Genomic DNA, 72,089 nt, shown 5'->3' with positions numbered 1-72,089 from the left:
GCGGTCTGGTTTTTATTTCATAGTTCATGTATTCCATGATTGATTATTACACATTTATTTACAGGGTGTTCAAAATTTACAGTTTCATTATTGGATTATTTAATGTGTCATATGATGCTTATTTTAAATAAGACACCATGTATATTAATAAATTATTGTACTAAGCACAGGTTCCTCTTTCGAATGGTACCTATAGGGATGTTCAATAACTAGTAGTCATAGTTTTTACGTAATTTACAATTTTCTTAAACGGTAAATTGATTTTAAAAACAATATTTATATTCACTCCCGATTTTTAAACTGTACGAAATAAATGTTTGTTTACTGTATCATCATGAAATAAAAATAATGTCTATTTACTAGACCATTATGATGAAAAGTAGGTATATTGGTCTGTATACAATACACTAAAAATATCAGGATTTTCTATAAAGTCTAAAGTTCATAAACGATAAGCTAAATATTTATTATAGTCCTCTTTGGTCTAATACTGGTGCAGTTGAGTTTTATATGGAAAATAGTGGTTTCTCTTAAGTATTATAATAGTCGTTTGACTGATTTACAATTCACCTGAAATTTTTTCTTTACTAGTATTTGGGTTTTCCATAACAGACAGCAGGATATCAAGCTCCTTGACGTCATCACAAATAACTGGTTTATTTTTATTTAACTTTCCGTATGCAACATTACCAGTAGCACGGAATCTATTGAAATCTCTCAAAAAGTCCCTTTTTGGGTGTTTTCTATCAGGATAATTTTGAGCGTAAACTTAAGAAGGTAAGATACAATTTTGCAAACACTCCCCAATGCAAAGTACCATGTCTACTCTTTCGTAGATAAGGTGATTATATTTTTACGAACATTTAAATTTGAATATCATACACGGATGTTTATATTTTTGATAATCACCAGACCGTACTGTCATAAAATGACGATGTCATACAATGAGATACATCTTTTGTTTTAAACTCGATTTACAGATTAAGAATTTAAATAATTGTAAATTACGCAATAAACATTAGACCTAGGTATAGGACATCCATATACCATTCGAAAGAGGTAACTCGATTTTTTATGCTTATTTTTACGTTAGCAATCCAAATCTATAATACCAAATGTGCGTATCCGTTTAAGATTTTAAAATTACCCCCACCCCACCTCCAGCGGATGGAGTGGGGGTCGTCTTTAGTGTCATTCTATAGATTATTGAAAAATATTAAACGCGTATTTTTCAGTTTTTCGATCCAATCTTCATTTCGCGAAATATTCGATCGTCCCGCGAATTATTCGTTCGTCCCAGGCGATGAGCTCCACCCTGGGTACCAGGTACCTGAGACCATCGCCGTCATGAAATTTGTGTTCACTGACCTCCAAAACCCCCAGATATAAAAATTGAACTTATTTCCGTCACTATTTCCTGAGTTCTAAATTTTTCATTTTCCATCTCTTCGAGATGCACTTTGAAAATGCATTTTCTCATGCACAAGATTTTTTTGCCGGAGATCAATTTAGTTCACAAAATTTCCTGACACTCTCTCGAATTGAATGCAAAAAGTTGCATGACGATTCATCTTACTGCACAAATTCCTAGGTTTTGGGCTTTTTAGTGCTTCGTTGCTTCGTCTATTACGAAAGACTGACAAACGTTAAAATGAAGTCACTACAAAAAATTTGTTTACTAATTCACTATTGCTTTTATTAGTAAGTAACTTAATAGAAGTCTGTTTTTACATTTTTAAGCAAGCTAATTTGATATAAATTATTCAAAAATACATAAATAAACTGGTTAAAATAAATTAAAACTTTACAGTATAAACAAAAGAAAGTTTTTCAATTATATATCACCAGTTTTATGTTTATCTGTTGAATGCTGAACAAACACGCATTTCATTTAGTAGGTAAACATTTACGAAATTACTTGGGAAACCACAGTTAATATTAAATATATTTCTTTACCTGATGGTTTTGAATTTCTAGCGGATTGTATACGGGATGTTGTTATATTATTATGTCAAAAAAATCATGAAAACAAAAAGTATGAACTAATGGGACAGAAAAGTCAAGGACATAAAAAATAATACAGGATATCTAAGCATTTAAGGTGCCATAGAAAATTTTAAAAGGGTGTGTACTTGGAAACATAACGTAAAAGCCAGCCAAACATGAAGGAACGTCTAAAATGTGATTCATTTATACAGGACATATTCTTTTTAATATACAAGATGAGTCACCTCGAACGGGACGGAAGGGTACATCGAAATAGTAAAAGATTTGAAAAAAATTTAAATTAGTAGTTTGTAAGTTGATAAAATCGTCATTTTAAAATTATTTTGAAATATACAAGGTGTCCCAATAAATGGCGGCGTATCAAAGTTATATTTTTCTTATAGAACACCCCGTATTTTATTGCATTTTTAACTGTCCGCAAAAAATAAGGTATAGTTTCATAAGGCTTCGCTATACCTATGTACAGAATGTTCTGACTTATGGTGACTTTTCTTAAAATGTAAAGTTTTAAAAGAAGGCTTATTGTCAAGTTATTTAAGAAATTATGAAAAAAATACTTTTACATCTAAATAGTTGGATATTGGTTGAATGTATTCCATGACTAATTATTACACAATTATTTACAGGGTGTTCAACATTTACAGTTTCATTATTGGATTATTCAATGTGTCATATGATGCTTATTTTAAATAGAACACCATGTATATTAATACACCATTATACTAAACGGAGTCACCTCTTTTGAATGGTATATGGATGTCCTATACCTAGGTCTAATGTTTATTGCGTAATTTACAATTATTTAAATTCTTAATCTGTAAATCGAGTTTAAAACAAAAGATGTATCTCATTGTATGACATCGTCATTTTATGACAGTACGGTCTGGTAATTATCAAAAATATAAACATCCGTGTATGACATTCAAATTTAATTGTTCGTAAAAATGAATAATCACGTTATCTACGAAAGAGTAGACATGGCACTTTGCATTGGGGAGTGTTTGCAAAATTGTATCTTACCTTCTTAGTTTACGCTCAAAAGCATCCTGATAGAAAACACCCAAAAAAGGACTTTTTGAGAGATTTCAATAGATTCCGTGCTACTGGTAATGTTGCATACGGAAAGTTAAATAAAAATAAACCAGTTATTTGTGATGACGTCAAGGAGCTTGATGTCCTGCTTTCCGTTACGGAAAACCCAAATACTAGTAAAGAAAAAATTTCAGGTGAATTGTAAATCAGTCAAACGACTATTAGAATACTTAAGAGAAACCACTATTATCCATATAAAACTCAACTACACCAGTATTAGACCAAAGAGGACTATGATAAATATTTAGCTTATCGTTTATGAACTTTAGACTTTATAGAAGATCCTGATAATTTTAGTGTATTGTATACAGACCAATATACCTACTTTTCATCATAATGGTCTAGTAAATAGACATTATTTTTATTTCATTATGATACAGTAAACAAATATTTATTTCGTACAGTTTAAAAGTCGGGAGTGAATATAAATATAATTTTTAGAATTTACCGTTTAAGAAAATTGTAAATTAAGTAAAAACTATGACTCCTAGTTAGAGAACATCCCTATAGGTACCATTCTAAAGAGGAACCTGTGCTTAGTACAATAATTTATTAATATACATGGTGTTTTATTTAAAATAAGCATCATATGAAAGTTATAGATAAGAAAGGAGAGGTATGGAGAACAGCGACATGGAATGTTAGAGGAATAAGTGGAAAAGAGTTAGAATTAGTAGAAACCCTTAGCAACACAAACTATGCTGCAATACCCATCACTGAGACAAAAAAAAAAGGGAGCTGGGACGCAAATAATAGGAGATGGAAATCTATTAAAATACGGTGGTGTAAAGGAAACTGAATGGGCCAGAACAGGAGTAGCCTGTTTGATACCCAAAGATAAAGTAAAAGGTATAAGAAATTGGGAGTTCATCAATGAGAGACTATTGAAAGTATCAATGGATTGTAGTAAAAGCGATATTATAACTTTGATTGTAATATACGCACCTGGAGAAAGTGACAAAGCAAACGACAAAAATCAATTTTGGGAACAACTACAGCAGACAGTAGAAGATTATGAGGGAACACTCATAATATTGGCAGACTTCAATGCTAGAGTGGGAAACGAAAACATGAAATGGCAAGGAGCTATAGGTAGGCACGGAGAACACACAATTAATAAAAACGGGAAAAGATTGCTAGAGTTTTGTATAGATAATTATTTAGTTATAGCCAACACTTTCTTTGAACACAAAGAAATACACAAGATAACAAGAGCAATGCCCCAGCGAAATGAAAAATCAATAATAGACATCATAATTGTTCCACGAGAAAAAAGGAGTAAAGTTAAAGATGTCAGAGTGAAAAGAAGCTATGATATAGGTGACCATTATCTACTAGAAGGGGTATTCAAGAATAACAACAAAGTCGAGGACCGAAAACAGATACAAAACAAAAACTATAGCGGAATAATAAGAACCTATAAGCTGAGAAACTTGCAAACAAGAAATGAGTATATAGAAAAAACAGAAAAACAGTTTGCAAGGATTGTAAAGAGAAGACAAAGTAGAAATGTGAAAGAAAAGTGGATCAGATTTAAGGCAATACTATTAGAAACAGCAGGGCAATTTTGCGGGTACACCAGAAGAAATAATCATAAAAAGCAGACAAGCTGGTGGAACAACGATATTAAAAAAGAAGTCAGAGAAAAGAAAAGGCTATGGAAAATGTACATACAAAAAAGAAATCAAGAGGCATACAATAAATACAAGGAACAGCGCAACAAAGTTAAAGTAAGGATAAAACAAGAAAAGCAGAATGCCTGGGAAAAATTTGGAAGAACTAGGGAAGAAAATAGTACCCAAAATACAAAATTATTTTATAAAGTATTAAAGAATATGAGAAGTAAAACGGAAATTAAACTACAGCAGATAAAAGATAGAAACGGAAATATAATAACTGAGGATGAGCCCATTATAGAAAGGTGGAGAGAATATTTCAAAGAACTTTTAAACAATGAAAATACAACAGCAGAAAATCGCACACAGATAACAGATGAAACACCTGAAAGAGGGCAAGAAGACGTTTATGAAACTAAAATAAAGATGGAAGAAGTTGAAGATGCACTAGAAAAACTAAAAGTTGGTAAAGCAGCAGGGATCGACGGAATAGATGCTGAATTATTGAAATATCTTGGACAACAGGGTAAACAAGAATTACATGACCTACTAAATTTAGCGTCGACAAACAAAAAAATCCCAGAGGATTGGAACATTTCAATAATACTGCCTATACACAAAAAGAGAGACAAGAAAGAGTGCAGTAATTATAGGGGTATATCACTTCTCTGCTCAGCGTTGAAAATCTACGAAATTATCCTAGAAAAGAAACTACGAGAAATAGTTGAGCCTCGACTGGCGGATATACAAAGTGGATTTAGACCATTACACAGCGTAGAAGATCATATATCCACACTACAGCAAATTACTGAAAAAACACTGTTAAAAAACGATACACTGTACCTGGCGTTTTTATAAAGGGTGTCCAGAAACTCTACCGACAAACGAAGACAGGAGATTCCTCAGATAATTTTAAGATAATTTAACCCAATTCACCTAGTCCGAAAATGCTTCCTAAGGGAGCTAGAGCTCTTTGAAAATGGCGTCATGTAATTAGTTTTTCTTAAATACCTCCAGAACGCTTCTATTTAGAAAAACGAAAATTGGTATACATATTTACTTTCCAGAAATGAGTCGATTTCATCCATTGCGAATTTCAAGTACAGGCCATAGGAGTCCGTTTTGGGTAGGGCAACGGTTATTTTATCGCCTAACTTTTTTGTCTTTAATTTTTAAGAATTTTTGACTCTGAATTATTTAATTCTGAGTTATTCTAGTACTAAAAGGTACTCTTAGTTTAAGTCGATAGGATACACCGTTTTCTAGAAAAATCGATTTGAAAATTTTTCGTTCCTTGAATTTAAAAAAAAAATAAAAAAAAAACTATTTAGAAAGATGAAAACTGGTACATTTATTTATATTCCAGAGATTAATCGATTTCATTAATGGCGAATTTACAGTACCGGTCATAGGCGTCCGTTTTGGGTAGGTCAACAGTTCTTTTATAGCATATCTTTATTGTCTTTAATTTGTAAGTATTTTTGACACTAGATTATTTAATTATAAGATATTCGAGTACTAAAAGTTACTCTTGCTTTAAGTTGGTAAAATACATCGGTTTTTTTTTAATTTTTTTAACTTTTTTTTTCAAATTCCCACAACTAAAAACTTTCAAATCGATTTTTCTAGAAAACGGTGTATACTATCGACTTAAAGTAAGAGTAACTTTTAGTACTAGAATACCTCACAATTTATTAATCCAGTATCAAAAATGCTTAAAAGTTGAAGACAAAAAAGTTATGCGATAAAATAACCGTTGCCCTACCCTAAACGTACGCCTATGACTGGTACTAGAAATTCGCAATGGATGGAATCGATTCATTTCAGGAAAGTAAATATGTATACCAATTTTAGTTTTTCTGAATAGAAGCGTTCTGGAGGTATTTAAGAAAAACTAATTACATGGCGCCATCTTCAAAGAGCTCTAGCTCCCTTAGGAAGCATTTTCGAACTAGGTGAATTGGGTTAAATTGTCATAAAATTATCTGAGGAATCTCCTGTCTTCGTTTGTCGGTAGAGTTTCTGGACACCCTGTATATGAAAAAGGCGTTTGACATGGTCAATAGAGAAGGAATATGGCAAAGCCTGATAAACAAGGAAGTAGATGAAGAACTTGTAAGGGTAATAAAGAGTTTGTATGTTAACACAAAAAACCAGGTCAGGACAAGTAACTTAATCTCCGGCGAATTTTCTAATAACGACGGGGTTAGACAAGGTGGAGTGTTGAGCCCACTGTTATTTATTTCCGTTATGGATGAAGTTATTAAAAAGTGTTGGAAAAAAACTAAAAAATGCGCTATAGGGTATAGAAATTTGCAACAAATAAAAATGTGCATTTGCTGATGACATTTTATTAGTTGCAAGAACTGAAAAGCTCTCGCAGATAACATTAGAATCTGGGTTGAAGAACTAAAAAACTACAACTTAATAATAAATATGGAGAAAACTAAAATAATGACAATAGCCAACAAAGAAGCAACTGTAAATATTGAAATCGAAGGGCAAAAAATCGAGCAAGTAGACCTCTATATGTATTTGGGAATAATGTTAAACAACAAAGGTACACAAGAAGATGAAATTGGAAACAGAATAAAATTGGCAACGAGAACTTATTATTCACTGTATAAAAATTTCCTAAACAAAAAAGAAATATCGAGGAAAACCAAAATGACAGTATATAAAACTGTTTATATGCCAATTACAATATCTGAGGCAGAAAACTGGGTACTTAATGACAGACAAAGAAAAAGATTACAAGCTACAGAAATGAGATACTTAAGAAAAGTGGTGGGAGCAAGAAGATTAGACAAAAGAAGAAACGAAGATATAAGACATGAATTACAGGTAAAATCACTCAACGAAAAAGTTGAAGAAAAGAAGTTAAAATGGGCTGGACACATGATAAGAATGAGTGGTGAGAGACAAGTGAAAATGACATGGGAGGCCAAAGCAGTGGGTAAAAGCACGAGGGGCAGACCAAGGAAAAGCTGGAATACTATTGTAAACGAAATACTCAAGAAAAGAGGAACATCGTGGCAAGAAGCAAAAGTTTTAGCAGCAGATAGGAAGAAGTGGCGTAAATTTGCAGAGAGTATTATATAAAGGAGGAATCCTCGACACCTAATGGTAAAAGAGGCAACCGATTATGTATGTATGTATGTATGTATGACACATTAAATAATCCAATAATGAAACTGTAAATTTTGAACACCCTGTAAATAAATGTGTAATAATCAATCATGGAATACATTAACTATGAAATAAAAACCAGACCGCACTGTCATAAGGTGACAATGTCATACAATGCCATTAATTAACTACATCTTTTTTGTTAAAATCGATTTACAGATTAAGAATTTAAATAATTGTAAATTACGCAAAAACTGAGACCTAGGTATAGGACATCCATATACCATTCGAAAGAGGTGAAATTGTTTAGTATAATTATTTATTAATATACATGGTGTTCTATTTAAAATAAGAATCATATGACACTTTGAATAATCCAATAATGAAACTGTAAATTTTGAACACCCTGTAAATAAATGTGTAATAATTAATCATGAAATAAATTCAACCCATATCCAAATATTTAAATGTAAAAGCAATTTTTTTATAATTTCTTAAATAACTTGAGAATAAGCCTTCTTTTAAAACTTTACATTTTAAGAAAAGTCAACATAACTCAGAACACTCTGTACATAGGTATAGAGAAGCCTTATGAAACTATATCTTATTTTTTGCGGAAAATTAAAAATGCAATAAAATATAGGGTGTTCCCCTATATAGGGTGACACCCTGTATATTTCAAAATAATTTTAAAATGTAGATTTTATCAACTTAAAAACTACTAATTTAAAAAAATTTCAAATCTTTTACCATTTCGCTGTAATATTTCGTCCCGTTAGTGGTGACTCACCCTGTATACCTAAACGCAGACAAATACGTGAAAGCTAAAAAAAGGATGGATTACACCGATCTATAAATAAGGGCGAACCACAAGAACTAGTATCATCATCATCTTTGGCATTTACAACTCTTCGTGAGTCTTTGCCGCGTTTACTAATGTCTTCCATTGATTCAGACCCTGTACTACTATTTCCCGTGGTCTCATTTCCGTCTTCTTTGACTGCATCTTTACACCTTTTTCTAGGCCGTCTTGCTGTTCTTCTACCATCTGGTCTTTCCCAAAACACATTGCTAATCAATCTGTCGTCATGACTCCTTATTACGTGGCCTCCGCAACTTAGTCTATTGACTTTTATGTATCTCACGATGTTTCTCTACCCGAAGAGAGTCTCTAATTCATTGTTGTGTCTGCTCCTTCATTCATTTGTCACAGTATCTCTGCAAGGACTATATTATAAACCTCGCAGGATTTTGCATTTCCATACTAATAGTTTATCGATTTCTTTCTTTCTCAATGTCCATGTGTCACTTCTATATGTCACTGCTGGTCGTATTATGGTTTTATACATTCGGATTTTCCCCGCCAGTATTCGTATTTCAACCTCCCGTTCTTCTGTGTTGTCACTGGTAATTGTTGTTTCTAGGTATTTGAATTTTTTGACCACCTCAAAATTATGATCGTTTACGGTAATTTTTTGTTATATTGGCTGTCGTTCCTTTCTTGACACAACCATGTATTTAGTTTCTTCTTCGTTTATTTTCAGGCCGACGTTTAGTGTTTCTTCTTCAAAGTTCAGAACTATATCCTTAACTTCCAGTATTTTCTGTGCTACAGCATCTACATCATCTGAAAATGCGAGAACAATATTTGCTCCTCTGCGAGTTATGTCTGGTTTGACTCTGTATAGATTTTTCGCATTGCATAATATATTCCAATGCTAGATTAAAAGTAATGGGGACAGCGGGTCTCCCTGTCTGAGTCCGGTGTTTACGCCGAGCGCCTTTGAAGTTTTGCCTCCTCTTCTAATATGTGCACAGGGATTGTTTACACATACAAGAACTATCGCTTCATCACAATTATTACAAGCACTCACTAGGTTGTACGAAAAAGTTATACCCTTAGTCGAAAACGAATATGAACAACTTGAGTTGGAACAACAAACAGCATTTCGAGTTGGACGATCTTTCATCGACTACATCTACACTTTAACCCAGCTAAAGGAGAAAAGGATGGCTAGGGATAGGTCAACTCATCTATTATTTTGTCGACATCTTCTTATTGATGTGCCTATCCGTGACGAATGTTGGTGATCATCATGACAATCTTCACCTTATCTGCAGCAACGCGGAAAAGTTGCACAGATGCTGTGTTGAACCAGGTTCTGAGGTTCTTTAACCAGGATATTCTTCTTCTTCCTGGTCCTCGCTTTCCAAATAATTTTCCTTGCAGGATGGCTTGTAGGAGGGAATATCTGGATTCATTTCGCATAATGTGTCCAAAGTATTCCAACTTTCGAGATTTGATGGTGGTCAGTACCTCTTGGTTCTTCCCCATTCTTTTAAGGACCTCCTCATTTGTGACCCGATCAGTCCATGGGATTTTAAGAATTCTTCGATATAGCCACATCTCAAATGCTTCCACTTTTCGGCACATATTCTCGTTCAAGGTCCATGATTCAACACCATAAAAAGGAGAGAGAGGACGTAACATCTCAATATTCTTACTTTTATACCAAGAGACAGGTTGTGGCTCTTGAAAAACGCGCCCATACGGTTGAAGATTGATCTAGCTTTTCCGATGCGCGCTCTTATCTCTTGGTTGTTGGTCTATTCTTCATTTATTATGGTGCCGAGGTAGTTGTAGTGCCTCACTCTTTCTACAGCGGTTTGGTTGACATAGAGTTGACTTTCTGTTATCTTTTTCTTGCTGACGATCATAAGCTTTATTTTCTTTACGTTTATATTGAGTCCATATTGTTGACTATAATACGTGATTTTGATGATGAGGCCTTGTAGGTCTTCTAGGTTGTCCGCAAATACTATGGTGTCATCTGCATACCTGATGTTATTTAGTCGGTACCCGTTTAGTAGAATACTTTTTTCAGTTTCGTGCAAAGCTTCGATAAATATTCTTTCATAGTAAAGATTGAAAATTAGGGGGGACAAAATGCAGCCCTGCCTCACTCCGCGCATGATTTTCACATATTCGGTGTATGCACCGTCAACTCTGAGGTTTGCAGTCTGATTCCAGTAAAGGTTTCTAATTATTTTCAGATCTTGGTTGTTAATTCCTGCTTCTTTTAGTATTTGCATCCTCTTGGCGTGTTGTACTCGATCAAACGCCTTCTCGTAATCAACCAGACATGCGTATACGTCGCAATTGACGTCTTTGCATCTCTGGAATAAGACTTGTATTAAAAACAAAGCCTCTCCCGTACCAACAACATTTATGAACCCGAACTGGTTGAGCGAAATTTGACTTTCACATAGTTTTGTAAATTCTCGTATGGATTACCTTTTCAGGAGCAATTTTAGGAGATGGCTCACTAGGCTTATCGTACGGTATTCTTCGCATTTTTTATCTCCTGGTGTTTTTTCATGTGCAATAAACTAAGACTTCAACCATTCTGTTGGTATTTCTCTAGAGTTGTATATGTTGTTGAATATCTTTGTGATTATTTTTATCGATTCGTTGTCCATCAGTTTAAGTAGTTCTGCTTTTATATTATCGGGACCTGCTGCTTTGCTATCCTTTAGCTGTGTTATGGCAGAATAAACTTCCTGTTGTAATATTCTTGGTCCATCATTTACCTCTTCTTCTAACCCAAATGTGTTATATCTTTGGTTTTCAAATAGTTTTTCTAGATATTCTTTCAACGTTCTAATTTTACTCTGTTTTTCTTAGATGATGTTTCCGTCAGAATCAGTTAGATTTCCTCTCTGTCTCCATCTTAGTCCACCTGTGAGTTGTTTTTTAACTTTCCTATTGTCGACATGACATACGCTTATGATACAATACCCCTATGTCGACTATGTCAAGTACTGAAAAGTTCAACTGTTAAAAGTACACTTGTGAAAGCAATACAAGGGTAAACTAGTTCTCCGATAATTTTAGGCTAACTAAGAGAGTTAGTATATCTCCTATACTCTTCAAAATCTACTTGAATACGGCACTAAAGAAATGGAGTAGATCAGCCTTTATAATCGGTCTAAAATTAAACAACACACAACCTACATACGTTTCGGACGATCAAGTAGTCATCGCACAGGAATAGGAAGATCTGCAATTCATGACAGACTAGAAATTTATCCAGATATTGATTTTGAAGTTATACTTCTTTACGATCGAGAGTGAAATTTTATAATGCCGGGCGCATGCGCACACAGACAGTTTCAAAATATGTATGTATCAGCGCTGTCAGCGCAAATAAGTCAAGAATAAGATATATTAGTGTTTTTAGTAAATGTATTATTTATTATAATTTTTGTGTCTTTGGATTTGTCTTCCTCGGGAATAAGATATTTTATAATAATAGTAAGTATATTTTTAAAGTATTTTTGTATACATACTTCACTTGGTTTATTAAATTTGTCAGTATGTATGAGAAATCTTGTAACCTTTCAAAGCAAAGGTAATATAGCTCAGTTGGTAGAGCGTGTGACCGGAGATCGAGAGGTCCCGGGTTTAAATCTTGGACGATTCATATCCTTTTTTTTTAATAAAAATTTTTTGAGAGTGGTGGGTAAGATTTAATACAAATAACCTGTTAAGTATATTTATTTCTTTGAAATTATATAATAGAATTATAACTCCTTACGTACGTACAAAGTACACACACATTCTTTTTTATTTATTACAAACAATCTGTGGAAAAAACTCAATTTGCTATTATAATACCTACCTAAAATTTTTGTACACCCTATCGTCAATCGATTACTATTTTTTCCAAATTAAGTTGCTCCATAACAAAGTAAGCATTGTTTTCCAACTACTAAAATATTTTAACTACCTACAAGAGCATATAGACTGCTTTCTTCATTCCTTGTTATTAAAAGACAATGAGAGCTGGTGCTTTTGAAAGCGTTTTACAATAACGTTCGTTGTAATGAATCCAGTAACTGTCCATAAATTAATATGTCTCTAATTAACTGCGACTCTTGTGTATGAATTTAATTGTCTAATTTCGTCAATTTACTCTTATATTAGATGCGTTATGAGATTCCGTATTCATCAGTTACTATTAAAAGTGTTACATTTATTAACAACAGCGCTATTGAGGAAATATTTTACACATTGACTAATAAATAAGTAAATGCATCAAGCAATAAATAAATAAATGATTACATAATTAAGTCAAAAGTGTGGACACGAATTTTTATTCTCCGCATTTTAATAGTTTGATTTTAACGATACAAACGAGCAGTTCTCGGTTTATTGTGTGTTATTGTGTTAAGTAGTGTTCCTTTTGTTAATTTTCTTTATTGTTTATAGTAGGTAGGTTAGGCAAGTGATTAAAAAAATATATAATGGATGAGACCTCGGGTGGCACTTCGCCACCCGAAAATAAGGACGCAGGGGAGGATAGGTATGTAAATAATTTTATAGATTTAAATAATAGATATAGAACTGAGGATAAAGGTCCATATTTTGTATATATTGAGAGTACTGATAAGCATGTGGGAAGAATTTTCCCAATCCGGATTGGTCACGTTTTGTTGACTGACAATTATATAAAATCCGATGTCCTTGATATCAAATCGATTGGTCTTAATCGCGTTAAAGTTATTTTTAAGTCGTATGAAAAAGCTAATTATCTAGTTAATAATAAAATTATGTCTAATAATAACTTAGTAGCGTATATACCCAAATTTTTTACACACAAGAAGGGTGTGTTGAGGAATATTGATACATACTTTTCTAAGGAATATTTAAAAAATGCCCTAATATCTAATAAAGAGGTGGTTCAAGTTCAACGCATGAAACGAAAGGTAACAGATAAAGACGGTAGTATTTCATATGTAAACAGACAAATGGTTATTGTTCAATTTGTAGGAAATGAACTTCCTCAAAATATACAAATTAATTTATGCAATTTCTCTGTAGAACCATATACAGTATGTCCCTGTAAGTTGTATCCATATGGAAAACATTTTTATTATTAATTTTACGAAAAAAGTTATTCTTCATAAAAAGCTCTGCATGGTCCAAAACCTAAGATTCGACCATCAGATATCAAATTTTATGAATATTATACGAGGTATGTCAAAAAGTTTGAATTTCACTCAAGAGTAAAGTAGCTTTATTTTTCACAATATTGAAAATTGCTATTATGAAAAGTTGTTTGGAATTAAAAACTATATTATAATATGGAATTACATCCTTCTAATTGAAAAATTTTTTTTTGAAAAATTATGGATAACTAACATTATTTTCAGTAATTTTAATTCTAATATCTCTTTTATTATTAATTTTACGATAAAAGTGATTCTTAATAAAAAGTTCTGCATGGTCTAAGATAGTCTAAAACCTAAAATACAACCATCTTATGTCAATTTTATAGGAGGTATGTCAAAAAAGATAAATTTAGATCAAAAGTAAAGTACCTTTATAGTTCAAAATATTTCAATTAGAAGGATATAATTACATAATGAAACATGGTTTTTAATTCTTAATAACTTTTCATAATAACAATTTTCGATATTGTGAAAAATAAAAGTATTTTACTCTTGAGTCAAATTCATAATTTTTGACATACCTTGTATAAAATTAATAAAATTTTACATAAGATGGTTGTATTTTAGGTCTCAGACCATGCAGAATTTTTAATTAAGAATCACTTTTTTTCGTAAAATTAATAATAAAAGAGTTATCAGAATTGAAATAACTGAAAATAATGTTAGTTATCCATAATTTTTCAAAAAAAAAAATTTTCAATTAGTTGGATGTAATTGCATATTAGAATATAGTTTTTAATTCCAAACAACTTTTCATAATAGCAATTTTCAATATTGTGAAAAATAAAGCTACTTTACTCTTGAGTGAAAATCTAACTTTTTGACATACCTTGTATAATATTCACAAAATTTTATATCTGATGGTTGAATCTTAGGTTTTGGACTATGCAGAGCTTTTTATGAAGAATAACTTTTTTTCGTGAAGTTAATAATAAAAAAGTTTTCCATATGGATACAACTTACAGGGACATACTGTATATTCCTCGTTGTTCAATGTTTTAATTGCTTGCGATATGGACATTCTGCCAAGCAATGTAAAACCAAACCTTCTCACTGTCGAATCTGTTCTAGCCTAAATCATACGTCAGACTCTTCTTGCGAAAAATTCTACATTTATTGCCAAAATAATGAACACTGCTCTATATTCAGAGATTGTCCAGTATATAAGAAACAAAAAAATATCAAACAACTCATGGCCAGGGAAAATATTACATTTAAAGAAGCTGAAAGATTGCATGATAATCCATCTTATGCCAAGATTTCTACAAATAATAGATTTTCAGTTCTTAATAATTCCACTAATTTTCCCTCTCTGCCACTCCCCAGTACGTCCCAAACTCGAAATTCTAGATTTTTGCTACGTAAACCCATTGTTCGAAATACTTCACCCAAAAGACAAGTGAAAAAACGTAAACCATCTGCTCCGGAGTCTCCACCCATTTCTCCGTCTCTGCCTACTTCTTCCCATTTTCAATAAAAAAAAAACAAATGTTCACATAATCCCATCATACCAAATCCTCACAGAGATGACTTTATCCAATATAAGGAAAAACTAACACGTCAGATAATAACCGTAGGTAAACAAGTAGTTAATTCAGATTCATCCGAAACAAATTAAAATTTAGAAGAAAATATTAGAAATATGATCTCCTCTATATTAAGTCCTTCAAATCTAATTCCAGAAATAGATATTGAATCTTGTTCTGATGATTCAATCCACTAATAAGATAAGTACACTCAATAGTAAAAACATTAAAGTTATCCAATGGAATATTCGTTCTTTCTCTAAAAACCATCCAAGTTTATTAAATTTTTTACACAATAATCCTGTAGATATTATAGCTTTATCAGAAGCCTTCAAAAAACCAAACCATTCTTTTAAACTAAAAGGGTATAAGATTATCCGACAGGATCGTGCAAATGGCTTTGGCGGTGTTGCCATTGCAGTTTGCCAAGACATTAAATTTATAAATTTTCTTATTACTTTTGCATATAAAAAAGATTTAGAACTTTGCGCAGTTAAATTTCCGTCCTTAAATATCATACTAGTATCGGTGTATAAACCACCTAAATTAAATGTCTCTAAATCAGATTGGTCAAATATCTTTCGGCAATTTAATTCTCCTGTTATTTTCTGTGGCGATTTTAACAGCCATCATACACTTTGGGGATCTCATATTAATAAAGCTTGTGGTAATCAATTAGTAGAAGCCTTAGATGACAATAACTATGTTGTTCTCAATAATGGTAAACCAACTAGAATTTCTCGTCCAGAAGAGCTACCTTCGGCGGTAGACATTACATTTTGCTCTGCTAGTTTGGCTAGTGATTGTTGTGTATGGGATGTCGTACCAGATGCGTTAGGTTCAGATCATTGTTTAATCAAATTTGAAATTATTAGGGATAGAGTTATAACAAATAAAAATCCAGCATCTAAATGGAATGATAAATTAGCTTATTGGTCTGCATACTCCACTATACTGGAAAATTCGTTAATTAGTAATTAGTGATACAAGGTGTTGTTTTGGGTCGGAATATTTACACAATATTTTTTAAACCGGACCTGGATTTTTTATAATTTTAAATAAATTAATTGATTGGACACCTAAAAGAATATTCGCTTGTTAAATATAAAATCAATATACAGTGACGTTGACAAGTTGTAAGCTGTATTTCAATTTTTTTTACTTAGAGCTCTCGCAATTCACTTAATTTCCGAATTCAAATTCAAAATTTCACCAGAAAAATCATTTGGCCGAAAATTCAGATTATACCACTGAATTTAGTTTTTCATCCTCTTTTCAACTGAAAAATCCATTTTAAAAAACATTAATGTACAGGGTGTTGTTTTGGGCTCGGAAAATTTTTCCAATATTTTTTTAGCCGGACCTGGATTTTTTACAATTGTAGATAAATTAATTTATTGTACACCTTAAATGATATTTGCGTGCCAAATATAAAATAAATATACAGTATGGTCAAAAAGTTATGAACCAATTAAAAAAATGGCAAAAGAGATAAAACACCCAGTATCTTTGTTATTAATGGAGAAAGACCCATTAAGTATGGTATTTTTGAGACCGCCTAAGTATCCTCTTTCTACAGTTAACGTATGTTACTTTTACCAATGAAACACCCTGTATATCCTTTTAATGACTTATTTGTGCTGACAGCGCTGATACATACATATATTGAAAGATTAGCAACGAACTACATACTGTTTGTGTGCGCATGCGCCCGGTATTATAAAATTTCACTCTCGATCGTAAAGAAGTATAATTTTAAAAACCTTTGTTCTTTTGGTCGTGTGGGCTATGACCTAATTCATGTTGCCAACAAGAAAGAACATACATTTAGAATAATTCTAATTAAAGGCAAGATGTGCCTTTAAATTTATTCCTCCGAGTCACCTCATACATTCAACATGTCATCATCAAAGTAGTCTCATTTTAATTTTCATACGAACCACATATCGGTACAGCAACGTTCTCCCGGGATTTAGGTACCCTAGTGTCATTCTATGTCAATAAATTATCTAAGTGCATTTTGGTGTTTAAATAACAGACGATAGATCTCCAGCTGAGCCCGAAGATAATACAGGTCATTAAAACGAATCTCTCTCCCAATCTCTCTTAATATTTATGTATTATGTACATCTATTGGGTAATACCATTACCTATTACTAAAATGATTCTCAATATTTTTTATTAGTAAATACGTTTTTATACTGAATACTTTCTGTAATAAAAGAAAAAGCTTTTTAGATATTACGTAAATATTATTTAAGTACGTACAAACACCTGTTTACTATCTTTGTCCGTACAATAATCAGTCATCCTATTATACTTTACAAAATCCCAAAAGTCCTCGAGAAACTCCTGGAGTGTACGTAATAAAGTCGGGAATCCCTCTCTTGTAAATAGCCATCCTATTTCCGACAATGGCTGTGGACCGTTTATCAACAAATTAAACTGGATGCGAAATACGAAACGCCATGTTCGGTGCATGGTCTGTCCTTTTTCCCTTTGAAAACTCCCAGCCTGCTGCTGTTCGGCTTTCTTACGAAAATCACTTTGTACCTTGCTATCTTTATTCTCATTCTCTTCTGGCTTTCCTTGCATTATACGCCATCAGTTGTTGTGTGGATTGGTTTCAGGATCAAATTATTCCTTGAGAGCTATATACATCACCATGATATATTCTCACAGCAACCGCTCCTTTTCTCTGCACTAGAGATGAAAATAAGCTGATACTTTGAGATATACATTGCACTGCATATTGCACTTCATATTAGTTTTTGATTGTATTTTGTTGCTTGTCTATCTAAATAAAAGTTTTTTCGGTTTTTCGTATATAGTGACGTTAATGTGATATCGTGACTACTGCAACGAGAATAATATAAAATTGATACCAACAATGGTTACTTATAGTAGAGGAGGAGAGTATGCTACATTTACAGTTACTCGAGCGTTGTGGGGACCTATCGGTTTGTGAAGAATAGGTCCTTCAACAAAAAAAGTTAAGTTACGTTTTCCATTAGAATCCAAAGTTAAGTTAAGGCCATTTAGAGAGAAAGAATTAAGTGGAACCGTCGAAACCTTCTCAAAAATCGAATGACATTGAGGTGAGGCGGATGACATTGGGTCTGTCCATTTTGGTTTTTGTCTTGACGACAGTGCTCGGCATTGCAAAATTAAGTTGTGTTTTGCTAATCCAGACTCATCCGCCATAAAATAGGTTGATTTTAAGAAAAACCATCGTCTAAAACGGATTTAAACCTATAGATTTTGTGTGCGGGTGAATAATTTCGATTAAGTTACTGTGACATATAACCAACTTGAGACACATAAATATCTTAAAAGATTATACTATAATCAATATCTTTGGTCGTTGTTGTACGCTTGGACTAACGTCTTATGTATTTCCCAGGCTTGTCCAGCGGCAACCCCTTCTCTGTTGGCCACCTAACACCTCAGGTAAATATCTTTAAAGCTATTATTAGACTTATAGCCTCTCGTATTTCTACTATCTCGTATAGTCCCTACTGACAGTTGTATTTTCTTTCCTTGGAAGGCCAATTTCCTGGACACAACTTGGGGACTCGTGGCTGTCCTAACACCCAAGACCACCAAGAGTAGTACAAAACACCTAGTTAACCAGAGTCACCACCACTGGAACACCCACATACTAGACCAGAAAGCAAAAACGGAGATCCATAATTCGGTACCAATAAATCAAACATAACCTCTTATATTTTATATATATATACCATATTATATCCTATACTGTTTCTATACCTACCACTTTGTTCAGATGTAATTCCTTCCTGTTACCCTCATTGTACACCTAAATTTAGCGCTATAGAAGGGTATTAATTTTAACAGAGTAATTACAGGGTGGTATTATATGTATATTAATTGTATGTACTTGGTTATTTCCACAGGTAGACTTGCAAGAGAAGGTATTTGACACTTCATGGTATAAATTGTTCACATTATATTTGGTAATAATAATATTAATATAGTATGGTTACTGATATCTGATTCTTGCTTAACGTAGGTACATTTTACTATACAGGGTGCATTTTTGTTAGTATTTTATATTCATATTTTCTATACTGCAAGGTAACAACGGTGTATTGTATGTGATAAGTTAGGGTCTTCTAAATCTTAACAGTACTTTATATTTTATAGCTAATAATTCCTTATATTCTGATATAATTCCTCCTATTTTGTGTCATTTTAGGTTTTTCACTTATGTTTAAATAAATGTTGATAGCTATGGGTTGTTTTAATGCTCAGAAATAACCGGGTCACCTTCTGCTGAACTCACTAATAAATCCCTGAGAAAGAGGTGAGATAGAGACAATTAACTACTTAACTAGATTTAACTATTGCCAAACCCCTCTTACATGCTTCCTTGCACAATTTCGCAAATTATTCCTTGTTGAGGTTTCTGCTAATAAGAGCTTGTCGTCAGTATATACCACAAGCTGTTACGTCGATGTTATAATTATTGTACCTTTTATTTCGGTAACTCTTATTGTTCCTTCCATCACAACAATAAAAGTGACGTTGATAGAGAGTTGCCCTGTAGTACTCCAGTTGCTATATCATTATTATTGGTGATGCTGTCATCTGCTATAATTGCTGCGGTCGATTCTTCCATTGTTGTTTTCTTAAGCTTTATAAGTTTCATTCGGATATCTAGGCTTTTATGTCTTCTGTTAGGTTAAGTCGTGTTAGGCTGTTGAATTTTTCCTTGAAATCTATGTAAAAGATGTGTAAGTGGATATAATGGTAGGGGAGCCCAAGCGGGGATTTTTGCAGTTACTCGAGCGCGTCAGATTATCATATGGGGAGAAATCTGGTACCCTGCAGATGTACCTCTACCATATATTGGCTCTTAACACAGGAGAGTTCGTTAAGGGGGGCCCGAAAAAAAAAATCTATCCTTAAAAAAACTCGAAATTGTCAGATTAAGATAAGGTAAGTTAAGCACATGCAAAAGAGTGTATATTTAAAAAATCTGACGATTTGAGCCGGGCATAAGGAAATGGGTTGGTCCCAAAGTTTCACAAGAAAAAAGCGAATATTTCGCGAAATGAATGACAGATCGATAAACTAAAATATATCTGCTTAACATTTTTTAAAAATCTATCGAATGATACTAAACACGATTTCCCACGGAAAGGGGTGGGGGTAAATTTAATATTTTAAATACGAATCCCGCGATATTTCGCGAAATGAAGATCAGATCGAAAAACTGTAAAATACACTTATTCAATATTTTTGAAAAATCTATCGAATGGCATCAAACACGACCCCCTACGGTGGTGGGGTGGGGGGCTACTTTAAAATCTTAAATAGGAACCCTCATTTTTTATTGCAGATTTGGATTCCTTACGTAAAAATAAGTAACTTTTATTCGAAACATTTTTTAGAATTATGGATAGATGGCGTTATAATCGGAAAAAAGTTTGTTGGAAATGGAAAATTAAGTTAAAAAATGGCAAGCGCCCACTAAAATGGAAAACTTTACTTAACTTTTTTTATTTTAAGACCTACTCTTCACATCCCAATAGGTCCCCAAAGCACTCGAGTGACTGCACATTTAGCATACTTTGCTCCCTTACCATAATGTTCGTAAAAATTCTCAATTAACTGTGTGATTATGTGTATTAAGTAAGTGACCTTCCCCCTCTAAATCCCTGATGGTAGTCTATTTTGACTTCAATGTATTTTAAGAGTTTTATATAAAAATTTAATAAATTTCACATATTTTGACCTGCTACATATTTTGACTTGATAGAAAAATCATTTTTATATTAATTCCAAATGTAACGTAACCAAACCAATTAAGCAAATATGGTTTTAGAAAACAATAAATATAAACAGACAATATGTTACCACTGGTAATTTTTTTTATATAAATTCTCTATGTTCCTTTCAAGTAACGTGTTATTCAGTTCCAAACTTTCATGTACTATCCGTTGCAAGATAATTCGGATGGAATTCCCCAGATTAAAAGACTGGACCGATATCAAGCACAAAATGACTGTACTCCCTTAATGCTGTAACGAATAGTCACCCTTAGTCTTTCGTTACATTAGGTTCAATTTTATTAAAATAAATTAAATCAAAATTAAAATTAAATTAAAACTAAGATTAAATCCGAAATATCTTGCAACGAATAGTAAATGTTATTAAATTTTCTGTTCCTGTAAATGTAACTGTTCCTGGTTCCATCTCTAATTTAACCTTTTTAGACTCGTCTCCTAGAGAGTTCAACACAGTCTTTAATACATCCCCAAAAATAATAAGCATTATTTTTCACCAAATGTGAACATCTTGAATGAAATGTCATGTGACTCGGCGTGCTCTCATCTAACCTACTTTTTATTAGCGTTGTGATATAAAAGAAGACGAGAGCAGTGACGTTCGAGTATATTCAGTATGTTAGAATATATATGCGAATATAGGTAATAATAATGTTTAATGTCGTTGTGTAATTCTTATTCTGTCATATTTTTAGTTGATATCATTGATATAAGTTTCACAATAAAACACTGAAAACTTTTGTTTTCTATACTTCCACAAAATTTATTATTTACATCTATGTGACTACAGCTGTTTCGGCAGAGTGCCTTTCTCAAGTGATATAATTTACAATGTGTTTGCCTTTTTAAGTCTCTAACTGAAGAGGTTGAGGAGTGGGGAGCTGTTTGTCTCGAGTTGGTCATTCAGAATTATATCTGTATTTTTCAGTTTATTAATTTCCATAGATTCTAAAAAAGATAGCTTAAGGATGTTATTTTGGATATGCAGAATTTTAAACATTTCATTGAAAGAATGATTATGATCTAGAAGGTGAAGTGCGTATGTAGAAGTGTCTGTTTTTCTATTGTTGAAAGCCCTTTTGTGTTTTGCTATCCGTTTGTCAAAAGTTCTGCCAGTTTGACCGATGTACGTTTTCGGACAGTCACCACAAGTTAGTTTGTACACACCACTCTGTAGTTGCTTTCTCTTTCGGCTTTTATTGTTCTTAATATATTTGCTAAAGTTGTTGTTAGTTCTGAAAGCTGGTATTATTCCTTTCTTTTTTATACATATATCTGGCTATTTTTGTTGTTATCTTGCCAGTATATGTGAGAGAGCAGAAGGTACTGGGTTCTTTCTGTGGTGGTGGATACACTAATTTCAGGGCTTTCTTATGGAGTTTTTGATTTAAAATTTTGTTAATTGTTTGTTCGTTAGAGCCGTTGTTTTCTGCTATTTGTTTAATGGTGTTTAGTTCTATCTCGAAGTTATTTTTTGTCATGGGAATTTCTGTCAGTATATGTATCATGCTATGGTAGGCTGCTAATTTGTGTTGTGTAGGATGGGATGATGAATTGTGTACTTATAGTTGTGTCAGTATGGGTAGGTTTATGATATACGGAGAACTCATGTTTGTTGTGTAATCTGGTAATCGTTACATCTAGAAAGTTTATGAAATTATTCTGTTCTGTTTCTATTGTAACTCAATATTACTATGAAGTAAATTAATGTATAATAGAAATTGGTCAAGTTGTCTGTTGTGGTGACTGTCCGAAAACGTACATCGGTCAAACATCTCAGAACTTTTGACAAACGGATAGCAGAACACAAAAAGGCTTTCAACAATAGAAAAACAGACACTTCTACATACGCACTTCACCTTCTAGATCATAATCATTCTTTCAATGAAGAGTTTCAAATTCTGCATATCCAAAATAAAGGCCTTAAGCTATCTTTTTTAGAATCTATGGAAATTAATAAACTGAAAAATTCAGATATAATTCTGAATGACCAACTCGAGACAAACAGCTCCCCACTCCTCAACCTCTTCAGTTAGAGACTTAAAAAGGCAAGCACATTGTAAATTATATCACTTGAGAAAGGCACTCTGCCGAAACAGCTGTAGTCACATAGTTGTAAATAATAAATTTTGTGGAAGTATAGAAAACAAAAGTTTTCAGTATTTTATTGTGAGATAAAATGAACTTCCATCAAGTAACGGTCGAATCCATCAATTATTGATATAAGTGTTTAACTTGTCAAAATTTTCAGATATCACCTGTTGTAGATTCTCTTTTACACCAATTTTCTTCAGTTTTCTTACTTCTAGCCTTCTACTCTTGGTGTTTACGTGTAAGCGTAATTTTAGCCATCAGTTGTTTATAGTCTGGGAAATGTTCTGGCAGAGAGGGTTGATAAATACAAATACCTAGGAAACTGAATTTCAGATAATAATGATTAAAGAACAGAAATAAGGGCCAGGGTAGAAATATCAAGAAATGCGTTTGTAAAAATGGAAACAATTCTCTACAACCAAGACTTTAGAGTAGAACTGAGAGTAAGAGCTTTGAGGTGCTACGTGTTTTCGGTACTGAAATATGGACTTGAAAGCTGAAAATTGAAGGAAGAACGCATAAGTCATTTGAAATGTGATGTTACAGAAGAATGCTTAGAATATAATAGAATATAATGGATACAGAAAAAAAACGAACATGGAAGTACTCAAGGAAAATATCAAAAACTTAAAGAAATAACGATAATCTCTTCATAAACGGATCCAATATCAAACGAATATGCATATCTTGGAACAATGATCAACTCCATAAGAGATTACTTACAGGAAATCAAAATCAGAAAAGAAAAGGCTAGAGCAAATTTTAACAAAATGAGAAAAGGGCTCTGCACAAGAGATTTGAAGTTGGAGCTAAGAGTTAGGATGGCTAGGTGCTACGTTTTCCTGACGCTAAGAGTTAGGATGGCTAGGTGCTACGTTTTCCTGACTATGCTTTATGGAATGGAAGCTTGTACCTTGAATGCTGCATCAATGAATAAACTAGAATCATTAGAGCTGTGGGTGTACAGAAGAATCCTGAAAATATCGTGGACAGAACACGTCACAAACAAGGAGGTTCTGAGAAAGATAAATAAAGAAATGGAAATGTTAAATACCATCAAAACGAGAAAATTGGAATATCTCGGATATATCACATGTGGAGAGAGATACAACTTTCTCCAATTGAAAAGATTCAAGGAAAAAGAAGCATAGGAAGACGCAGAATATCGTGGCTGCGCAACCTGAGAAAATTTTACGGATGTACATCAAATGAACTTTTCAGAGCAGCTGTCTCTAAAATCCGAATAGCTATGATGATTGCCGACCTCTGTCGCGGAGATGGCACTTAAAGAAGAAGTTGGAAGTAATGCGAGGAATGGGCAAAGTATACGAAATAATAAACACAATAAAAGTAAGAAAGTTATAATATCTTTGACATGTAATGAGGGGGCAGCGATATGAAATGCTAAGATTGATAATACAGGGGAAGATAAGAAGGAGTATAAGAAGAAAAATAGTGTTATTTTTGAAGAAATTAAGGGACTGGTTTAAATGCAGTTTTATAGAACTGTTCAGAGCAGCGGTAGATAGAGTAAAGATAGTGATGATTATAGCCAACCTCCGGTTGAGAGAGGCACTTAATTAAGAAGGTTTATCATCACCAATGGCGTTAGAACTATTCGTTAATCTTTGCCGCATTTACTATTATCTTCCATGTTTGTCGGTCTTATGCCATCGCATTGTCTCACTGCCATTTTCTCCAGATTCTTTTTACTGCATAGTTCCACCTTTTGTAGAGGCCATTATACAACCTACCTTCTCCTATCTGGTCTTTTGCAAAGCACATTGTTTCTAAGGTGATTGTTGTTACTGCCTATCACATGTGCTGATGATCTTAGTCTATTGGCCTTTATATACCCGGAAATCATTGTTTCAGTCAAGTTCCTATATAAGCCTTCCGATTGGATTATTTATTATGTTACCCACGGTAATACCCAACTTATGAACATTAGTTCTTCCCTTCTCCCTATAATGTCGAGAAACGGTACAACAGAAGCAGAAATAAAAAATAGATTGGGACAAACAAGATATTGCATCAGACAACTCAATAATGTAATCTGGAATAAGAACATCAGGGGAAAAACAAAAAAAAATGATATAAGCAATAGTAAGAAGCATCATGATATATGCCGCAGAAATTTGGGTCATAAACAAAAAAACCCAAAAAAGCATTCTGGCAACTGAAATGGAATACTGGAGAAGATGCTATGGTCTCACCAGAAGAGAAGAGAAGAATGCAAGTGGAAAAAGATGCCCTGCAATACAGTTATAGACGAGAGAAGACTCAAATGGTACGGCTACCTACGCAGAGCAGAAAACACTTGGACAAACAAGGTTGCAGAATGGAGCCCAAGAGGAACGAGAAGAAGAGGACGACCGAGAAGATCTTGGAAAAATGAAGTCGGCGAAGCCATGTCTTAGAAAGGATTGGAAGACGGAGACTGGGAAGGTCGAAAAAAAAATGGAAGTCCTGGCTGACGGAAGGGAAACGGCATTAGCTGTAGGCAACCCTTTATATATATACTCGTATATAGTTCTTCCCATCCAAGTCCAATTTTTGTTACAACTAAACAGTTCAACTCCATCATCTAATTATTTACCCCCCTTCATATATACAGTTCGGGTCACACAGGGTCACCTAACTGTGAGTGTGGAATAGAAGGTGATCTACTACATATTCTCCTCGAATATTCACATCAAGCAGTAAATATAAGCAAATTTTATGATAATCTTAATATATTAAAAATTCCACTTCCCGTCTACCTGAACAATTTGATATTTTCTGAAGATACAATAAAAACAATTTACGAACATATCAAAAACTGTTAATATAGATTGTAGCAATAAAATTTACCCTGTATTTAAGTAAGTTTGTTAAAACAAAGCAGGCATGTTTGTTAAAACAAAACAAACATATTTGTTTTGTTGTTATGTTTTTTAAACCCTTTAGATTTAAGTCAGTAATTATTGTATATTATAATTGAAAAAAGAAAAGAACAACAAAAAAAAAGAGAAAAGAAAAAGCGAAAAAAAAAAGAGAAAAAAAAGTAAAAAAGCAAAAAAAAAATAAGATGTAAACCTCCGAGATGTTGAATCGGGTTTATGTCTTAGCGTAGTAAAAAAACAATTAATAAAAAATAATAATAAAAAAATATATAAAAGAAACAAATTAAAAATATAAAAAAATACAAAAAAATAAATATGTACAAAAAAAATATTTACAACCAAAACAGTGTATTATTTAGATAATAATTATTGTAATATGTTAGTTTGTTATGTATTTAGAGTTAGAAATACAGAAAAAATTCCTCTGATTGAAAAAACAAATTTGTTTGTTTTTAAAATAACAAAATGTCTAACTAATTAACTCGGCCAAGGGCATCAAATTCACACAAAAATAATCTAATTATTCTATATTTTTATCGCTTGTTTTTTTAGATTGTTAAAATGACACCTAGTGCATATCGACATGGGGACGCTAGTGCAAAATCTTATCACCGTTGCCGTAAAGGCGCAGCGGGTATAATGCAACATTTAATTTTCCCAAGAATACGTTCAAATATAAAACATATTTCGGAATAATAAAAGTCGCAACTACAAAGAGTAAAGAATGTTCCATATTGCAAACACAAGGCACTTCTAAGTGCTCTTTTGACGATTGTACCATGTAGAAAATCTTATCTAGACAGCGGACAACTAAAAAGGAGGATGCAACTATATTGCTGATGTAATTCTTTTCGTCAAGCTTGTTTCTAAAAATTTGCATCAGCAGCCGACAAAGGATGAGCTGAGAGGTTCCACGCATTTTATTAAACTTTATATACTAATCCTCTATCGTATACAACCCAACGATATACGTGTATTGTGAACTACATTTCTACAATACAATATGCTTCAAAGAGAGGGTAGAGAGGTATAAAAATAATTTTTGGTAACTATAATCTACATTAAGAAAGTAAAAATAAAAATATGAATAAAAAACTCATACAAAAGTAAAAACTTCCAATTGTATACTGGTATAAAATCGTTTATTAAAAACTATCTATGTAAATTGTCATCCAAATGGATTGCAAAACGTTTTGGTCTAATTCAGAATATCTTCAGGGTCTATAATGAATTTATTTATTTATTTTTATTTATCGTATGGCATAGATACAAGAACACATAATTTTAAAAAAAAGTATATAAAACACTACATGAAGTATCACAAACGAACATCTAATGTATTAATATACTGTAAAACATTTTCGGTCGCATTCAGGAACTCATCGAAAACTCCAGGGTATCGCCTTCGGGGGCATTCCTCAATAATGTGGCGGATGGTCTGCCGTTGCGCACCACAATCACACTCAGGAGTAAGGGCCTTTCCCCATCTATGCAAGCTGTCAGCACATCTACCGGTCCCTGTCCTTATTCTGTTCAGCGCCGTCCATGTATTGCGGGGCAGTTCAAAGCCTGGCGGTTTCTGATCGATACAGGCCATTTGGTGTGATTCCTGTGGTGAGTCGCTCTCCCATTGTTTTCTCCAAGCGTTGGTGAGGTCGAAATGTTCCTGATGTAGGGAGGTGGCCCTTAACAATGGGGGATATCTGGAGCGCAGTCTTTTCATTTCGATATCAAGCTTATCATGGTGGATGGGTAGTTGATGGTTAGCCTCGATTTTTCGATATTCTCTGAGAAGAGAATGACTTCTTCTTAGTTTAGGCGGTGGAATGTGACTCAGAATGGGAAGCCAATAGTTCGGTGTTGGTCGAATTGTACCTGAGATCATTCGCATTGTCTGGTTTAATTGGGTGTCAATGATCTTCGTGTGTTTGCTATTGAGCCATACCGGCGAAGCATATTCAGCCGCCGAGTATACGAGTCCGAGAGCGGATGATCTGAGTACGGAGGCTGAGGACCCCCATGTGGTGCCACATAGCTTTTGGATTATATTATTTCGCGTCTTCAGTTTTTCTGCCGTTCTTTGTAGGTGTTCCTTAAAACTTAAGGTTCTGTCAAGAGTCACTCCAAGATATTTTGGTGTTGAGTTATGAGCGAGTAGTCTGTTTTCAAAGTGAACGGAGAGTTTTTTGTTGGCTTGGGCATTATTAAGATGGAAACAGCACACTTCAGTTTTCGTTGCATTGGGCCGTAGCCTCCATTTGCGAAAATATTCACCCATAACAGCAAGGTCATCCGTCAGTATTGTCTCTGTAACATTCATGTTATTATGTCTTGCTGCAATGGCCCAATCGTCAGCGTACCCAAATTTCTGCGAAGTTGTCCTAGGTAGGTCCGCGATGTATAAATTAAAGAGTAAGGGTGCCAAAACAGATCCCTGTGGCAGTCCATTGCTGAGCTTCATTTGGACACTTCTTAAGTTGCCCATTGTGACGTGAAAAGGTCTGTCGGTGAGCATGCTATCAATGAGTTTGGTTACCTTTTGGCATGGGATGGCACGGATCAGTTTGCAGATTAGTCCTTGTCTCCAGACGGTGTCGTATGCAGCTGATAGGTCAATGAAAGCAACGGATGTTTTTTGCTTTCTTTGAAAACCTGCTTCGATATGTGTTGTTAGGGATAGGATCTGATCTGTGCAGCTGCGGTTAGGTCTGAACCCTGCTTGCTCAATAGGTATCACCCCCAATATGGTGTTACTAATTCTGTTAAGCGTTCCAACAGTTTATAGACACAGCTCAGCAGTGCAATCGGTCGGTAGTTTTGGGGTTGATCATTTGCTTTTCCTGGTTTCAATATGGCTATAATGGAGGCCTTTTTAAGGAAATGGGGGATTTCTCCTGATTTTAATATATCTGTGTAGAAATCAGCCAGCCATTTCCTAGCATATTTGCCACAATGGAGTAAAAATTCTGGATGTATTTTATCGGAGCCGGGTGCCTTTCCAGATTTAATTTCTGATATTGCTGAGGTAATTTCTTCTGGAGTAAACTCGTCAGAGTATTCAGATGTAGGCGGGCATGCAGACTTTAATATTTTTAGGTCTTGTTTTACTTTGGTGGTGTGGTCACGATCTCTAGGTGCCCTTGAGTTTGCTACAATGTGGGAGGCCACTCTGTTGGGAACTATTGGTACTTTGTCTCTAGTTGAGTGTCTGCTACTACCAAGTTTTCTAAGTAAGGACCACGCTTTTCTGCTTGATTTACTAAAGTCTAGTTTTTCCACAGTTTCCATCCATTTTTGCCGTCTGGCTGCATCCAAACTGTGCAGCAGTTCGTCCGCAATTTCTCGGTCTTGGCTTTCGTTGTATTCTTGATACAATTTTTCGCATTTTTCATCCCATCCTGGGACATAATCTCTACGATATCCTCTGGGTATAGTTTTCTTCGCTGTAGATATAACTGCGCCAACAAACCTCATATAGTTTGTACGTGTTGGGGTTATCCATCCGAGACATTTGTCCAATCTCGCAGTAAAAGTCGCCCAGTCTGCTTTTTTAAAGTTCCACCTAGGTCGAGGGAAAGATGTTATTATTGGTATTTTGATGCCAACTTCTATTACAACTGGTCTATGTTGGCTATGTGGAAAATCTGGGAGCACTGTACGAAAGGATAGGTCTGGGTTGTATTATCGCCTCCAGGCTGCAGATCGAAAAGTTCCCCTATCTTTAGCGTCAAAGACTAAATACGTGCCAGCCCCTTCGCTCCAATTTATCAAAGCCTCGCCGTTTTGATCACTTTGTCTATACTTCCAGAGTTCGTGATGGCTGTTAAAATCTCCAACATACACTGAGGGGTGTGGGTGGGCGTGAATAACATGCGGAGGCCACAGGACTGCCGGTGGTTTATAAATATTGCTGAGAGTAATTTCGCCAATTTGTATGGTAACCGTATGAATGTTATTTATGTCTGATGTAGAACATATGTGTGCATTTTCTATTTTGTTTCGTACATAGGTTGCTACTCCATAAGCTGGATGGTAAGTTGCACCCAGTAAATCGTAACCATGAATTCTTCCTCTAGCGAGAATTTGTTCCTCGTTTTCTACATGGGTTTCCTGAATTGCGACTACGTCGATATTATTTTCAATGAGTACCTTTTGAAGGTACTCACATTTACTTCTACTAATACCTTCTATATTTAAATGGCATATTCGGACGCTTGGTCCGAGTCGTTTTGTTGCTTGGTCCTGAGAAGGTCCCTTTAAGTTGTTGGTTGGAGGCATATCTTATTATTTTAATTATTTTAATGTGTTCCTTGCCAGGAGATCTAGAGATTCTAGATTGTCTGGCTGCCTATTGTGCTAGTTCATTTAGCATTACCCAGGGTGCACGTGTAGTATTCTACTACGGACGCGAACTAGCTTTACACCCCTCTATAATGAAGTATTTCCACGTTAGATTAAAGCAAAAAGGTTAAAATTGTGACTGTTAGAAAGAAAAACATGTGGAAATACTTACATTCTGCTGAGTAGTTTGAAACTAGCACACTATTTAAAGTGGTAACCCCATAATATATGGTATACGTATTATATTTTGATAAAATATGGTGACTACAATGGTGACTTTTATCAAAATATAATATGTAAACCATATATTATGGGGTTACCACTTTAAATAGTGTGCTAGTTTCAAACTACTCAGCAGAATGTAAGTATTCCCACATGTTTTTTCTGTATAACAATCACAATTTTAACCTATTTACTTTAATCTAACGTGGAAATACTTCATTCTAGGCACTGAAGATGTTCTGAATTAGACCAAAACCGATTTGCAATCCATTTGGATGACTTTTTAGATAGTTTTAATAAACAATTTTATACCAGTATACAATTTGAAGTTTTTACTTCTGTATGAGTTTTTTAAACTATGGTATACAGCGAACTATTGGGATTTTCCCATTGATTTTAAAAATATGAGTAGTACACTGATGCAAAAAAATGCAACACACCCAGAAGGACAAAATTTGACAATATTTTTTTAAATATTTATTTATGGAGGAGGTATGGAGGGCATTGATTGGATGATGGAGGGCGGATTGATATAAAACTAGCCTTTGATAGAAAAAACAAGTGTTTTGGGATTAAATCCCTTTTAACTCGATACACTTAGTCAGACACTTAGTAAGACGACGTTACAATTTTTTTATCCCATCCGAATAGTACTTTTGCTCGAGCTCTTCAAAATAGGCCGAAGTTTCAGCGACGACTTTATCATTTGTTGCGAAACGGCATCTTCCGAGCCATTTTTTTGGGGAATATGGTGGATGTTCAACCAATTGATAGCCCAACTCGTGTAATTTTGCCATGGAGACGGCCGATTGGTGTGCCGGTCTTGGTGAAAGAGCACTTTTTTGTGTGCCAAACCGACGCGATTTCGACGCAATTCGGCATCAAATCGATCCAATAATCCTGCCAAAGTATTCGCCAGTGATTGTTTTTCCAAGAAGTCGATGTCGATGATACTATTCGCATCCCAGAAAACAGTCGCCATCACTTTGCCGGCCAAATGTGCACTTTTTACCTTTTACTGCGGACCTTCTTGCGACTGTTTCGACTGTTCGTTGGTTTCCGGTGTGAAATATTGCACCCAGGTTTTATCAACGGTGATAAATCGGCGAAAAAATCCTTCGGATCGCGCCGTATCATCGCCAAAAGCGTCTCCGAAGTAGTCACACATTTTCACATTTGGTCGATTATCAGCAAACGCGGCACCCATCGCGCGGATAGCTTTTTCATGTCCAAATGATGGTGAATGATATTGTGTACACATTCGTAGGAAATGTTGGAAAAAGCCTCTAATAAGAGATGTAGGAAAAAAACTCTAATAACTGGCGGAGCTTGATTCGACGGCCTGACATAATCATGTCATGAACTTTGTTGATAATTTCCGGCGTAGTGACTTCATTTGGCCTCCCGGGACGTTCATCATCAAAAACACTCGTACGACCACAAACACATTCAGCTTTCCAAAATTGTAATGTTGCTAACGAAGGTGCAGCTTCACCATATACTTCGTCCAGGTCGGCTTTGATTTGCACATTCGCTTTCCCCTTTTTTTGGATGACCTTTTTCACCGAACGATACTCGATTTTTTCCATTTTTCCGAAAACACAGAAGTTGTTTGCTGCTGACGGGTGTAAAAACCAAACTAATAGTTTTTTGGCTTAACATTTTGACAGACGTCATGTCATGAATGGCAAATGTCAAAACTGAGAGCAATTCGGTATCAAGTAACGCATTCTATCAAAGGCTAGTTTTATATCAATCCCAAGAGAACGGCAGTTCTCGCCAGTGGCGCACAACCTTCCTACAGGCGACGCTATACACACACACACACCACACACACACACACACACACACACACACACACACACACACACACACACACACACACACACACACACACACACACACACACACACACACACACACACACACACACCACACACACACACACACACACACACACACACACACACACACACACACACACACACACACACACACACACACACACACACACACACACACACACACACACACACACACACACACACACACACACACACACACACACACACACACACACACACACACACACACACACACACACCACACACACACACACACACACACACACACACACACACACACACACACACACACACACACACACACACACACACACACACACACACACACCACACACACACACACACACACACACACACACACACACACACACACACACACACACACACACACACACACACACACACACACACACACACACACACACACACACACACACACACACACACACACACACACACACACACACACACACACACACACACACACACACACACACACACACACACACACACACACACACACACACACACACACACACACACACACACACACACACACACACACACACACACACACACACACACACACACACACACACCACACACACACACACACACACACACACACACACACACACACACACACACACACACACACACACACACACACACACACACACACACACACACACACACACACACACACACACACACACACACACACACACACACACACACACACACACACACACACACACACACACACACACACACACACACACACACACACACACACACACACACACACACACACACACACACACACACACACACACACACACACACACACACACACACACACACACACACACACACACACACACACACACACACACACACACACACACACACACACACACACACACACACACACACACACACACACACACACACACACACACACACACACACACACACACACACACACACACACACACACACACACACACACACACACACACACACACACACACACACACACACACACACACACACACACACACACACACACACACACACACACACACACACACACACACACACACACACACACACACACACACACACACACACACACACACACACACACACACACACACACACACACACACACACACACACACACACACACACACACACACACACACACACACACACACACACACACACACACACACACACACACACACACACACACACACGGAATTTTCGATTTTCTAAATTTGACTGAATTGAAAATTAGGCCAAATCACACCTTAACATTTAAGAAAAGACTCACCCATCCATATATCAACCATCCATATTGGTCCAATGGTGTGGATTTTACGGCGCTTCTTATTTAGGGTATGTTTTTCGTTCTCCTCCCAAAAATTTCGCAAATTTAAGTCCCACCATTGCGGATTGTGATAGTACTGATCATTACCTTTCCAACGCATGTTTCATTTTGAAAATCGGTTATACCAGGGGTTCCCAACCGTCTAGCAACTGCGTACCACCTGAAATATTTTGAAGATTTTGGCGTACCTACCACCAACGGGGGGCATTAAATGAAAGGAAGCCCCCCCGATTCTAATTTTTGAGAAATATATCTACTAATTATTTCTAATTCTAATACTTCTCGGTGTGTGTGACAATGTGTACTTCGACATTCAGGAGCAATTTTCTTTATTTTTGCTGCTAGCCGTGTCAATTTACCTGACATATTAGTTCCTCTGTAGTGTTCGATTCAAGTTGTTTGCAGAACAAAAACTCTTCTATAACTTCTTCATAAAATTCTTCAATCACGCCTTTTCACTGTGTTTTTTTACAATGGTATTTTTTAAATTTCTTTGGCTGCCTTTTCTCCTAACACGGTTTGGGCTATTTCCACAACGGCCTATAGTAAAAGGGTCTCACCTATTGTGTGATCCTTTCCATCATTTGCAATTCTACATCTAGCAAGGTAGGATGCCTTTATTAGTATCATATTTACAAAGTTAGTCATGCATTTATTTTCTTTCTTAAAAAAGTAGATTTTCTTTTAAAAAACTCGATCAGCTTACCAACCACATCAGAGTGCTTTGTGTGTTGGTGACGTATCAGCATAGAAGGCTTCATGCTTTGGTTCAAAAGCGTTTTGAAACAAGCAACACATAAACGAATAGGATTGTCACTATTTTCTGTGCCAGTATAAAACCACACTGTAAGTAGCTTTCGTGGTATTTCCGATTGGCCTTGCGGTTTAGATTTTTCAGCACTATCCTTTGAAGTCCACCAAAAACTGCTTTTGGTTCACCAAAAACTGCTTCATAGCGTAGTATGGCACGTGACTCGTACCACCTAAAATCTTCCCGCGTACCACCAGTGGTACGCGTACCACCAGTTGGGAATCCCTGGGTTATACCATTCAAAAGTTACCGAGCTCATAAATATGACTCAATTTCTATTTAAAAAAGGGAAAATGAATCTGAATGATCTGAATTTTTTTCTGTGTTTGAAGAGGGGGTGAGGACGACCGATTCAGAACCGGTGTAGTTTGTGACTTTTGACCACCCATAAGCCAGCTATAGGACTTGGTAGGTACAAAACGGCATATTTTTTGGCGGTATAAATCTTTGGTTTAAGAAGAGACAGGAGAACAGCAAATACAGCAAATCAATAGTGTTAAGTTAGGCTTACAAATGGTATTTAAGCCGTCAGGATCAGACATACACACCGCTCAGTATAGCCGAAAAACTGAAAAACTAGACTTTGAAAATTTTGGTTTTTCGACAATTACTTAAAAATTTCAAGCCGAGCTCTAGGTGCATCTAACGGTGTACACCTTATATCCGGGAAAATTCGAATTTTTAAGTTATAGGCTACTTAAGAATGATCAGATCTATTTTCTATGGGAAAAACAGTTTTCAAGCTCAATAATTCCTGTAGTACCTTCAGTAATCATACTTGAACTTAGATGCGTCAGATATTACTTGTCAATACGTTTAAAACTCATGTTTAGTGATCAAAATCGGTTAAGCCGTTTAGAAGTTATTAAGCTACAAAGTATAATACAATTAACCATTACCCCGAAATGGTTTATGTAGTTGTAGTGGTTACGACGCTAAATTTGATCGAGCAACGGCCAATCTGAGTTCATTTACCGACCATCTTAATATTTTTTTTTTCAATCTATTTCCAATAGAAAAAAATTTTTGTACATTCGATGTACACTAGGTCATCTTTGGGAGATAATGCGGCAAAGGCGACCATTTATAAAGCTTAACGTGTAATCGAGAAACATTACATTCAACTTCAAACATTTAATTTATAAATAAATTTGAAAAACTCCTGATACAAGAATAAAAGCCGCTAAACGCCGTAAAAATGAGTTGTGCATACAATATTCCAGGTACAAAAGAGCTGATATGAATATTACTTGGCGCGAACATGTATTTTGATGTAAAATAAAATTCTAGTTTTATTTTAAAAGATTTTTTCATAATATTTGCTAAATTTGAAGTTAACGCGCCACAAAAGAGCTTCAAATTCAAACTGTATCAAAGTTACTACTTGTGGCGCGTTTTACTTCAAATTTAGCAAATATTATGAAAAAATCTTTTAAAATAAAACTAGAGTTTTATTTTGCATCAAAATTAAAATCCATTTTCGCGCCACGCAATATTCTTATCAGATCTTTTGTAGCTGGAATATTGTATGCGCCACTTATTTTTACTGCGTTTAGCGTTTTTTTTTCTTATCTATTCTTATACATTATAATAAATATTCTTATTATTTGATAATATTGTAAATAAATTTGCAACATAATTTTCGTTAAAAAATCAATAATGAGTGGCTCCTACTTGATTTTTTATCAACGTCATCATGCTACTTCTTCCGTCTACTGCTGGACGTAGGTCTCTCCCATTTTTCGCTACTCTCGACGGTTCTGTGCGTATTGTTGCAATTTCTTGGATATTCGTTTAATGTCGTCCATCCAACGTGTTGTTCCACCAACACCAACACGGTTTTTTATACACTCTAAGTTTATTGCCTCTTCTAAGTTTGCTCGAGGACGTAGCAATCGATTTGGGTTTCGGCCTACTATATCCCACAAGTTTTCGATGGGCGACAAATCAGCTGATGTTTGGCCACTCCAGTCTCTATACCAGATTCTTGTATAAACTCCATCCTTCCACGGGCAATATGAGGTATTACGTTATTCTGTTGAAAGATAGCATTTGGAATAGTTTATATCTAAGGGTGTAAAATCGGTTGCAGTATTTTACCAATCAGTACATTCTCTCACTGTTTTTGCTATAAATTTTAAAGAATTGCTTGGATTCACATGAAATTTGGCATACGCATAGCTAACATGTCAAAGAAAAAAAGTAACATGGTGCCGATGTGTACTTTTGCCCTAGGGGTGAGTTTCATCCCATCTCGAGGGTGACAAAATATATGTCCAAGATAAGTCCCGAAATGGATAGACTGACTAATTTTAAGCAACTTTTATTCTATAGAGTTTTTTCACTAAATCAATAGATTTCGTGCAAGTGAATATGTTAATATGTCAACAAAATAACCACGTTTTTAGACGGTTTTTCGCAAGTAACTCAAAACGTAAGAATTTTGTCGAAAAAAATATTCTTAGCAAAACTATAGCCTATCAAAAAGTGAAAAAACGGTGCATATATTAGGTCTCTATACGTAGCAAAAGCAGAGTTATAGCTAATGAAAAATAGGTTCCTATTCGAAAAATTCCAAATAGAATAATTCAATGTGAAATATCCAAAGATTGAAGCATTTTTGGGGAAAACACATTACAACTTTTTTGTGTGTTTATAAAAAGTGTTTGTAAAAAGCTTTATTTCTGTTTTTATAAAAAAATTTTTTAGTATCAAATGTAAGCAAGTTACGTTAAAAATAAAGTTAGTCCCTTTTGTTTTGGCAAAATCAAATCAGGAAGATCATCCCCCCAATTAGCAACTTAAATGAAATTAATCGTTACCGCTTCACAAGTTACTTTACATATGTTGTGTTTATATTATCTGTAAGTTTCATCGATTCAAAATGTTTATTTTTGAAAAAATTTGGTTTTAAAATAAAATTTTTAAAAATTTTAATTTTGAAAAAAATGTTTTTTTCAGAATAACTGAAAAATTGTTAGATATACCAAAAATCTTAAACAATAAAAAGTCAGCTTTACTTTTTCTGAATATTTTGTATTTTTTTGTTTTTGTGTAAGACAAAAATTGGTTAAGATTCGTTGTTTCTAAATTTGCATACACTCGTAATAAGTGACTCGTTCAAGTCCTTTTAACTAAAGCTCTTTCAAAAATAAGGACTTTGAGCCGATGAAACTTACAGATCATATGATCAATACATACCCGAGTAAAAAACTTGTGAAGTGGTAACAATTAAGTTCATTCGAAATGTTAATTAGGGGGTGATTTTCCCGATTTCTTACCAAAAAAAAGGACAAACTTTATTTTGAGCGTAACTTGTTTACTTTTGATGCTAAAAATGTTTTTAAAAAACAGAAATAAGCATTTTTTAAACACTTTAAAAAAGTTAAAATGAGTTTTCCCCAAAAAAGTGCTTCGTTTTTTGGTTATGGCACGTTAAAATATTCGATTTGGAGTTTGACGAATATGAACCTATATTTTATTAGCTATAACTCTTCTTCTACTAGGTATAGTGACGTAATATATACACCATGTTTTTTACTTTTTTACGTGCTATATTTTTGATAGGAATTTTTTTTCGACCAAATACTTACTTTTTGAGATATTTGCGAAAAATAGTCTGAAAACGTGGCAATTTTTTAGAAAAATTAACATATTCACTCGCAAATAACTCGAAAAGTATTAACTTGGTGAAAAAACTTTATAGAACAAAAGTTGTTTAGAATTAGTCATTTTATCCATTTTCTGACTTATTTCGAACATATATTTTTCACCCCCGAAAGGGCGTGAAACTCACCCCTAGGGCAAAAGCACACATCGGCGCAATATCACGTTTTTCTTTGACTTGTTAGCTATGTGTATGCCATATTTTATGTCAATCCAAGCGGATCTTTAAAATTTAGAGGTTTTGCAATATTTTATCTTTAAAGAACGTACTAAATAATATCGTCAAACTGACAGAGCTGCTTCCCAAACATATAGCACCATATACCATAATGCTTGGTTGTCTTGCAGTATGACGTCGAACAGCCAAGTTAAACGAAAAACGTCTCACGTCGAAAACGTCTTACCTCGAAAGCGACTCAGCTCCAAGGGTTTTAAAGCCTGCAAAATTCCAAAATCACGAAAAACCTAAAATAATAGCCTTGTTAAAACCAGAAAAAGGACCATAAAATTTCAGTAGCTACAGACATGTTTCCTTGTATCTCTTTTTGAAACTATATGAGTCACTCATTGACACCCGGCAAATATTGTACCGACCAAGTTTTCGCACTAGCACAATGAAGAAGACTTTGAAGAAAAATTTGTAAAAGGTACGTACTGCTTTTGTAGATCTGACAGCAGCCTTTCACATACTAAGGCACAAGACATTATTTCACAAAATATTTAACATTCTCAAGGTACCCCATCAAAATAGCCCCGTTGAAAAAGCTCCGACGAAATAGCCCCGACATAATATCCCGTACACAAAACAGCTCCGACAAAACAGCCTGCAGACAAAATAGCAGCGAAACAATAGTTCGCCCACAAAATAGCCCCGACAAAATAGTCCCGACAAAAAAGCTCCCATCAGAAATCACCATAAAATAATCCCTTAAAAATACATTTTTTCGGAAATGGTAATTATCCTCTATTCAGATGTTTACCACATTAAATAAAAATGGACTTTTCAGAGAACTCGAACCCTGTGTCTTCTGTTAGGTCAAATCCTTAATATACAGTTCTTACACTAACTGAAAATTAAGATGATTCCGCAGTTCTGGATTATCTTAGAAGGATTTCATACAATCTGGAAATATAAACGTCAACTCTTTATTATTTTGTTTTATAACTATTTTTATCATATTCGAGTTAATATACTGAACCTTTTAACTTTTATATTGAAACCTTATCTAATTATTATTTAGTATTATTTTACTAATTTTTTGGGATATGCTGTAATAATGTTTTGGACGAAAATGTATTAAATTCTTGATGTTATGATAATATAAATGGTACTCCGTTAAGAGGTAAAACTTTTTATTTGGGGGTGTTTTTGCCGGGGCTGTTTTAGACGGGGCTGTCTTGACCGGAGCTATTTTGTGTGCGATCTATTATGTCGGGGTTATTTTGTTTACGGGCTATTTTTTCGTGACTATTTTGTATTACCCGGGCGATTTTGACGAGGCCATTTTAACGGTCACGCACTCTCAAATACCATCATCAAGTTAGGGTCGTACATTTTTTACTACAAAACAGATGTCTTCTCATCATTTTGGAGGGCGAAGTAAGTAGGTGGAGATTTAAAGCTTTTTTTCGTCTAATCCGATTGGAATATTAGTTTTAATTTAGGTAAATAACGAATACTGACATATGACACATGTGTTCCTGATTTATTATTTAAATATCATAAAATATCCAATAGGTTTAAAACTTGAGTAAAAGAGATCGCTAAAGTTATATTAATAATAAAATATTGTCGAAGGTGCTTCACAATTTATAGTCGTAACTGCGTTTTGAAAAGAGCTGTAAAATATAGAGCCATGTCATAACAATATAAACTATAACTTATATAGAGATATCGTAACAAGGTACTTATATTTTCTTTCTACTTTTAATGGAGTTGTTCAGAATAATTTCCCCGTTTTTATACGGATAGTGTTTTAGTATGAGCTCGTATTTGTTACTATAACTTTTAACGACGCTATAATGCTTACCATAATAAAATAACACCTGTTTGTACTAACCACATTCTGCGGATTTTATTTTAAAATTTGTGATAAGGGGTCAAGTATGAATGCGTATTGTAATACAGAAAATTCATAAAAAATATATCATTAATTGTTGGCGACTTTCCCTAATTTTATTCATACCTTGTTGGACCTCCAATATTCAATTAAATTCATCTATTTACAACACTGCATGGTCCTAAAGTAAGTTCCACTCATGTCAAATACTTCGGACAATCTAAAAGTTATAAAGTCACTATAACAATGTTACCATAACCCAGAACGAGGAGTACAGCAAGGAAAGTAGTTAGAAAAACGAAAATTGGTATACATTTATCTTCCAGAGAGAAATCGACTCCATGCATTGCGAATTTCTACTACCGGTCATAGGCGTCCGTTTTGGGTAGGGCAACAGTTATTTTATCACATAACTGTTATGTTTAATTTTTAACCATTTTTTACTCTGGATTATTAAATTGTGAGGTATTCTACAACTGAAAGATAATCTTGTTTTAGGTCGATAGAATCCACCGTTTTCTAGAAAAATCGATTTGAAAATTTTTCTTTATTTGAATTTCCAAAAAATGTTTCAAAAACAAACTATTTAGAAATCCGAAAACTGGTACGTTTATTTATATTTCACAGATGCACCGATTTCATCAATTGCGAATTTTTAGTATGGTTCATATGCGTCCGTTTTGGGTAGGTCAACGGTTGTTTTATCGCATAATATTTTTGTCTTTAATTTTTAAGTATTTTTGACTCTGGATTATTAAGTTATGACGTATTGTGCTAAAAGTGACTCTCGCTTTAAGTTGGTAAAATACACCGTTTGTTTTTGAAATTTTTTTCTTCAATTTTTATTCAAATTCAAAAAACGAAAAATTTTCAAATCGATTTTTCCAGAAAACCATGTGTCCTACCGACTTAAACTAAGAGTACCTTCTAGTACTAGAATACCTCACAGTTTAATAATCCAGTGTCAAAAATGCTTAAAAGTTAAAGACAAAAAAGTTATGTGATAAAATAACCGTTCCCCTCAGAAAACGGACGCCTATGATCGGTACTAGAAATTGGCAATAGATGGAATCGATTTACCTCTGGAAGATAAATATAGGTACCGATTTCCGTTTTTGTAAATTGAAGCGTTCTGGGGGTATTTAAGAAAAACTAATTACAAGACGCCATCTTCAAAGAGCACTAGCTCCCTTAGGAAGTATTTTCGGACTAGGTGAATGGAGCTAAATTGTCTTAAAATTATCTGAAGAATCTCCTGTCTTCATTTGTCGATACAGTTTCTGGACACCCTGTACGTTTCTGGACGCTTTCTTTGAGGTCAGACTAAAGATTAACATGAATAAGAATTGGGAAGGATACGTCGCCAGATTATTAGTCAATCGATGAACAAAATTTATTGTCTATGATGATAGTGGGGGCCATGACAAGGAGCACTACGGGGCAAAGGATGCCCACCAACTTGATGGACCGACGATCTGAAGCGTATTATCAGTAACTGGATACAAATTGCACAAGATAACAGTTTCTATTTTTACCTTGGAAATGAAAGAATTGAAAATGAAAAATGCCAAAAAAGTGAAATGAAAAACTTTGTATTAGAGACAGAATACGTTTTAAAGATTTCCTTGCACTAGAAAAACAATCTGCCGAATGATCGCAGATAACGATAAGACGGGAGATATAAAAGAGAGAATTCAAGTAGCATACAGCTCCTCCAAAACAAAATTAAATCCAACAGCATGAAATGAGCATAAAACATCGGGATAATATATAAAACAGTGATTAGACCGATACATTTATATGGGTGTAAGACGTGGATGCTGGCACAAGCAATGGAAAGAAAAGACATTCAATCCCGACGTCTAAGGTGGGCTGGCCATATTCATAGGCTCCCTAATGAATGCCTTGCCATGTTTATGTAGACAAATCAAGTTAGGTTTTTACTCGATATAACTAAAAATACAGGGTTTGACAGTTGAAATGTGTAGTATAAGATATTACAAAAAGACTACCATCTTGGGATTCATCAACTTTTTAGTGGAAAAATTTTTAAATTAACAACAAAAACGTCAAATTTAGTTTTTTGCTCATAACTTAAAAACTTGTTCATTAAGAGATTTGTTGTTCACAAGTAACTCTTTCAGACAAAAAGATACATCGAATGAGATACGCTAAATGAAAATCGGTTAATAAACAAAAAAGTTATTGCAAAACGAACCACAAAATCGCTGTTTTCGGATATTGCTAATAACAATTTTATTGTTGATTAAAATTTGTTTAAATGCATCTAAACTTAAGGGTATTATGGTGTTTCAATGGTGTGCAAAAATGGTCCAGATCTGTTAAATAGTTTTTGCGAAATTGAATTTGTTTTTAAAATTTTTTGAAAAACGAGCTAATTTCTGAGGCTGGTCCAGTTAATTTGGCTAACTGGATTTCAATGATCTGGGGCTAATTTCTTTCGTTAAGATGTATGCTAATAGCCTATGAAAAAAATTAGAAAAAGTTACATTTATGTACTCAAAATTATTTGTTAATAAATAGCACTTTTTAAGCTCATAATCAATTACAATAACTCCGTGGAAATTAGATTAAATTAAATGGTAATTAAAAATACGGAAAGCTGATTAAAATACACAACTTAAAAAAAATTAAAAGTCCTACCACCATGGGGGGCTGAGATGGCCCCTTTTTTAATCACTGTTACGTTAATTAACAACATTAAAAGCTGAAATTAACCAATATTTTATAAGAAAAGTCAAAGTTTTGAACAAAATTTTTAGCTAGAAAAATTTTTAGAAATTGTTTAACCAGAAGTGTTATAAACAAAGAGTATTTTGCGTTCCGAGTAAAAAATAGTGGACGTAGCGGCTGGCGTAGCCGAATGAGACTGAATTCGCGCGCTATTACACTAATAGCCGGTATAGGTGAAATTTGCTAGTCATTTTAGGCACGATAAGAGCCCAAACTTAAAAAGTAGAACCTAAAAGAAAACGTATGAACGCTATGTCGTCACGTTTTAGTGACGCACATGCGTCGACAGTGGCGCATCATAGCTGCCACTTATGAACGGGATAAATAAATTAAAAGGTACCCACTCTCACTAACAGAATTCAATTTATTTCACTTTCTTAGTTCTATGTGATTAACAAATACGACTAGTAATACTTAATAACGTAATTTTAACCCACCACTCCTTCCCCACCATTAAAAACAAAAAACAAATCCCGATTTTATTTTATTTTTAGGTGGGATGCAATAAATTTTTAAATTTAAAAAAACTCACATGCATAATTGAGGCTTTTACAAAATATCTCTATTTTTATGGAGCTGTAGGTTAAGTGTACATCACCTCAAAAAAAATTTTTTTTGTTCAGAGGAAAACCTATAACTTTTTTTTGGGGATTGCTGCAGCTCTATTTTTTTTAATCTTGTATTTAATGTATTTAATCTATTTTATCAAACACTATATTTCTAATTTTTTCAGACTTGTCCATAAGGTTCGCTACGTTTAATAACCCAAACAAACTGTTTTTTAGTGGTTTTTGGGGGGTTTGAACGTGTTTTTGCCATTTTTAAATATTCTAAGGAACTCAGTTACTTCAATTTTCAAATAACCTATAAAAAAACACGATTGACTTTGGTACATTGATTTGATCTATTTTGAAGTCTATAAAATAGGGAAAATCCCCAAAAACCATCTAAAAACAGTTTTTCGGATTTTTGAAGATGGCGAACCTTACGAAAAATCTTATAAAAATTAGGAATATAGTGTTTGATAGAATACACAAGATTAAAGAAAAAATTAGACTTGCAGCCATTCCCAAAAAAAATTATACGTTTTTTTCCGAAAAAAAAAATATTTTAATTAGAGGTTATGTACACTCAATTTACAGGTCCATAAAAAAGAGACATGTTTTTAAAAGCCTCAATTGTGCGTATGAATATTTTTGAAATTTAAAAATTGATTGAATTCCACATAAAAAAAATAAAGACGAAAAATGAAGTTTTTGATGGTGGCGGAAGGAGGAAGGGGGTGGTGGGATACAATTAGGTTTTGACGTATTACCAGTCTTACTTGTTAATCACATAGAACTTAAAAAATAAAAAAAAATTAATTCTATGAGTGAAGGAGACTACCTTTTAATTTATTTATCCCGTCCATAAGTGGAAACTTTGATGCGCCACTGTCGACGCATGTGCGTCACTAAAACGTGACGGCATAGTCTTCATACGTTTTATTTTAGGTTCTACTATTTAAGTTTAGGCTCTTATCGTGCATAAAATTACTAGAAAATTTCACCTATACTGGCTATTAGTGTAATAACGCGCGAATTCAGTCTCATTCGGCCACGCCAGCCGCTTCGTCCACTATTTTTTACTCGGAACGCAAAATACTCTTTGTTTATACTTGTGTTAACACTTCTGTTTAAACAATTTGTAATATTTTTTCTAGCTAAAAATTTTGTTGAAAACTTTGACTTTTCTTATAAAAGATTGGTCAATTTCAGCTCTTAACGTTGTCAATTAACGTAACAGTGATTTAAAAAAAAGGGGCCATCTCAGCCCCCCTGGTGGTAGGACGTTTAATTTTTTTTAAGTTGTGTATTTTACGCAGCTTTCCGTATTTTTTATTGCCATTAAATTTGTTCTAATTTCCAGGGAGTTATTGTAATTGTTTATAAGCTTAAAAAGTGCTATTTATTAACAAATAATTTTGAGTACATAAATGTAACTTTATTTTTTTTTAATTTTTTGAAGTTATACTTCTTTACCGGCGATATGAGGGTGAATTTTTATATGTTAAAACCTATGATCCCGACGCATGCGCATTATAACTTTGTTCTGATTGGATGTTCAAATGACATGTCAAAAATTATTCAATATGGCGGCTGTGGCACAGCTGAAGTTAGATTATTTATGGTTGTTGCGTTTTAAAATATATGTGAAAAGAAACAACAAACAAAAGTTAGTTAATAGTTATACTGCCTATTTAAATAGTTTTCATATACCTATATTTTTGGACTTTTGGACTATTTTGGACAAGGAAAACTCATTCTAATTTGGTAAGTAGTTTTTATTATAATCATATTGTAATTATACATTTGGATTAGGTTGAAATACAGTAGAGCGTCGATTATCCGAACTAATTGGGGGACATAGGTGTTCGGAAAACCGATTTGTTCGGATAATCGAACTACAATATATTGATACATATTTATAGCCATACATATTTATCCACAAGTGAATAAAAGCCATATTTATATACCTACATATTTATTTATATCTTGATAATGACAACTAGCAACTAAACAAAAAAGTGCAGCCTTTGCAACAACATAATTATTTTTGGATACAATATTGAAGAAAATTAAAGATATTTTAAGCGTCAATTACTAACGCTTGCTCGGTATTCGAGTGCGGGACGCGGGAGTCGATAGTTCGAATAAGCGGTCGTTCGGTTGATCGACGTTCGGTTGATCGACGTTCGGATAATCGACGCTCTACTGTACATTTATTTTCTCAAGAATGGGGATTTTAGAGAGAAATCCCAAATTAGGTCCGATTTTTATTTTTAAATTATGATTTTTTGGCGTAGATTTATTTATCTAGTAGGTATGTAATGCTTTCATTTACATACTTAATTTGATTACCAACAAAAGTTCTACCAATCTTCATCTAATATATTGTTTTCTTACTGTTTTGTTATATTTTAATATTTTCTTCCACAAAATTTAAACTACATAATTTAATTATATTCAAAACAACTGTCAAACAGTAAAACGTTCAGTTACCCTATTTTTCCACATGAAAAATAATGTGGAAATGGACGAGTGAGTCTAGGCTTCGATTACGAATCAAAGCGCCACGAAATTCACGGGTTTGATTCCCGATGCAAGTTTTTATTTTTTTATTTTTTTATGCATTTTATGATTGTAAGTATATTTGTTATATATTTTTTTTTCAGAAAATGCGTATTTAAAATTTTTGCCAACATTTATTATTGTTCAGAAATCATTTTTTCTTTGTGGCATTTTTCAATGTGTTTGTGTGCGTTTTGTTCTTTTATTTTTTTAAATTTTTGGTATTGTCTTAAAAATCACATAATATGTAGTAGAAGTATAACTTCTTACGTGCGTACAAAGTACACACACATTCTTTTTTTTCATAGGCTATTAGTATACATCTTATCGAAGGAAATAAGCCCAGATCATTGAAATCCACTCAGCCAAATTAACTGGACCAGCTTCAGAAATTAGCTCGTTTTTCAAAAAATTTTATAAACAAATTCAATTTTGCAAAAACTATTTAACAGATCTAGACCATTTTTTTCACACCATTGAAACACCATAATACCCTCAAGTTTAGATACATTTAAATTTTAACAATTATTTTAATAAACAATTTTGTTATTAACAATATCCAAAAACAGCGATTTTGTCGTCCGTTTTGCAATAACTTTTTTGTTTATTAACCGATTTTCATTTAACGTACAGTAGGAAACATGAAAGAATACCCATGAACGAACATATAAAACAGGCTGTATTTTCCTGTCCCCGTGTCACACAAAAAACTGGTCAGCGCAGGTACATGTAATAATTATTGTTACATGGTACTTGCACTGTACAATTTTCTTTGTGACACGGTGACAGGAAAATACAGCGTGTTTTATATGTTCATTCATGCGTATTCTTTAATTTTTCCGACTGTATCTCATTCGATGTATCTTTTTGTCTGAAAAAGTTACCTGTTAACGTCAAATCTCTAAATAAACAAGTTTTTAGGTTATGAGCAAAAAACTAAGTTTGACGTTTTTGTTGTTAATTTAAGAATTGTTTCACTAAAAAATTGATGAATCTCAAGATAGTAGTCTTTTTGTAATATCTCATACTACTCATTTCAATTGTCAAACCCTGTCCTTTCAGGTATGTCGAAAAAAGGATAATTTTTTACTAACTTGATTGACCTAATCTGGGAATCTCCGACAGGGAAAAGGCCCCTAGGACGTACAGGAATGCGATGGAGAGATAACATTTGATCGGATTTAAGAACAATGATGGTGCTACCCCTCATGGTGACTTACCTACCATGGACGATCGTTCGAGATGGAAGCCGGTTGTGCAGTCAGCCGGGACCCACCAGGGATTGTAGTACGAGATGAAGAAGAACGTTGTGATTAAACTAGTTATAAATTTAAAAGAATTTAACACAATAAATACTTCATTTTCATATCAGACTTCCAAGGTGTATAATTTTTAAAGAGGAATATGCCTCGCTTGTATAGAGATCTTTTTGAACAGTTGGACTATTGTAATTGGCTCAAACATTTACAATAGTAAAGAGAACTTTCCCTGGTAAACACACACCGTTCTTTCGAAATAAAATTACAACCTAATACTGTTTTTCTTACCTAAGGTCGTAATTAAAATGGAAAAAAAATGAGTATATTTCATACTCTGAACCGCAGTACAAGTAATGAAAGGCCTATATAATTAGGTCAGCATCTTTATGGAGTTTTTCCATTATAACCGTTCCTCCACTAATAATGATAAATCGTTTTGTTTAAAAGCATTTTTCGGTCGGCTTTTGCTTTATTACAACAACAAGTGATTGTTGATTTAATGCTTTAATAACACTGTATAAGTGCCCATTTTTTAAGAGATTTAATTTGGATATTCAAAAATAAACTACTATCATATTTTACATTATATTAATTTATCTTTATAGAGAGATAAGTTAAAGAATACAAAAATCTATTAGGACGGACTAAGAAAACATTCTTCTTCTTCTTTGAGTGCCTGTCCTATTGGAGATTGGATATCATTAGGGCGATTCTAATTTTATTTACTGCTGTTTTGAACAATTCGTTAGTGGTACAGCCAAACCACTCTCTCAAATTTCTCATCCAGGACATTCTTCTACGACCTGGATTTCTTCGTCCTTGGATTTTTTCTTGCATTATATTTTGTAGGAATGTGTACTTTTGTCCACTCATCAGGTGGCCTAAGTATTCAAGTTTTCTCTTTTTTATATTCAGTAGAACTTCTGGCTTGTTATTTATTCTGCGTATTACTTCTTCATTTGTAATTTTATCCACCCAACTTATTTTTAGTATACGGAGGTAGCACCACATCTCAAAGCTTTCAAGCGTTTATGTTTTCTAAGAAAACATAAAAGTGCACAAATCAAACAAAGTATTGAGGATAACGAGAGCGTCAAAGTTTTAAAGAGAAGTCTAACAAATGGCAAAAGAGAAAATATGTAATGAAATTGAATGATAAAGGTGGACATATCATCACCAACAGAGATGAATTAATAAGGATAGTAGAAGATATCTATACATAAATATACATAAGTCAACGAACCCCTGATGAGCACCTAACAGAAATATTAACAGAGTAACAGAGTTGAAAAATTCAGGAAAAAGATTTGAACCAAGAATCGGAATTGATACCCGATATATCAACAGAAGAAATAAGGAACGCACTGCAAACTGGGAGAAGGTGGTATCGTCGTAAACGCCGCAAAGATTAGAGGAGACGAGACAGACTTTTCGAGAGTATAGACGAACTGTTAAATGTATGTCTACACCAAAGTGAAATAGCTACAAGATGACATAGTGCACTTACCAATTTAGGACACAAAATGGACGATCCAACAGACCATCGACCAACAGATCCAAGAGAATATAGAGGAACTGTTACATGTATGTCTACACCAAAGTGAAATAGCTACAAGATGACATAGTGCACTTACCAATTTAGGACACAAAATGGACGATCCAACAGACCTCGGGAATTACCGACTAATAATCCCGTCAAACCACTTCTACATGCTATTCCCAAGAATATACTAAATAGATTAGAGACAAAATTAGACTTTTACCTACCTAGGAAACAGGCAAGTTTTAGGAAAAACTAGGTGGCACTATAACGACCACCCCCACTGTATAAAATAGATTAGAGAAAAATCCATCACATTCAGCCGACCATTGACCTTACTTTAGTGGACTTTCGCAAAGCATTCGACTTACGTACCACAAAGCATGCCACGTACCACATTTCGTTCTTTGCAATTCGGAAAGGCCCAAAGTGTGGTACGTGGAGAAATCTGAAAGAAGAGGATATGGGACTACTGATGAGGGAGAAACAACCCCCGAAACCGGTATAGACTCTTCCTGCACTCTCAGATTTAACCAGAGTATTATGCAGCTGCTGCATTTTTGTGTTGCAAAGAAATTGAAAATGTTTATACATTTTAATTAATTTACTCTTTTGTTGAGTACTAAGGAATCTTTCTTGTTGGAACGTTTACCACGCTGAGCAGATGAGTTGTGAATTATTTAAAATTCTCTCATCTTAACTTCTTCGGCATACTGTATGATTTATAAATTTTGAAAATCACAGGAGGTGTAACCAATACAGAGTGAGTTTTATGTATGGAAACACTCAATTATCTCGGAAACGGCTTGCACGATTTTTATAAGTTTTGGTGGGTAAAGGTTTATTGAGGCGGTCGATATTACAGTGGCAATTACATTGTTGTCAGATTTTCCGATTTTCTGCAAATCTAAAGAACTTTCTTATTTCAAATGGAATACCTGTATGTTTTTTACGTTTTGAAGTTCTAAAGAAATACTGATTATTTCTCATGTTATATTCCCTATACCTAAATGCTCAAATTTCGGAGTTATTGCTACATTTATTTAAAAAAAAATTTAAACAAATTATAAAAATAAATTTTTTCGGCTCGGGTAAATATTATTTTAGGTTCTTTAAATCATTGGGAACAAAAAAGATTTTTTGTAATTTTTCTATAAAATTAATCGTTTCCCAGTTAAAACAATTTAAAACTGAAAACAATCGAATAATGACCATTTTCAAGGTTCAAAAACACAAATTAGAATTATTATTTTTGAAACTGCATAATACGCAAAGTCAAGTTCAAGCCTTATTTTATCAGATGCCGATAAGTAATTTGGACTTGTTTTATATTAAAATATTTTTTTTTTAGTTGTTGGTTAATACATCCCGATCGCCCGTCCTCTCATATGAGCTTTATTAACGAATTAAAAAGTGATGTTTTAGAATAAAACGTTCCAAAAACTCTTATGGCGAGCTCCTAGAAAAAGGGTTAAGCTTAAATTTAGGTACTTCATAATTTCTAAAATTATATTTTTATTTGTGTTTTTGAACCTTGGAAATCGTCATTATTCGATTTTTTTCAGTTTTAAATTGTTTATAACTCGGAAACCATTAACTTTTGTAAAAAAATTATAAAAGATCTTTTTTGTTTCCGATGATCCAAAGAACCTAAAGTATTATTTACCCGAGCCGAAGAAATTGATTTTTATAATTTGTATAATTTTTTTTTAATAAATGTAGCAATAACTCCGAAATTGTGGCATTTAGGTATAGGAAATATAACATAAAAAACAATCACTATTTCTTAAGGACTTCAAAACGCAAAAAATATACAGGGTGTTCCGTTTGAAATAAGAAAGTTCATTAGATTTCCAGGAAAACGGAAAATCTGACAAAAATGTAATTACCACTGTAATATCGGCCGCCTTAGAAAACCTTTACTCACCAACATCTATAAAATTCGTGCAAGCCGTTTCCGAGATAATTGAGTGTTTCCATACATAAAACTCACTCTGTATAGTATTCCACCGGTTGTCAATCTGGTGGTATAAGAACGATATTTATTGTCGTTTTCTGTCCTACTTCGATTGATAACTTATTTTGTCGTTCGGTAGATGGCTCTAGTTCATCCGTGACATTTCGTTCGTTGCAATTCGGAAAGGCCCAAAGTGTGGTACGTGGAGAAATCTTAGAGAAGAGGTTTGGGACTACTGATGAGGGGGAAACAACCTCCGAAACCGGTATAGACTCTTCCTGCACTCTCAGATTTAATCAGAGTATTATGCAGCTGCTGCATTTTCGTGTTGCAAAGAAATTGAAAATGTTTATACATTTTTAATTCATTTAATCTTTTGTAGGAATATTACGGAATCTTTCTTGTTGGAACGTTTACCACGCTGAGCAGATGAGTTGTGAATTATTTAAAATTCTCTCATCTAAATTTCCACGGAATCCTGTATGATTTATCAATTCTGAAAATCTCAGGAGGTGTAACCAAAGAAAGTATTCCACCTGTTGTCAATCTGGTGGTATACAGACGATATTTATTGTCGTTTTCTGTGCTACTTCGATTGATAACTTATTTTGTTTTAGTTCTTTTTCAATTTAAAAGCTTATTTAAAAAATATGAAGATAATCAAATTTTCTATCCCAAATTACTTTCCGTCCGAAATTGCCGAAAGATAATATTCGAGGGCGAATACTTTTTAATTTCAATTTGTGATAGAGTCGCGAAGAACTCATAAGGAGACCTTGCTTTGGCCGAGACTCTCCGGTCTGGTCTCAAAGCGTCTTATTTTCGTATTTTTCCAATAAAATTTTACATATATTTTCATTAGTATAAAAACATGTGTCACACTATATTTTTCAAAAAACTGAACAAATTAACCCCTATAGGGCTCAAACTATCCGTAAGCAAGTTAAGAATAAAAAATTGGGAATCTATATTTAGTTTTAGTTTAAAGCATATGTCGCACTATATTCATTGGTAAAACTAAACAAATCAACCCCAAAATGGTAAAATCGCAAAAATTCCCTTTCTTTTTCGGCAGCTCTCTATTAACTAGTTTTAGAAGCACCAGTCCGCACTTCTAAAACTAGTTTTTTCGTTTAAAAGCTTTTAAAAAATATGAAGATGAGTCAAATTTTCTATCTCAAATTGCTTTCCGTCCAAAATTACCGAAAGCTAATATTCGAGGGCGAATACTTTTTAATTTCAATTTGTGATAAAGTCGCGAAGAGCTCATAACAAAACCTTGCTTTGTCTGATTTTCGTATTTCTCCAATCAAATATTACATATTTTCATTAGTATAAATAGTTATTTTCCTAACTAGTGCGAAAAGTAATAAAATAAGAAAATCTACGGTTTCGTTTTGATTAAAATCTGTCTTCCTCCATCCCCCGATAGCACTATTTCTAGGTCTACCTGTTGTCAAAGTGGCTCTAAGGAAGACAGATTTTTACCATTCCGACCGTAGATTGTCCATATAAATTAAAATAATTTATATCGCAGTATGGATAGAACGCCCTCTAACGGGGAATAAGCGAAATTAATTTCGACTCAATTCAAGCTTTCTGCTTAACCCAGGTATAAACATACCAAAAGGCACCGCCAGGAAAACATTCCACTTTGCGGTTCAGAGAGCCCATATGAAACGAGTCTTTGTACTCTATGCAGAGTATGGCATTAACAAAATAAGAAAATCTACGGTTTCGTTTTGATTAAAATCTGTCTTCCTCCATCCCCCGATAGCACTATTTCTAGGTCTACCTGTTGTCAAGGAGGCTCTAAGGAAGTCAGATTTTTACCATTCCGACCGTAGATTGTCGATATAAATTAAAATAATTTATATCGCAGATATAAAGAGTACTGCATAGAGTACAAAGACTCGTTTCATATGGGCTTTCTGAACCGCAAAGTGGAATGTTTTCCTGGCGGTGCCTTTTGGTATGTTTATACCTGGGTTAAGCAGAAAGCTTGAATTGAGTCGAAATTCATTTCGCTTATTCCCCGTTAGAGGGCGTTCTATCCATACTGCGATATAAATTATTTTAATTTATATCGACAATCTACGGTCGGAATGGTAAAAATCTGTCTTCCTTAGAGCCTTCTTGACAGCAGGTAGACCTAGAAATAGTGCTATCGGGGGATGGAGGAAGACAGATTTTAATCAAAACGAAACCGTAGATTTTCTTATTTTGTTAATGCCATACTCTGCATAGAGTACAAAGACTCGTTTCATATGGGCTCTCTGAACCGCAAAGTGGAATGTTTTCCTGGCGGTGACTTTTGGTATGTTTATACCTGGGTTAAGCAGAAAGCTTGAATTGAATCGAAATTCATTTCGAAAAGTAATACTTTCACGCACGAGACTGCCGTTGACCCGAACGACGCGATAGCGTAGTTCGGGCAATCAGTCGAGTGCGGGGAAGACATTTTCCGCATGAGTTAGGAACAATATTTTTTCTAGTGCCGTACGTTTGGAAAAAGGCCACAAAAAATAGAGTTATATTAATGTTTATTTAGAAGGGAAAATACACAAATTAATTCATTGACAAGGTTGTCAAAACCAAACTTTCAATATAATGGCTTACCACGACGACGATATTGGTTTCCATAACGACGATTCAAAACCATTGTAATTGTTTACTGATTTGACTTTTAAATATTATGTCAAAATAATTTTATTTCATCGAATTATCAGTAGTAATTGCACAAGAGCTCTAAAACTCTATATTAATTTTAGAGTTCGAGTGCAATTTGTTGCGATTATTTCATGAATAAAACTGTTCAAAACCAAAATTTTATTGTAATTTATGTATGTAAGTACAAATTAGTTCAATTAAACACAAAGTTTTTATAAATATTTGACGATTGAAAGTCATCGCTTTTATAATTTTTAAAACATTAATTGTCATTAATGTCACTGAATGTATTTTTTCGTAGCAACGGAGGGCATCTGACGTAATATACTTAACGACGGGCAATTATCAAAAATTATCAATTTAATTCAGATTTATGTAGCTTTCTATAGGTCAGAATCTCCTATGAATAAAATAATCAGTAGTAATTGCACAAGAGCTCTAAAATTATCGAATTTTTCCCGAGTGATACTTTGGCAGTTTTAATTTTACGACCCGAAGGAGAGTGAAATTATGTCAAAGTGGCACGAGGGAAAAAATTTGATAATAATTTTAGAGATCTAGTGCAATTTGCTGCGATTATTTCATGAATAAAACTGTTCAAAACCAAAATTTTATTGTAATTTATTTATGTAAGTACAAATTACTAAAGTTAAACACAGAGTTATAAATATTTGACGCTTGAAAGTCATCACTTTTATAACTTTTAAAACAGTAATTGTCATTAATGTCACTGAATGTATTTATTCGTAACAACGAAGGGCATCTGACATAATATACTTGACGACGGGATATTATCAAATATTATCACTTTAATTTTTATTTATGTAGCTTTCTATTGGTCAGAATCTCCTATGAATGAAATAATCGCTCTAATTTCATTAAAACATGAACACAATAAGATGAATTTTAAATAAATTAGTAAATAATATCTAAATATTAGTTTATTGCATGTATTATAATATATTCTAATGCCATAATATTACAAGGTATTTTACTTTCCCGCACGCCGTGCGGGATATATTACTTTCACGCACGCCGTGCTGGAAAGTGCAACTTTCGGAAACGGAATGCGTGCGTGAAAGTGGCTCTTTTAGGAGGGCTGTAGAAAATAGTTATTTTCCTAACAAGTGCAGAAAGTCATACTTTTCCGCACGCGACTGCAGTTTGCCGAACGACGCGAAGCGGGAGTTCGGCAAGCAGACGAGTGCGGAAAGAGACTTTCTGCAAGCGTTAGGAACAATATTTTTTCTACGAGTCTTTAGAAAATGACCAAATCTTAATCAATTAATTTAATTAATATGAAATTACATACACAAATTAATTCTTTGACACGGTTGTCAAAACCAAAGTTTCAGCAAAATTGGTTAGCATGACGACGATCGTGGTTTGCATGACGACGATTCAAAATCACTGTTATTGTCTACTGATTTGACTTTCGTATATTATGTCAAAATTATTTTATTTCATCGAATTCTCGCGTTAATTTTATTAAAACATAAACACAATAAAATATATTTGAAATAAATTAGTAAATAATACCTAAATATTAGTTTATTGCATGTATTAAAATTACTTTAAGGCCACATTAACATATCTAAATTAATACGCGTGCGGAAAAGTAAACGCGCGCGGAAAAGTAAAACGCGTGCGAAGAAGTAACACGCGTGCGGAAAAGTAAAACTTTATAAACGAAAATGCGTGCGCGAAAGTAGACATTTTTTACGCTCGTAGAAAAAACATGTTTCACACTATATTTTACGGAAAAACTGAACAAATCAACCATTATATGGCTAAAACCAGCCCGAAGCCAGCCAAAAATAGAAAATTCAGAATCTATATTTAGTTTTAGTATAAAAATCTTGCTGCACTATATTTTTTGGAAAAACCTAAACAAATCAACCCCAAAATGATAAAATCGCATAAAATATTTCCCTTCTTTTGCCCCAACTCTGTGTTAGAGTCTTTCTTAGGGCCATAAGTTGCTGAACTTCCTCCGTTACCAACCCGTACTTCTAAAACTAGTTTCTTAATTTAAAAGCTTTTAAAAAATATGAAGATGAGTCAAATTTTCTATCTCAAATTGCTTTCCGTCCAAAATTACCGAAAGATAATATTCGAGGGCGAATACTTTTTAATTTCAATTTGTGATAAAGTCGCGAAGAACTCATGAGGAGACCTTGCTTTGGCCGAGGCTCTCCGGTCTGGTCGCGAAGCGTCTTATTTTCGTATTTTTCCAATCAAATTTTACATATTTTCCACGATAGAAGATTACGGAATACCGAATTAGGGGAGTTACGAGGCGATAAAAGTTTTCAATCGAATTTTAATAAAAATTTGCATGATTTGTTAATCCTTTCCGAGTCTTTTTCGAGAGCCAAGGAAGAAAAATATATTAAAGAGAGCAAGTGACGACAAGCGGAATAAGAAAGGGGGTTAATTGAGTCTTTTTAAATACTTTTGAGAGTTTCGTTGTTGAAAATATGCCCTAACAAATAAGGTTAACATTAATATTGCAAATTGCATACTCTATATTAATAATATTAGCATTACATCCTCTATAATTTGTCATTGCTGGACGAAGTGGCATTTTACTTTTGCTCGGGTGCCAAATAAACACACACCCACATTATTGAATTTCAAGAAATGCTTTGTGACTTTGAATTAAATTTGGAGGTCTCTCTTTTCTAATAATTCTAGGGTATACAGTAAATCAGCAAAATTACAAATATTGGATACTCCCCCCAAAATATCCAGATCTCTTGACGTTTCTATGGGGTTAAATAAAATCAAAAGTTTACACCGATCGATCACAAAACTTATAAAATTAAAAAAATATAATTAGATTTTAAATTCGAAAGATAACTGAAGAAATGGGATATAACTCTAGAAATCCATAACTTTCAAGAAGATTTTCCTCCTTGGTTTAATTACTATTAGAGTGATGTGGAAGGCATTGGGAGGCAATTTAAATATTTGATTTAAGCCAAAAACAAATTTTAATTAGTCAAATAAACACTGTTTTCTGTGTTCTACCAGCAGTGTATCTATGGATGGAAGAGTTCTTAAAGGACCTAAAAGAGAGTATAGTCCAGAAAGCCACTGCGCATCCTCTAGGAAAAATCGTCCGATTCGGATTTTTTGCGCAATCTTACTCAAAAAGGACCCCTTTTAACAAATTTGCATGTTGCCAAGACCAAAAGTGGGTCAAAAATTTTTTCGTTTTTTTTTTAATTATTTTTTTTTGCATGGAACAAATTTGAGGTTTTTTGGATCATTCCAAAGAGAAAAGGATTAAAAATTGAAAAATTGCGAAATTAGCCATTTTTAACCCTCAAAAACTATGTAAAAAACTGAAAATTTGAATGTTGCCAAGGTATGTAGATTTTCTTTAAATATCGATTTATGGAATCCCGAAGAGTTTTTTGCAATACAATATTCAAAACTCCTTTGTTTTTTAATTGCTAATCAAGCGTGCTCGACACTATTTTCCACCGTTGTGGAATATAATATGGTATACTAGTGACGGCAACCATCTGGGTGTGATGACGTAATCGATTATTTTTTTAAATGAGAATAGGGGTCGTGTGCTAGCTCATTTGTAAGGTTCTTTAATTCTCTATTCAGTAATATAAACATTTACATAATTATTTATACAGGGTCACCAAAAACATTTTATTAAATTAAATTATTTGACAAAAAAGAAGAATGTATGCAATTTATTTCATTGAAAATACATTTCACTGCTTTCACAAATCAGAAAACAAAGTTTATTTCACAAATAAACATTGCTTTTCGCTTAAATTCAATGTTCAAACTTCCTAGAGGCAGGTGGCTGGCGGGAGCTAGCTTGAACATTGAATTTAATCGAAAAGCAATGTTTATTTGTAAAATAAACATTTTTTAGTTTTCGGGTAACGGTAAAATTTGTTTTGAATTAAATAAATTATATACTTTCTTCTTTTTTTTTCAAATAATTTAATTAAAAAATTTTTTTTTGGACACTCTGTATAAGTAATTATGTAAATGTTTATATTACTGAATAGACAATTAAAGAAACTTTCAAATGAGCTAGCACACGACCCGTATTCTTATTTAAAAAACCATCAATTACGTCATCACGCCCAGATCGATGACTTCACTAGTATACCATGTATGCCACAATATCATAACTTAAAAATGAAAATCGACCTGTTTCGGGATTTTTCATACTGTATCCTCATGCAACGGTGGAAAATAGTGTCGGCCACGCTTGATTGGCAATTAAAAAACAAAGGGGTTTTAAATAAAGTATTGCAAAAAACTCTTCGAGATTTCATTAATCGATGTTTAAAGAATAGCTATCTACCTTGGTAACATTCAAATTTTCACTTTTTCACATAGTTTTTGAGGGTTAAAAATGGCCGATTTCGCAATTTTTCAATTTTTAATCGCATGTCAAAAACTAGCAACTTTAGAGAAAAGTCACTAAGGACCTTTTCTGTTTGGAATGAGACAAAGAACCTAAAAAACTTTGTTTTGTGCAAAAAAAAAATAATTTTAGGAAAAAAACAAAAAAGAACGTTTAAAAAATTTTTGACCCACTTTGGTCCTGGCAACATGCAAATTTGTTAAAAGGGGTCCTTTTTGAGTAAGATTGTGCAAAAAATCCGAATCGGAATATTTTTCCTAGCGGATGCGCAGTGGCTTTCTGGACTAGTAGTAGCGCTAAACTATTTGGATAACTAAAAGCTCAACAAATAAAATGCAGACCAGAAATGGATCATGGGAGACATACTTGACAGAACTATACAGATACAAGTAAAGCCCTACAGAGCAAGAATGCTCAATGGAAGACATGAGAGATAATGAAACAGGGACATATGATCAATATTTACACATCATTAAAAAAATTTAAACAAAAAAAAACACCTGGCCCAGGTAAGATTCCTAACGAGCTAATTAAAAACGGAGAGGAACAGTATTAACAAGCATCTATAACCTAATAGTTAGAACTTGGAAGCAGAAGAAATGCCCGAGGAAAGAAGATAGAACTGTATCAATATTTTTAAGGAAGGAGAAATATCAGGCTGTATCAACTATAGTAATTTCTCTACTGAGTACAACATACAAAATTATAACAGCTTTTATTAGTCGCAAACTCAATTCACAGAGAAAAAACTACCAGCAAGAATTCCAAGAAGTCAGATCTACTACAGATGCGATCCACATAATTACACAAACAATAGACAAAAGTCACACAACGTAGACTCCACACCCTCTTGGTAGACTTCAGACAAACCTTTGACTGTATTGGAAGAAGTAAATTATTTATTGAAATAAAAAATAAAGATATACCAGCAAAGCTAATCGAATCAAGGAAAATGACAATGGATAGATTTCGAGATAATAGAAAATATCAACAAAATTAGGTAACACAAAATTAATTGCAATAGAAATAGGAGTGCGACAAGTGGATCCTTTGTCAACCACACTATTCAACATAGCAGTAGAAGGAACAATCAAGACCAGCGAAATTAAGGGAACCGTAGCCCATCCTCAACGCAAATAGTAGCATATGCAGATGACATTGTTCTTATAGGAAAAAACAATGAAATATTAAAAGAAGCAGTAAAAATGTTGGCAAATGAAGCACGGAAAAAAGGTCTAGAAATTAACGAAGGAAACACAAAATATCTACTCTGCCCTAGGAGAGAAGGTAACGGAAATAACAATAAGACGAGACAAATTAAGATAGAAAACTACACATTTGAAAGAGTTTAACAATTTAAATATATGGGAGTAATTGTAAATGAAGAAGCATATCATGGTTAAAGAACCCGAGGAGATGGTTCTCCACGACAACAACTAATCTATTTAAAGCATCAGTTAATAAAATAATTATAGCCAGAATGATCGTCAATATTCGAACAGAATAGACACCAAATGAAGACGAAGACTGATTGTAAATGACAAAAATAAGAGAAATGAAAAATAACGGAGCGAATACTAGCAGGCAACAAAACATACTGAAGTTATCATAGAAGGACAAGAACTTATCAAAAAATAGAAAACTGTAAATGTTCCTCAAGGCAAACAGAGCTTATTTTGCCCTCTTCTATTTGGTCTAAAAATGTCCACCGAAATACAAAGACGAGAATCAATAAATCCTTAATTCGACCAATAGCATGCTATGACAGCGAAGCATGGGTCCTGAAAGAAACATCCAAAAACAAACTCGACACATTCGAAAGGAAAGTACTGAGGAGAATACTAGGACCTGTGAGGGAAAACGGAATCTTCAGAAGTCGATACAACAACGAGCTTTATTAACTTTATAAGGAAACACCCCTGTCAGACTTCATTATAATACAAAGATTGCAATTGGCAGGACATGTTATAAGAATGGGAGAGGATACGTTACCAAAAAGAGCACTGGATGCTAGAATGCAGGAAAAGAGACCGGTTGGAAAGCCAAGAAAGCGCTGGGAAGACACTACTCCAGGGTAATAAGCTAGAAATAGACCATGTTCGGGACACTCAAAGATCCAGGTAGCTTACTCCTTTTTTAGTTACTGTAGACCTATAGGAAGAAAACCTGCCTTTTCCTGCCTAGAGTTCGCGTCCGTTTTTTAATTATTAACAATTAAGTGCAGATATCGCGATTTTTTCGATTTTTTGCACTCCATTCACAACCTAAATAGTTGACATAAAACTATTAAATTTTTATAACATTAAAAAACCTTCAAAATGCCGATTTTTGAAAGTTAAAAAGTTAATTTGTTGCTACATAAAGTGCAAAAATAATCGTTATTTGTTAATAATTTTTACTAAAACTACCTTAGAACTTTAGTGTTTCACCCAAAGTTGGGTATTGGGGTACTTAAAAAACCCTCAAAATTAGACCTTTTCTTCTTCTTCTTTTTATATAGACATTACTCTGTCTGTTTTTCAATGTGCCTCCAGTAAGCTGTCATTCCATCGTTTTCGTGGTCTTCCCACTGATCGTCTTCCTATTGGGGAATCGTTTCTCGCCGTCCTTACTACTCTATTTGTTGTCATTCGCGTTATGTGGTCGTTCCATTCTACTCTTCTGCTTTTCACCCAATTATTAATGTTGTCCACCTTGCATCTCCTTCGTATATCTGCACTTCTAGCTCTATCACACAGCGTCTTACCATCGATTTTTCGCAATGTTTTCATCTCTGCTGTTTCTAGCATTCTTTTTGTCCTTTCTGTATCAGGTCGTGTTTCTGCCGCGTACTTCATTATTGGTCTAATTACTATTTTGTAATTTCTGCCTTTCACTTCATTTTCGATGTTTGTATTTCTCCATATTGTTTCATTCAGGCAACCTGCGGCTCTGTTTGCTTTATTCACCTGATCTTCCACTTCTGTTTCGAGCTTTCCGTAACTGCATAGTGTGATGCCTAGATATTTAAACTCCATGACTTTATTCGACTATTATTCGACCCTCCAGCTCTAATTTACACCTTATTAGATCTGCTGTTATAACTATGCATTTAGTCTTTTTTGGGGAAATTAACATGTTAAATTTTCTAGCGGTTATATTAAATTCGTGCAGCATACTTTGTAAATCATCTTCACTTTGAGAGATTAGTATTGCGTCGTCTGCATAGCAGAATATTTTAAGTTGTTTTTCTCCCATTTGGTATCCTTTTTTGTTCTTACTTTTTTATTATTTCGTCCATGATCAGGTTGAACAACAGAGGACTTAGGGAATCTCCCTGTCTTATCACATTACCAGCTTCAATTGGGTCAGTTAGTTCTTCATCTACTTTTACTTTTATTGTGTTGTTCTGGTAGACATTTTCGATCGTTTTAATTATTCCTAGAGGTAACTCTCTTGCGTACAATAAATGGATAACGTCCTTTAATTTTACCCTGTCAAATGCCTTCTTAAGGTCCACGAAACATAAGTATGCCGGTTTGTTGTATTCTAACGATTTTTCTTGAATCTGCCTCATTATAAATATAGCTTCGGTGCATGATCTTCCCGACCTAAAACCTTGTTGTTCTTCTGCTAATATTATAATTTTATTCAGTTTGTTTGTTATTACAAAATTAGACCGATCCATTAATTAGTTAAGGAGTTATTCTAATTGTTTATCCCAGAGACCTTTATTTTGCAATAACATAAGACAGAAAATAATGAAGATAGGGCAATTCCGTGTATGCCAAATGAAAGTAGAAAACTGATGCTATCAAAATGTGCTAAAAAAGATAAAAAATTATCTAACATGGTCAAGAATTATCTAGTATGACAAATTTGAGAAATTTTGTAGTTTATACACATTTAGAATAACTTTAAAAATATTGCCCGTAGAAAAAACCATTTTACATATTAGAAAAGCTTGCATTTTACACGAATTTTTAAAAATGTAGTTCAATTGGTGACTAGTCCTGGTAAGTGAAGGGAGAGCTGGGAGCCGACAAGACAAATGCACGAGTTCAAAACTAAAAAAGGCAACTTAAAGCTACTATCATTTTCTATATCTCGGGATCTACTGAATATTTATATTTTGATCTTTCTTTTTTAATTTGAATATAATTTTTCTGTACATTACAAATATGCAATTTATCTAGACATTTATTAACTAATAAAAAGTATAATTTGTTTAAACAATTAAAAAAAAATAATTTTCCTCAAAAATCCATGATTTTAATCATACTATTGTTATTAATCATAGAAAAGGTTAAGGTATACTTTAATAAATAAATTATCTTCAATAAATAATTATCTAATAAAATCATTTATTTATTAAAGTGTACTTTAACTTTTTCTAGGATCAATAATGACACTATGATTAAAAAAATAGATTTTTGTAAAAAAATATTTTTTCAAGAATTGTTTAAACAAATTATACTGTTTATTAATTAATAAATTTATAAACAAATTGCATATTTGTAATGTACGTAGAAATTACATACAAATTAAAAAAAGAAAGATCAAAATCCATTGTGTTGATCCGGGGATGGAGAAAATTATATTCGTTTGAAATTGCTTTTTCGGTATTTTAACTCGGTGGATTTTTAGGTTCCCCCTAGTAATCGTTTGAACTACATTTTTGAAAAATCGTAGAGGGTGCTGTGAAGGTACAATGTTTGTGCAAATTTTTTAAGAAAAAATACAAATCCCATTTTTTAAATTGGCATTAATGAGATTCCTTAATTATTATAAACAAATTAGCTGTGAATTAAAAAAAAATTATTCGTGTTAAAATACTATCTTTTCGAATATATAAAAAGACTGTTTCTACGGACAACAGTTTTAAAGTTATTCTAAATGTTTATAAACTACAAAATTTCAAAAATTTGGCATTAAGATTTTTGAATATATTCATTAATTCTTTTATCTTTTTTTAATACATTTTGATACTATCACTCTTCTACTTGCATTTGGCATACTCAGAGTTGCCCTATCTTCATTATTTTCTGTCTTATGCTATTGCATAATAAAGGTCTCTGGGAAAAACAAATAGAATAACTGTTAAATTAATTAATGGATCGGTCTCAAATTTTAAAGGTTCGTTAAGTCACCCAACTTTGGGTGAAACACCAAAAAGTTCTAAGGTAGTTTTAGTAAAAGATATTAACAAATAATGATTTTCACTTATTTTGCAGTTTGCGTAGCAACAAATTAAATTTCTAACTTGAAAAAATCGGCATTTTGAAGGTTTTTCAATGTTCTATAAAACTAAATTTTGTAATTTTATGTCAACTGTTTAGCTTTTGAATGGAGTGCAAAAAATCGAAAAATTCGCGATTTTTGCAATAAATTGTTAATAATTAAAAAACGGATGCGAACTCTAGACAGGAAACAGGTAGGTTTTCTTCCTACAGATCTACAATAACTAAAAAAGTAGTCAGCTACCTGGATCTTTGAGTGTCCCGAGAAAATCCTTATTACTCTGGACTACAAAGTAAACAGCGACGCACAAGCCCTTTTAGGAGTCCGTGTATGAAGAATAGAAGCCACGGACAAGCAAGGGTGAAGGCAAAAAATAAAGGAGGCCAAGGCTCAATTTGGGCTGTAGTGCCGTAGAAGAAGAAATGTTCCTCACAGATAAAGATGAAGAAAAGTCAAGGATATTCGAAAAGCAAAATCCTCAGAAGAATTATGGGGCATACAAAAATGGAAGACGGAGAAACGAGAAGAAGAATAAACCGTGAACTAAGAGACATAATCTAGGGAGAAGAGTAGAGACTGAGATAACGGGGACACATAAAAATAAGAAAAAACCATCTACTGATTAAGAATGCAACGAAATAGAATCCAGAAACTAAAAGACTCTGAGAGAGATAGCAGGACCAGGTCATGAGAAACATCAAAATATTGCAAGCAAGAAACTGGAATCTCCCATTCTCGAAAAAATTAGTATATTCCATAACTTTGCCCCTCACTATTATTTATCTCTGTAACATACAAGATATAGTACGGTGGGGAAGACAGAGACGACGAGAGTGGAATCAGCATGTGACGAGAATGGACAGCGAGAGAATAGCCCGTATAGCTAGGGATTCGAAGTCAACAGGCAAGAGACCAATAGGAAGGTCCTGTAAAAGGTAGCGAGATAGCTGGCAGTTAACATCACAGCTACGAATACAAGCTCAAAATCGGTAAGGAACAGGCCAAAAGGCCTATTATAAGAAGAAGAAGAAGGAAACTATTATTTATATTGAAAAAATTTCTTGGCGAATGCGATGTTGTTTTTTAAAATATTTCATTACATCACTGTTATTTTAACATATATATCAAATTTTCGTCAATGTAAACGAACCAAAGCAACCCCACCCTCCGAGACACAGACTGTTTTAACTCAACTTTTAATAAGTTAAAGAATAAGCCTCGGGCTGTCAGAGCTTTTTCTATTAAGACATTTCTTCTTTCAATTCGTCCGCTACATAGGAAATAAGTCCAACTAAAAGTTGCTGTAACGAACTTGCCCCGCTCTTTTTTCTTGCTTTTATAATTTTGTTTTGCATGAGCGATCCTCAACTCTGGATAAGATGTTACGTTGGCTAAAAATAAAAAGTTTTATGCTGGCAATTATGTTTTGATGTGCGCGGATTATGATTCGATGATGGCTAAGATTTTTAAATTTAAAGAGAGCTGTAATGTAAATTAGTTCCTTTAAGAAACGGACTAAAATAGTTCAACGCACTTAAATAGAGTTGAGTCCGCGAGTCTTTACCCGTGCGTCATCATTTAAAGCATACAAAATAAGTCGGAAAGTTATCAAATAAATAGAATGTCAAATTTAAGTTTTGCTTTAAAATTTTGGTGCATAATTACAACTACATTTGAAGTAGCTTAATAAATTATTTTATTATCATTGATTAATAAATAAATAAACAATTTATAAAAGAATTCAATAACATATTTTCTTTTTGCTATTTTATTCACTTTGGCGGAACCTTAAACACAAGCATTCAACTGTGTCAATAATGAGGTTAGCTTTGTACATTGTCAAAATTTATCGTAAAATAACACAAGAATAAAAAACCGCTAAACGCCGTAAAAATGAGTGGCGCATACAATATTCCAGCTACAAAAGATCTGATATGAATATTACGTGGCGCGAAAATGTATTTTCATTTTTATGCAAAACAAAATTCTAGTTTTATTTTAAAAGATTTTTCCATCATATTTACTAAATTTGAAGTAAACGCGCCACAAAAAGGTAACTTTGATACAGTTTGAATTTTGAAACTCTTTTGTGGCGCGTTTACTTCAAATTTAGTAAATATCATGGAAAAATCTTTTAAAATAACACTAGAATTTTGTTTTGCATCAAAATGAAAATACATTTTCGCGCCACGTAATATTCATATCAGATCTTTTGTAGCTGGAATATTGTATGAGCCACTCATTTTTACGGCGTTTAGCGTTTTTTTATTCTTGTATCAGGAGTTTTTCAAGGTTATTAATTAATTAAATGTATGAAGTTGAAGAATGCAAAGTTTCTCGATTACACGTTAAACTTTATAAATGGTCGCCTTTGTCGCATTATTTCCCAAATGATCTAGTATCTATCGAATGTACACTAGATTTTTTTTCTATTCGAAATAGATTGAAAAAAATATTGAGATGGCCGGTAAATGAACTCAGATTGCCCAATTCCAGATCAAATTTAGTAGCGTCGTAACCACTACAACTACATAAACCATTTCGAGAATAATCGTTAATTTTATTATACTTTTGTAGCTTAATGACTTCTAAATGGCTTAACCGATTTTGATCATTAAACATGAGTTTGAAACCTATTGACAAGTAGTATCTGATGCACCTAAGGTCAAGTATGATAACTGAAGCTATTACAGGAATTATTGAGCTTGAAGAACCGTTTTTCCCATAGGAAATAGATTTAATCATACTTATGAAGCCTATTGCTTAAAAATTTGAATTTTCCCGGAAATGGGGTATACACCGTTAGATTCGTCTAGAGTATTTCTATAAACGCTTAGTTATTGGCGCAATTCGTAGGTTGAAATTTTTAGTAATGGTCGAAAAACCAAAATTTTCATTTACTTTTTCAGTTTTTCGGCTATACTGAGCCGCGTGTATGTCTGATCCTGACGGCTTAAACACCATTTGAAAGCTTAACTGAACACTATTGATTTGGTGTATTTTCGGTTCTCCTGTCTCTTCTTGATCCGAAGATATATATCCCCAAAAAATATGCCGTTTTGTACCTACCAAGTCCTCTAGCTGGCTTATGGGTGGTCAAAAGTCACAAACTACACCGGTTCTGAATACGCCCTGACCCCCTCTTCAGACACAGAAAAAAAATTCAGATCGGTTTATCTTTTCCACATACATACTGATGTGATCTTGATTATTGATATGAGATAATATTCTTATATGTCATTTAATTTAATCAATGCATTAATAATAATCTAATTAATTTACCAGATCACATATCAATATGTTTTCAATCTCAGGGCTTTTTATAAAATTAATTACTTACTTACGTGGCTTCTAAGTATTTCTCAATGGTTCCTAATCGGGATAGGAAAAAAAAGAGTAAAATAATACACACATATGGGTTACAATTATAATCAAAATATTGTTTATTTTATTTAAATGGCAATCACTGCTTAATATTTGCTATATCTTATTATTCTTAAACATAACATTTACACATGGGAATCTTATTTCCTTTTGGTTTCCAATTGAAAGTTTTTATTAACATTTAACTATTATGATTTATTAGCAACAATTCTATTTAAGTTTGATGAAGCTTTTCTGATATTATTGATTATGTTCTTCAATTTTAAATGTGGTATTTAATACGAAAAACCCATACATTCATGTCCAAACTAATGAGACTGACCTTTTTCTGGTGAACTGAGAATGTCTTCACACAAGACCCGTTTCCTGCTATCCTTGGCTGCGATCAAAACCTCGTCCTGGCTTCCAGTAATGTTCTCCTTTGAAACTAGCTCGTATAGCTCTCGTTCCTGCTTCTGTCGTGATGCTGTGTTCTACCATTTTCGAAACTTAAATCAGCTACCGGGAACTCTTGGCTCAAGGAGGTTCTTTACCCTCAACCTGGCCTACCTCTCGTTCCACGATAGATACTCCACACTCACGGAACTACACCGGCTTTCTCACTCTCCGTACACTACCGTCTACTACTGGACTTCACTTCCTCGACAGCTCAAAACATTCCGATCTCTATTTGTCATTCATTCCCCTACTTTCTAAATATCCCTTCCAGATTCACAAATCAACCTTCCAGCACCAACTCTCATTCGCAGTATTCCTCAAAACCAATTTTTAATCTTTCTAAATATGCTTAATGGATTTCAAAAAAAAATAGTTAATTCCCATTCTAAAATTACTTTCTACTATTTTCAAAATTTAATGACCTATTATCTACTTCAACTGAGTCTTATTTAGCATAGGCTAATGATCGAACCTTCCGCGAACAACGATAATGACCTATTATCGATTTCAACTGAGTCTTATTTAGCATAGGCTAATGATCGAACCTTCCGCGAACAACGATGATGGTACGCGCCATTCACTTTGTTTATTCTAGTCGCATTGTCCGAGTTTCGTAAGCTTCTTCTAATCACTTCTTAAAATTACATATGACAATTTGTTGTATACAGGTTGTTCTAAATTTATATGCCCGTGGTTGAGAAAATTGAAAATATTTTATATTAAATTGAATTTTGTTTATAATTATCAAAATTTAATTTTCATATCAAATAGAAATATAACAATACATACATACATAATATACATACATACATATACACAAACATTTTCCCTTTTTTAAATAAAAATTGAGTCATATTTCTGAGCTCGGTAACTTTTGAATGGTATAACCGATTTTCAATATTAGACATGCGTTGGAAAGGTAATGATCAGTTCTATTAGATGCCGCAAAGGTCGGTCTTAAATTTTTGAAGTTTCTGGGAGTTTTCGGGACGAGAACGAAAGACAGATCCTAAATAGGAAGGGCCGTTGACACATGAATGGGTGAGTATTTTGCTGAACTTTAAGATGGGAGTTGGCCAAATTTTCAAATCAGTCACATCTAGAAAATCGAAAATTTCGTGTATATATAGTGTCGCGTGTAGGAGGGTGTTGGCGTGCGCCACTGGCGAGAGCTGCCGTTCTCTGGTAATAAACTTATTACAAAATTTCTAACTCCAATATAAAATTAGTTGCGAAAACCATTGTGTGTATACTATAAAAAACTTCAAAATGCAAAAATTCGACAAAATAACAGCAAAAAATTCAACAAACTGACAGCCACAGAAGTAAACAAACCAAAACGTCAAAAATTGTAGTTAGAATATATGTGAAGACATCCCCAATCGTCTTTCTAAATACTTATTCCGAGTTTCGATCCACCCTGTATACTAAAATTAAATATTTCGCTATATTAATAATTTTTATCAATAGAAGACTATGTTAAAAATCATTTGAACATAAATAGAGTTTTTGGTGGCAAACTACTACAATTCTACAGGGGTTGAAAATTGCTATGAAATTAAAAAAAAAAGGTAATTATCTTTTAAACTACCCTGTGTATTGTTACAAATCCTCATATTTTAAGAAAGAAGACATCGAGGAAAATCCAAAAAGGTAAAAATATACAGGGTATCCCGTTTAAAAAAAAAACGAAGTTACAATCAATTTCCGGTATAACCTCAAGGTCTGAAGTCAATACTAGGTCAGGGCACAAATTCAATTAAAATTTCGGACTGAACTTGAAGTTCATGGTAGAGTGGTAGATGGTGGAATTATTGTATTTCTAACTACGACATCTTTATGTCCTTTATTTGTATAAAACATCGCATGAAAAATACAATAACACAAAAACCCAAGAATACACTCCATATAAAAGGAAAAAACAGTTTAGGAAAACCGTTTGAGTAGCATCATTACCATAATTTTCGTAGTATATATTCCAGAAACACGCCGATGGTTACGACTATTACCAAGTGGAGTGTTTGAGCAAAACAGAAGGGGGATTTTCACGACACCAAACCATATGCACATTCTATAATTGACGATAAACTCAACTAGGCCAGTTGAAAAAGGTACTCGTGTCGCAAAGAAATGTGATGTTAATGTCTTCTGGACCCAATTAATTAAAACTATTATTTCTATTCAAATACATATATTTTTGGTTTACCATATCGATGACTAAATCATAATAACTTGGTTATAATCACGACCTATCTTAAACGTGGTTACTGCTAACTATTACAATAATCATAACAATAATAATAATGGTATCATCTTGGGGGTGAAAAAATCCCTCTTGGGGGTGAAAAAATATTCGTCCAAAGAAAGTCAGGAAATGGATAAACTGGCTAATTTTAAGTAACTTTTGTTCTATAGCGTTTTTTCACTAAGTCAATACTTTTCGATTTATTTGGCAGTGAATATGTTCATTTTTTCAACAAAATAACCACGCTTTTAGACGGTTTTTCGCAAATAACTCAAGTTGTAAGTATTTTGTCGAAAAAAACATTCTTAGTAAAAATATAGCCTGTAAAAAATTTAAAAAAATGGTATATATATCACGTCTTTACACCTAGTAGAAGCAGAGTTATAGCTAATGAAAAATAGGTTCATATTCGTCAAATTCCAAATGGAATACTTTAACGTGAAATAACCAAAAATTAAGCACATTTCGGGGAAAACTCATTACAATTTATTTAAAGTATTTAAAAAAGCTTCATTTTTGTTTTATAAAAAAAATTCTAGCATCAAAATTAAACAAGTTACGCTCAAAATAAAGTTAGTCCCTTTTGGTTTTAGTAAAAAAATCGAGAAAATCACCCCCTAATTAGTATCTTAAATGAACTTAATCGTTACGACTTCACAAGTTTCTTGACTCGTGTATATATTGTTTATATGATCTGTAAGTTTGATCGGCTCAAAGTTATTATTATTGAACGGGCTGTAGTTAAAAGGGGTTGAATGAATCACTGATCACGAATGTATGCAAATTTAGAAACACCATATCTTAATCAATTTTTGTCTAACAGAATAACAAAAAATACATGATATTCAGAAAAGCAAATCTGACTTTTTTTGTTTTTCGGGATTTTTGGTATCTCTAACAATTTTTTAATTATTTTGAAAAAAAGCATATTTTTCAAAATTTTAATTTTTAAAATTTTTAATTTGAAACCAAATTTTTTCAAAAATAAGCACTTTGAATCGATGAAACTTACAGATCATATAAACACAATATAAGTAAAATAATTTGTGGAGCGGTAACGATTAATTTCATATAAGTTGCTAATTAGAGGGTGGTCTTCCTGATTTTTTTTTTGCAAAAACAAAAGGGACAAACTTTATTTTGAGCGTAAATTGCTTAGATTTAATGCTAAAAACTTTTTGTAAAAACAGAAATAAATCTTTTTTTAAACACTTTAAAAAAGTTGGAATGAGTTTTCCCCAAAAAGTGCTTAATTTTTTGGATATTTCACTTCGAAATATTCTATTTGAAATTTGGTGAATATGAATATATTTTTCATTGGCTATAACTCTGGTTCTCCGAGATCCAGAGACCTAACGTGTACACCGTTTTTTTTTACTTTTTTATATGCTATATTTTTGCTAAGAACGTTTTTTTCGACAAAATATTTACTTTTTGAGTTATTTGCGAAAAACCGTCTAAAAATGTGGTTATTTTGTTGAAAAATGAACATATTCACTCGCAAAGAACTCAAAAAGTGTTGACTTGGCGAAAAAGCTCTATAGAACAAAAGTTACTTAAAATTAGTCAGTTTACCCATTTCCGGACTTATTTTGGACATATATTTTTTCACCTCCAAAAGGGGGTGAAAGTCAACCCCACGGCAAAAGCACACATCGGCACAATATCACTTTTTTTTTACATGTAAGCTATACGTATGCCAAATTTCACGTCAATCCAAGCGGTTCTTTAAAATTTAGAGCAGAAACCGTGAAAGAATGGACTAAACTGGGCATTTTAATGAGTGAAACACGAAGAACATGTCAAATGACAGGAATTATATTGGTGATAAATAGCAGTCTGATTTTTGCATCTTTTTCTTCACGTGCAATCTCCGCGGAGGAGGTTGGCAATCGTCATGGCTATTCTGATCTTAGATGCTGCTGCTCTGAATAGTTCGGTTGATGTGCATCCGTACCATTCCCTCAAGATACGCAACCACGAGATTCGTATCCTTCCTACACTTCTCTTGCTCTGGATTTTCCCCTGTATAATCAACTAAAGTATCTTGTATCTCTTATTACGCATAACATGCCCCAGGTACTGCAGCAGTCGTGTCTTGATGGTTTCCAATATTTCCAGTCTTTTGTTGACTCTTCCCATGACTTCGTTGTTTGTTATATGCTCGGTCCATTATATCTTCAGGATTCTTCTATACACCCACAGTTCAAATGCTTCCAACTTTTTAGTAGTCGATGCGTTAAGTGTCCATGCTTCTATCCCGTAAAGCAGAGTCGAGAAAATATAGCACCTTGCCAGCCTAACTCTCAAGTCTAATTTCAGTTCTCTTGCACAAAGTACCTTTCTCATTTTATTGAAGTTTGTTCTTGCTTTCTCCATTCGAACTTTGATTTCTTTGGATTTTTGCATGAGAAAGTTTAATGAAACGGTAACAAATCAATTGAAAGTTCTGTCCGACAGAATACTAAGGGCTTTCTCGTAATCAGACGTTACAAATTTTTAAACTGTTCCAGAATTAAAACTTCCTCTGTTCCAGTGTTCCCATACATCAGGGTTTGTCCTACTA

This window comes from Diabrotica virgifera, chromosome 2 (genome assembly GCF_917563875.1).
Source record: "Diabrotica virgifera virgifera chromosome 2, PGI_DIABVI_V3a".
Taxonomy (NCBI): domain Eukaryota; kingdom Metazoa; phylum Arthropoda; class Insecta; order Coleoptera; family Chrysomelidae; genus Diabrotica; species Diabrotica virgifera.
This window is presented reverse-complemented; position numbering follows the sequence as displayed.